The sequence below is a fragment of the Ixodes scapularis genome, unplaced genomic scaffold (assembly GCF_016920785.2).
Source record: "Ixodes scapularis isolate PalLabHiFi unplaced genomic scaffold, ASM1692078v2 PGA_scaffold3__209_contigs__length_174095766, whole genome shotgun sequence".
NCBI classification, from domain to species: domain Eukaryota; kingdom Metazoa; phylum Arthropoda; class Arachnida; order Ixodida; family Ixodidae; genus Ixodes; species Ixodes scapularis.
The window spans coordinates 49,370,564-49,442,652 of NW_024609868.1; the positions used below are offsets into that span (position 1 = coordinate 49,370,564).

A 72,089-nucleotide genomic window follows, 5' to 3' on the forward strand; every position below is an offset into this window, starting at 1 on the left:
TGAATTTTCATCGCCACCCGACGAGAAGGCCGTGCGAAGATCTATCGGACTTTGTGCAGACAATAGGCAGTTTGTTCGAGATTTTTCAACGCTGTCCGTGCCGCTGACACATGTCTCAAAAAAAAAAAAGTCGTAAAGTTCGAGTGGACAAAAGAGGAGCAGCTAACCTTCGACAAGCTGAAGCGAACACTCAAGACGCCTCTCATCCTCTGACATTTTGACCAATTTGCTGAGACCGAAATTCGCACGGACGCAAGTAATACGGGGCTAGGAGCTGTGCTGGTCCAACCGCAGAAGGGAACGGAACGAGTAATCGCCTACGCCAGTCGGACACGTTCAAAGGCCGAAATCAATTACTGGACGACCGAGAAGGAATGCCTTGCTGTCGTCTGGGCCATAAGCAGTTTCCTTAAGCACTCCGTTCCAAGTGGTCACATATCATTATTCGCTTTGTTGGCTTACCATTGTTGAAGACCCGTCAGGACGTCTCGCTCGCTGTAGTCTCCGATTGGAAGAGTTCGACATGACTGTCGTGTCGTGACATGACTGTCCGACCGCAAGCACAGTGGCGCCAACTGTCTTTCAAAAGGCCCCGTCGAGTCTACTCCCGCTAGCACTGCTAGTGGGAGCAGGATTCGCGAGAAGTACTACTATGCCAAGCACCCGAAGACTGTCCATTTCTACGTCCGATCATGCCATAAACGTCAACAGCCCAAGAAAGAGCCGACCAAGACGGCGGGACTTGTGCAGCCAATTGCGCCCCCGCCCACACCTTTACAGCAGATGGATTTGATTGGATCATTCGCTCTGTCTATGCAAGGCAACCGGTGGATAATCGTGGCAACCGATTACTTCACACGATAGGCCAAGACGAAAGCCCTTCCGGTGGGAACCGCCGTAAAAGTCGCCAAGCTCTTCGTCGAGTGCATCGTCCTTCGGCACGGTGGCCTCAACGTCCTGATCACTGACCAGGGATCATCGTTCATGGAAAAGCTGACCTAAGAAATCCTTCGGCTCAGTAACATCAGCCACCGTCGTACCACTGCGTTACGACCGCAGATCAATGGGCTGACGGAGTGGCTACACAAGACGATCGCCGACATGACTTTTTTATTTTTTTATTCAATACTGTTAGCTGCCTTTTTGGCAGCCAGGACGGGAGTGGTTACATACAGTCTTTTTTAATACATGTGACATCTCTTGACATGAACAAAAGCATCAGAAAGAGAAACCAACAAGGCATATACTACATACAGTTGATAGTATGGGTAAACAAGTGAAGTGGTACACTAAAGAGTGAAAAAACAACTATATGGGCCAAACAAAATTGTTAGCAGGGGACGTAAACATAAACATAAGGCGCCGCAATCGCCGGTAAGATATGACCAAATAGCGGGGTGTTGCTGTGAACTTCTAAAGGAGACAGTCAACTTTCCAAAGGAGGGTAGAGGGGGCCGGTCAGGATGGTGACGACCGATGATGATGCAAGACCCCCGGAAAGTCGAATAAGAAAAAAAAACTAAAAGTTGTTCGATCCCGCTGGACACATTACGACGTGGTTGGTTTACGATGGCCAGTGTGGCCACGTTTATTTTCAAAACAAAACGACAACAAGTCAACAATAATTTACATGACAAAACTCCCAAAATTAAAACTTATACTTTAATCCCCAGTCTCAAGAGCCGAATTTGCCTGATCTCAAAAGCCGAATCCCCGAGAATCCTCTCGGCAGCCCTTTCCTAGACTCGTAGGGGCCTCCTTTCCCTCCGGAGACGAACCAATCACTTCAAATTCCACCACTCACACGTGGTACACTGTTATCCAATGGTCGGCGAGCTGTCATCCTGGCGCTCCAACAGCCAAACCTAAATTCCTTGTAGAGTTGTTCTCTGCTTTTTCCTAGTCTGACTGGCGCCAACCGCAAAGTTATTGCATCGGGCAAAAATCAACAATTTTACACTGAGCGGCAAAACCCTCTATATACAGGCACATTAGGCTAAAAGCCACAACCAGCTGCAAGAAGGGATCTGTCCGAGCAGACTCCCAAAACCCGATACGTTTCCTTAACGACCGCGGGGGAAACGCTCCCAGCTCCCGGCCGCTCTGCCCACGCAAATGCTCCCTCCAAAACGCCGACACTCACAAAGAGGAAATAAAAAAAAAAAAAAAAAAAAAAAAAACGACGCCGACGCAACTGTAGAAAGATAGACTTTTCTAAAACAAATCTTACTTATTTCTAACAAAATCCTTCGTTACTTAACATAAACAATGAAAAATACAAGCAAAATAAACACACTTCACTCACAAGTAGGTACCAATAGAAGATAAAAGACATCCTAGGATGTTGTACCGACATCGCCACGTGGAAGATCGTTGCATTCGGTGATCGTTCTTGTCCTGCATTGAGGCATCAGTATTTTTATTGTGTTTATTCCGAGTCGGTCACGCTGCGTTACGTCGACGTACATTTATCTCAATGTACGCCGACGTAGAGCACAAGACGTGGGACGAGGTGTTGCTCTACGTCAGGTTCGAGGTTCAAAAGATCTCTGAAGTTAACACCTTTCCAGCTGTTGCATGATCGCTAGGTAACGACCATGCTCGGCGTGATGCTGTCCCATGAGCCAGCTGGCGATGGGAGCGACGACGCCCTTGCTCAACGGGCCGAAATGTCTGCCAGCTTGCCCGACTCCGGATTCAAGACCAGCAACGCGTCAACGCTGGCCGCTACAACATTCGCCGCCGGGACGTCCACTTCCAGCCCAGAGACAGGGTGTGAGTGTGGACGTCCATCCGCCGCCGCGGCCTCAGCGACGAACTCTTGAAACGGTACTTTGGACCATACAAGGTGCTTCGTCACCTCTGGGAGCTCAACTTCGAAGTGGTTTTCGATGGAACGCAAGCATCACCACGACGCCTACCGCGATCCCAGGTGGTTCACTTCATTCAACTCTCAAGCCATTCTACACTCGATACGGCTGCGGACTTTTTGTGTTGTAGATGACCTTTACTTTACCGTTCTTTTGATTTGCCTTGTTTTTTCCGTGTTGAATCGGGGCGATTCGCTTTTTAAAGGGGGAGAGTAATGCCGCGCGCTTGCGTAGCCGAGTCGGCAGCTGGTTTGGCAAGCACGCAAGTGGCTCGGGTTCGATTCCCGGCACTGCGTGTCGTTTTATCTTTCGTTACGCAAGTAGAAGATTCGAGAAGGCTGAAGAACCGTCTAGCCTGTTCATTTTCAGAATGTATAGTTCGAGAATCGAGGCAGAATCTTCTAGGCTCCCAGGAAAGGCTTAAAAGAAGCTGCGCTGCGCCGTACAAGTCAGTCTCGCTCTTGCGCTCGACCATGCTACTCCTCCGACCTTCGGCGCCTGCGACGCTACCTTTTTGTATTTCTGTTTTCGGCACAAGTTCGCCAAATTAAACGTCTAGTTTCCGTTCATTCGTTGCCTAATAATCTGGCATTCGTGACAATATGGCCATGAACGAATTCTTGAAAAACTTTGTGAACGTGATATGATATTAAAGGACACGGATCCAAAAGGCCGACCATCTGTAAAGTTCGCATTACCAAAACTGACCAGAGCACTGTTTACCAAAAAGCAGCCCGAACGGGATACTAGAGGCCAATATTCAATTTTAGAATGCGAATAGATAGATTGGGCACAAGGAGCTGACGCACCATTGGCACATCTACCGACAATACACACACTGTCACGATTACATATCAGCTCAACTTGTCAATACTTAAGGTAGTTGCATTATTCAATTATAATATATTTGTTGCCTTGTGTGAAATTTTTTTTATACAACTGTTTTTCTTCGCACTAACGATTATAACATTCAAAGATGTTTTAAATCCCACACTCATCTTTCTCGCTTGTGGCCTCTAAATTCTAGGTTGCTCTGTCAGGTTGTCGACGTTTAATGTTTCGTCGTGATACTATACCACGCAATCATATCACACTGTTTATATTCCAACCCGTCCCTTCTTAAGTAACCAACAACTTTATTTAAATCAATCTAGGACGCCTTAAGGGGTATTCACACGGAGGAGAAATCCCGGGGATTTCTCTACGGCACGCGCATCCCGCGACGAAAATGTCAGGCTTTGCGTTGTACAAAAGCCTCGCGTTTTCGTCTCGTGATGAGCGCGCGCCGGGGAGAAATCCCCGGGGCTTTTCCCTTGGGTGAGTGCCCCTTTAGAGTCTTTAATAAAGTAGCCTATTCTATGTGAAATGCAAAAAGTACGGTGACTGAAACACAGTCTTCGCAGGTTACTTGATTGAAAAAAAAAAAATGAATCGGTGCAAAGTGCATACAATGGATGCTAAAATGCTACCATAAATAGCATTTTAGAAACAAAATGGTCAAAGTGCAGGCGACATGGTGCGTATTAAGCTTTATGACTGAACCCTGAGAAAGGAAACGAAACTTCAAGACAAAGTAAAAGTGACAAAAGAAAGTGAACGGGCAGCGTCTCAACTTTGTTTTTAGACACTGTTCGTCGACGTTTTTGGACTTTTTTTACATTGTCTGCAAGTTTCCCTCCCAGTCTCATGAATTAAAAATCATAATTATTTCAGAAAACATGAATGTGTCAAAGTTATGTGAGTGTTTCGCATATCCCCGCATTATTATTAAATTTATAAATGAACACTGGAATCGCGGCTAGTCGGCGAAATAATAATGTTTTCAGTCCGCTTATAAGTAAATAAATAACAAAATATTTTGGTATAACCACACGTACGGGAGAATTTCGGAGCCTTGGTGAGATCTCGTCCAATCACCATGCTCGTCAGACACAGAATAAGGATCCAGGCCGGTGACAGTTTCATCTTCGCTTAATTTTTTTTCGCCACCTCACGTAGTCGTGAAGGTCTCCCAGCTGTGAAGTTGAAGGAGACCTCGTAATTCCCCAATATATTTAGTCTCACTTTTTGTAGAAAGAAAAGAAAATGAGCGTGATTATAGGAGACAAGACGGAAAATACTGTGGATAGGCTGATGTTATAAAGAAAGCTGAGCTTTTTGTTTTCGTGCCACTACGATATGCCATATATATATATATATATATGTAACGGGCATGGTGGCGGGAGGCCGAAGGCGTGGGTATACAAACTGAGAAGAAAAAACCTTCAGTGAAAACAGCAACAACGGAAGATTAAATCGTCCGTTGTTGCTGTTTTCACTAAGGGTTTTTCTTCTCAGTTATATATATATATATATATATATATATATATATATATATATATATTTATTTATTTATTTTTTGCAACGTTGTTAAAAGCAGGTAAGCGTACTTTAAAATACCCCGTCTGGATTTCTTGGTTTAGGGGAGCATTCTTATTTTTATGGGCCGAGGACACAAATCATCGCATTTGGATTGTGTCATATATATACCTGCGTAGACCAACGCAAGCTCCTACGTTTCGGCATTAAAAGTAATATCCCAGTTTCCTCGGATCCCCGCACACTCTAAAAAAAGCCCGTGCGTCCACTTTCCCGCACAACACTCGGAGACCCAATCATCGCAGCTTACGGAGGCAGCTCAGTGAATGCAGTGTTGTACACGTTCCTCAAAAAAAGGAACGAAAGGTCGTTCCTCGTTCCTTCTGATTTTTGGAACGCGTTCCCGTTACAAGTTCCATATGTGAAAAAGGAACTCGTTCCCGTTACAGTTTAAGAAATGGAACGTATCGTTACATATACGTTACATTTGTATTTTTTTGATAATTACCATATTTAGTTAAATCAAACAAAGTTTTTTTTTTATCTATCCCATTAATAGTCAGCTTACGATTTTGTATGTCGTGATGGAAGGGCAACAGGAGAAGAAAACACGCGGAAGCAGGGTTTCATTTGTTGATATGTTCATGTTAAAAATCTCAGCTATTAACCATCTCCATGTTTGTAGCGGATAATTTGAGACGAGCCGAATGTACTTTTATCCAAGATTGCACGAGCGTTTTACAACTACCTCACACGTCTCAATTCAACAGAGTCCTGTGTTAGAACTTAACAACAGTTGCTTCTCGATGTTGCTGTCCGTAAGACGAGCAAGTTAAGGAGAGGGTGGGGGCTTTTGGAAAGTCTGTCTTGAAAGCTAGAAATACTTCGTTGTGAAGGTTAGATTTGTTGTTCAGTTTGAAGGTGGGGGACAATTGTAGGAATAAAGGTTATTATTTTTTTGTGTATCTTTTAAGTGAATAATGGTCGGAATACAAGGGTGAGTCCGATATCTGGCAACCTGCGATCTTGTTGTAATTGGAGGTCTCGTTATTGAAGTTCAAAAATGGCTGTAGTTGGAAAAATATTTCTGGGTGTATGAGGATTCGTGGAACCAAAAAAAGCAGCTGAGTTTGAAACAACCCTCTTCCTTTGTCTTTTCCTATACGACTAAAAGTTTTGCTTTTTGTACCACAGTTTCGGGCACTCAAAAAAGTATCAATGCCCGCAGCTCTCCTGCACCCGAAACTGTTAGCAAGCGAGGACCACACAAAATAATCTATAAGATTAGTAGCCAAAACGTTAAAGAGATCCTGCACTTCGTAAAGCTATTGTTTTTGTACTTTCGTATACTTTTCCTGTTAGAAATAAAATAAAGATCACCCCGCTGGACGAAAAAAGGAACGCCGTTACTCTTTCCGTTCCAGTAAAAATGTAACGCGTTCCCGTTCCAGTTCCAGCGATGCAAAATGGAACGGCGGCGTTCCTTCGTTCCTCCAAAAAGGAACGCGTTCCAGGAACGTCGTTCCTTGGAACGCCGTTCCGTACAACACTGAGTGAATGACAATGCCGAAACATCTGTTTAGACCAAAAAACGAAGTCTGAGTAGTGACATTAGGCAATGCAAGCGTGACGTTTTGCAGTGCTTAATGTTACAACTCAGACTGCGTTTTTTTTGTCTAAACATACGTTTCGGGATCGTCATTAGCTGAGCTGCCTCCGTAAGCTGCGGTGATAGACCCTCCGAGTGTTTTGAGGGAATGTGGACGCACGGGCTTTTTTTTAGAGTGTGTTATATTTCCGCAGAGGCCAAATGCAACACCCTTCAATATTATGGTGTGGAATTGAAACAAATCTATGGAGATTTGACCTTTTACTGCAGTCGCAACGAACAGCACTCTGTTCCACTTTAAGTCTGACTATAGCCCATGCTACACTTTAAAAAAGCGTCCGCTTTTGAACAAGTGCTGCACAGTTCTTTAGACCTCCAAGAAGCAGCCTGCGCAGTGGCACTGAGCATGGTGAAACGTCATGCTCAGTGCCACTGCTCAGACTGTTTTCTTTTAGGCTTAAACGTATTAGCGATAGGCTCTCACAAGTGCTCTGCGAGAGAGCAGACGCTCCAGATTTCTTCGAGTGTGTGATCCGTGAACCAATCACGTACACAGAAAAGTGCAGGACCACGGCGCATTCATTGTGCATGGTTAGTTCAGATGGTGACAGGAAATGCACAAAGGCGCCGAGCGCCGTCCGTGACGATGCACTTTTTGACGCGCTACTTGTTTGACTTGATCGGGTCGTATGCGGAGCGCAAATTCGTCTGCTTCTTGCACAGGGATTGCGATGATGTCAGAACGCCGAGCTCTGATTGGCTGATCAAAAAATAATGGTGGGCAGACGTCTAGGCATCTAGTATAAAGGTGTGCCCACAATCCTTCCAATCAGAACCAATCAGAGCTCGGCGCCGTTCTGACGTCACCGCAACTCCTGCGCAAGAAGCAGACGACTTGCTCTCCGCATAGCTTCGGCCGCGGTCGGACTTAAAGTGACACGGAGTATGTATCTGGCTTACCCATTGCAACTGGTTTCATTTGCAGGGACGTTCACTTGAAAGAGATCGTAGTGGGACACTCTCAATGTCTTCCTGACTTGAAAGGACCAGCCGGGAAACCCGAATATCTTGGTTTTTAACCTAACTTTAATTGCTTGCGTGCGCATGCAAATGTGTTGTGAGGAAGTAAGTATGATTGTCTAGACGCAGGTCTTTAACTGCATGATGCAACACCGATGAAGGGAGGGACGCAATCTGAGCTGTCTTATAATATAAGCAAAGAGAAAATTTGTCGAAGGATGTGAGACCTCAAAACGTTTTGGTCGGATGCTCGCTTTTCCTTTGACGTGGAGCAAAATGGCGTAATGAGCCTTAACAAATATTAAATAATATATTTTCTTTAATTCTTATTTCGATTGTGTAAGAGTATTTCCTCATGACAAACAAAATCAACAAGTTTCATTCTTGCTGCCAGCGATATGCGTTGGTTCGATACTAAAATACTAAACGATTTCGTGTTAGCATTTTATTCTACACTCACTAATTTTTTTGTAAGTTATATGCTAGCAGTTACGTTTACGCTAACATTTTGAATTGCAGTTAGTGGCCTGGGGACACTGGAATTAACTCTGTATTGCAAAGCCTGGCCGAACACGTAACCGAAAAGCTGGTTTGTTAGTTAGAATTCGCTCGTAGGTAAATTAAGATTTAATTTATTTGATAAAATGTAACAGATATACCGTAATCAGATGGTGATTTCGAATCAACCTCGAATTATAAAACAGTAACAAATATTGACTCTCGTAGGGCCTGATTCGTTCGAACTAGGCCTGAATCAATATTCAGACCGATCAGCAAATCTGTTGACAAACAGTCCTCGCCTGATAGACCCTTCTTTTTGCAAATATGAAAATGTTTTGAGTACGGTTTACACAAGTTCTGACATGTGCGTTGACAGTTTAAGTTAAAAATCTGACCCAAGCGAAATTATATTTTTGTTTGTTTTATGGGGTCTTACATATTTTTAGGATCTCTTCTATTCAGCTTGCACACACACACACACACACACACACACACACACACACACACACAAACACACACACACACACACACACACACAAATATAAACAGGGTGTTTCAGAAAACGCAGGCCAAATCGCTCCTGCGAAAACTACTTGTCGCAACGAAAAAAGGCTTGTGGCGTTTTGGTCCTGGGCCAGGGGCCCATTTAGGAAAATTATTAAAGTCCGGTATAATTACGTTGTTAATTATTTTTGCATAATTAACTTTTTAATATTGTGTTTAAAGGCTTGGTTTAAATTAGAAAATTGCTCGGCATCATCGAAAAACACTAAGTCAACAAATTGCAGAACGATAGAAGGCACGCGAAGCATTTTACGGCTTTCTGAAAAACCGCACAAAATCGACGGGTTTTTAAGTTTCGGTTTGCTATCAGAGCGCATCTCAGCCCTGGCGGCACCGCGCCCCTTTGGAGAGATAGTGCAACCAACCTATTCTGCGCCGTCATCGCGCGACGCAGCAGACGCTGGCATGCACTATCTCTCCACGGGGCGCGGTGCCGCCAGGGCTTAGATGCGCTCTGATAGCAAACCGAAACTTAAAAACCCGTCGATTTTGTGCGGTTTTTCAGAAAACCGTAAAATGCTTCGCGTGCCTTCTATCGTTCTGCAATTTGTTGACTTAGTGTTTTTCGATGATGCTGAACAATTTTCTAATTTAAACCATGCCCTTAATCACACTATTAAAAAAAGATTATTACTAAAAATAATTAACAACTTAATTATCCCGGACTTTAATAATTTTCCTAAATGTCCTAGAACCAAAACGCCAGAAGCATTTTTTTTGTTGCGATGAGTAGTTTTCGCAGGGGCGATTTGGCCTGCGTTCTCTGAAACACCCTGTTTATATATATATATATATATATATATATATATATATATATATATATATATATATATATATATTTATTTATTTATATGCTCATCTAAGGTAGACGCCTGCAAATAATCGGTCGAGTGATCATTTACTTCATCTCGTGGTAGGTTTACCGCAGTTTTACCGCATTTTTCTATGAGGCAAGCAATATTCGAAAAATTTCTCAGATGATAAAATTACACATAATGTAGCCGCTTTTTCGAGTCATCGGGACTATTTGTTGTTAAACTTCATTGCTTAAAACAAATGTTTTTTGCAAAAAACAACAACAACAACAACAAAATAATGAGCAACAAAGCCCCGGCATGTTTAAGACGATTGCATCAGGTCACACCAAGTTACCCAGGTTGCTTCGGGCCGGCTTAATTTCCACGTGGCTACGCGCGACGTCACGAACTGAAGTGATGTCGTGTTTCATTTTAAACGCTGCCTCTTTATGACTCTACTGTCCGCCAGATGAGTCCTTGATCAATCAAGCAACGCCAATCACGGCTCTCGTCGTATTTGTGCGTTGGCTACCACGCGCTAAACCAATCACGGACAGTGGATGTGCCATGGTCCTAAGCTTTCCTTTATTTTATTTTTTTTTTTGTAGCGCGTGATTGGGTTTGCTGCAGTGGAAGCAAAACCTACAAAGACGACGACTGCCGTGACGGTCAACGTTTGGCACTAAGTTGATTAGCACCGTCAAGTCGTATAGCGTCAGCTGCGGAAGGACTGAGTGTAAAAGGGTGTGCAAACTGGCGCCGTGGTCCGTGAACATTTCACCGCTCCGTCATTTTAGTTTGAACACGACAGAGAGAAAGAGAGAGAGAGAGATGGCGTTGAAGAAAGGGAAAAACGTCGTCCGTGGCAAGCCGTGTTGAGTCGGACAGTCGGAAGCGATGTGACCGGCCCACCCTCCGTCCACGTCCTCGGTGCGTTTCGCTACCTCCGGGTGTCCAGCCTGCTCGTGAACGTGGTCGGTAGCATCGAGACTTGTAAGTAGTTTAAATACTCTACTCAAGTTACTGTAATTTGACTACGTTTCTGAGTTGTTAAGCAACTTTCGATTACATTTTTAATTCGGTAATTAGTAGTTCACTTTAATTACTTTTTACGAGTAAATTCTTCCCAAAATACACATTGCTTTCAAATTTAAGTGGTAGGCTTGCTTATCAACGAACATTCCTGCAAAAACCAAGATAGACCTTGGAAGATAAGCCGATATTTGCAAATAGGGCTAAGCGTGCGGTTTAGGCAATAAGAGGGGGTGGAGGGGAAAAACTGGAGGGCCCGAAACCCCCTCAAATTTTCACGCCCCCCCCCCCCCCCCCCCCCCCCCGCAACAACCCTGCTACAAAGCGCGGGAAGCGGACAGACATCGTTGCAGGTAAGACCGAATAACTGCGGGATCAGCGCCAAAGACACGCGTTTCTTTGTGCCCCGAAGCTCAACGAGACGACAGATTTAAAGAAAAGGTTTGTCCCCGCTTCTCTCCAACGTAGGAACTCTCGCCCACTACAGGAGATGTTGCCATTACACACTGCATCCTAAAAGGAGGTAAAAAAATGCAGCGCCCGCCCTGAAGTTCATCTGGTGCTCCCGTAGTTTGTGCTGTACTTGAGGAAACGCAGGCTAAAGGGCAACGCAAAGGTCTATACTTGAAGAATTGCGTGCTAAAGGGCAACGCAAAGCTAACTACTTGGCTTGGCCTTTTCTCCCAATACTCGGAATATGCAAGTCTTTCCAAATTTGAAGATGATTCGAGAAACCTTAGTAATTCCCCCAATGTTTTGACATTAAAAAATAATAATAAACAAGCAGTGTTAGAAAGTATTTTAAGTACATGGTACTTAAAGTGTGACATTAAGTAGGTTTAGAAAACTTGTGCTTTACTTGAAGTACATTCTCTCAGTCTGAGCCTGTACGTGTACCTTACTACAGCTTTTTTATATATATACTTTCCTAGACCAGTGCAGCTTCCGACTCCAAAGTACATTCCCCAAATTTGAAGACAAAAAATGGCGTATCGTTATATGAAGACCTCATGCGGTCATTTTTCTGAGCGAAATAATGGCGGCTATAAGACCGATACAAATAAGTGCCTTATAAGTTTATTGTGTTAAATAAATAGTTGGTCAGGGAGAGTAAAACAACTATTCTGTCACGAGTTCATCCAATATTGCCGCCATTTCCAAAAAAAACAAAAACAAAAACTGATGCACTTCCGTTTACCCTTAAAGCAATGCATATAAAAGACACTGTATAGGGGATAAAAAGGCATCATGAAAGATTGTGTTAAAGAGTACTTGTACTTTACTTTTAAAGTACATTGTATTTATAGTACTTTACTTCAAATACATTGCACCCGGTGTGCTTACTACGGTAGTTTACATGAAGTACATAACCCCTCATTCATTTGGTACTTTAGTTCACGTACTTTTTAGATGTACTTTAGGCAACAGTAAACAAGCAAAAACTCTGCAACATCAAGCTCATCCAGTGCTAAACCTCAAGGTAGAAATGATAAATCTGCAATACATCGTTAAAAAAAGTACAAAACAATTACGCACGCAAAAGCAGAACCAGCCATTAAAGAATTTCTGTTAAAACACAACCTGCTTTATATTTGGCTAGCAGAATTTCGCTAACGGGTCAAAACCTGTGCACTTTCTTGTTACCACAAAAAACTATAAAAGCCAGTTCAAAAGTTATTCGCTAGTTTTTTACGGTACATAGTAATTTACTCAATTACTTTCCATTTGAATAATTTCTACTCTGCTCAGATTTCTTTTTAGGCCAATACTCAGTAACTTTACCTAAATACTTATTTTAGTAACTTGTACATGTCTGGTAGCCTCCAGTGCTTTTACCGGCCCACTCTGGCAAACGATAGGAGAGCAGCCAGGGGAGAGCACGTGACATACGGTAAAATCGTGACGTAGATTGTATCGGGACGAGGAAAGCTGCGGCGAGGCTGACGTCGACAGGATGCCCTAACCGCTCCAGCCACCGAAGCGGACGAAGCACGCCAGCTATCGGGCCACCGTAACTAACAGCAAAGCTGCTTTTGTACGAATTTTGAGTGACGGGCTAATTTTCTATAATCTTGTAGAGACGTATAGACTAAAAAGAAGCGCAGAAATTTCGTTGTAGTATCCCTTTAAAAGAGAGTATAGTCAACGGTTAAACAAGCGCTGCTTGTGCCCGATGAATTCTGGTAGATGAGTCTGCATTCGAAAGTGTCTTAATGAAAAACAACATTTTTAGTGTATTGTCCATGAATAACGAATTTAGAAACGTTCCGTGAGAAAATATAGGGTTCTTAAACATAATTTTTTATATACAAACTCACAACAATCAATAATGATAAAAAATACCAAATACCAAAACGTTTGCATAATGTGTAAGTAACCAAAAAAAATTTTTTTTTCTTTTTCGCTTTTAGAGCGCAGCTTTTAGGCGCCCCTTTCCGCGTTCAGCGGCGTCGGCGTAACCGCCCCGCTGAATTTAGCGGGAAATTGAATTGCTGTTGAGGTCACGTGACGTCAATTTCCCCGTTAAATTTAACGGGGAAATTTTTCGCTAAATTCAGAGGAAAATTTAGCGGGGAAATTTAACGGGAGGAGGAGATGAGGAGAAAAGGAAGAAAAGGACTGAAGAGAAGGAGGAGGAGGAGAGGAACAAAAGACGAGGGGAGGGTACGGAGGAGGAGGAGGGGCATACCCTCCCTTCCTTCTCCTCAAGGGCTGCGCTCTAGTTGCGCATTACAGAGATTTGTAAACGTGCTTTATTTTTTTTTATTTTGTCTGTCTTAATATGGCCGACAGTGACGGAGGCAGAAATATCTGCTCGGAGCTACGACACGTGTGATTGGCCTTTAATTGTTTAATTTGGACCTTTATGCTAACCCTTGACCGCCTTTTCAAAAGACATCTTGAAGGGGTTGCCCGGTAAAATTTCTTTCAGAGAACAATTAAGATATATTGTCATTGCTTTGAAAATTTTCATCCGTGCAATATCCGAACTTTGAATCCTCTGCCGCACAAGTAATTCAATTCTAAATTGAGCCCAATGGCTCAAATTGCACCTGCAAAACACAGAGCGTTTTTATGGGCAACAGCGGAAGCGCTGATGTAACATCCGGCAAGGAGAGCCACCTCAGCTTTTGACTGCTGTCGCATTAAAATAACTTCGTTCTAAGAAAGACAAGATTTACGGTATTGACGGAAGATCAATTCTTCAACGATGATCTTTGTACGCATCATGAACCATGTTGATCAGAACCGGGAATAAGTCAAGTCCCGGGACTCTGACAAGCCTGATGTGACGTCACGACACGTCCAGTCTTAACACTTGCAAAATTTGGCGTAAAGTTTCGTGTTGGTACTCGTCAAGAATTTTACCGAATATTTGGGCGTCTTATATAATGAAAGAAATATCACATATGACTATATTTAGGCCATCCCTACGTGACCAGCGCAAACACTTAGTAACTTACGGATATCACCGGACATTCGATTGACGGCACGCACGCACCAATAATGCGACTTGTGAGTGTATTATCCCTGGAGAAGTGGTGAAGTTGGGACACGTGGGTGAAATTAGCGCTCTAGTTTCACCGACATGTCCCAACTTCGACCACTCCCAAGGGATAAGTCACTCGCGAGTCGTATCAGTGCGTGCGCGCCGTCGGTCGAATCGTCGCCTTGTTCGGTGATATCCGGAAGTTACTAAGTTCTTGCGCTGGTCACGTAGAGAGGGCCTAGATATAGTCATATGTAATATTTATTTCAATAAAAAACACCCCAATATTCGGTGAATTGAATATAAACATCAATACAAAACTTCACACCAAATTTTGCGTGCTTGACAAGACGTGTCGTGGCGTCACATCCGCCATTTCAAAGTCGCGGGCCTTGACTTATTTCCGGTTTTGATCGACATGATTGATGGTGCTCACAAATATTATCGTCGAAGAATTGAGCTTCCCTCAATACCGCGAATCTTATCTTTTTTGGAGCGACGTTATTTTACTGAGACAGCAGTCAAAAGCCGAGGTGGCTCTCTTTGCCTGATGTTACGTCATAGCTTCTGCTGTTGCCAAGGAAAACGCTGTGTGTTTTGCAGGTGTGATCTGAGCAGTTGAGCTCTGTTTAAGGTTGAATTGCTTGTGCGGCAGAGGATTAAAAGTTCAGATATTGTGCGTATGATATTTCTAAAAGCAATGCCAATATAATATAATTTTCTTTTTTTAAGACAGACTCTTACCGGACAATCCCTTTAAAATACGAACAGCTGGTTTTCGCTTCGTGCATTTTATAAATGATTATTTTAGGGGCGCCCAATCTAATTCGTGAACATCTGGACGTCAAAGGCCACATGGATGCACTTTAGCTGTCTATTTAAACGTCGCCCACTCGTTCACTTGACTGTAGGGCCCCTAAGAAACCAAGCAATCGCCGTCGGTTATGGAGATCAAGTGGAGGCTAGCGTACTTTTTACTTTCTATTTCGCTGGCTTTCGGCGATTCTCCAAACGTGGAGAAATCGACCGGGAAGCCACTACCAGCCCCGAAGGAGCCTCCAGGCTCTAAGGCAACACCAGCACAGAAGAATACCGGAGCCAGTACAGACACGCAGGCAAAACAAAAGGAAGCATCTCCGGCGACAACAGCAGCGCCTCAGCCATCAGCTTCAAGACCGTCAACCGATCCCATAATATGTGGTACGTGAGCTCCATCAGAATGTTATGCAATGGTATGGGCGACCGCGGTACTTGGGTGTGGCTATTATTAGATGCACCGTGTAGGGTGGCACTGTAAATAAACGATTACCATTATGCTATGTTTTGTATGTCGGCCAGATACCGGACAAGTAGAAAACAGTACCTGCCACTGATATAGGTCAAGGCACGCTAAGCTATATAGTTTTCAATTAAAGCAAAATTAGAAAACTAGAACAAGTGAAATGACGTGAGCGTCAAAAATTCTTCGAGTGAGAAGTTTACACGATTTAAGTGATCCTCCAGATACGCCACAATTTTTCTGCATTTTGATGTCTATGTCGAAGTCTTAGGATTCAAATACCGTCGGTGTTCCTTATAAGTTTTACTGAATGTATATAATCGCAGAATTCTCATAAAACAGTTTTATGCTTTGTCAGTTGCGCATGGCTGTAGTTGAACTTTCATTTGTGTTGTTATCCAGCTCAGTTGCAGAGCAGCCCGAGCGGTGGCCACCATGATGGAGAACAGCTAAAGGTTAAATATAACCCACCGTCATGCTTGTCCAGAAAAGCCAGCATTTCACTATGAGCCTTTATCCGCCAATCCACAGTGCATAGAAAGCACCTTCAATAATGCCTTACACGAGCGCTATTATTTGTTTCTCATAGCAATGTTGGTCCAGTTAAATTAATTGCAAAAAAAAATAGGATACAATAATGTATACGTAAAAATTAAACACACCGCCTGCAAACTCTTTCTTATGAATATAATATCGACCAACACACTGTTTACAAACAAGCACGTGTTTGCCCAACCAAGGTGTGGGCACTGTGCCTGCGCAGAAACCAGATTCGCCTGAGGCATCTTCGCATGCGCAGTGCCAACAGCAGCGCGACCGCACTGGCGCGACGTCGGAGAGTTGAGTCTGTATATACAGAGTGTTCTTTCTAAGACAGCAAATAATAAAAAAAAAAGAACCCTCAAAATAGGGGACGAATTCCTTCGCGATTAGTTTAACAACCACGGCGTACGTCACGTAGAGAGTGTAAAGTGATAATTAGCACATTAATAACCTAGTATTAACAGATTAAGTAGTCAAAAGTTCGTTTCAGACGGGATATCCAAACTGGGAATTACTTGCCTATCGTCAAAGAACGCCACAGCAGTAGTTAAAATTCAGAAACAGGATTTTGCTGGACCCTATTCTCTGGGGAGGTGAGGCTGGTATGTTTCCGCCATACCGAAACTAACAGAAAACGAAGAAAGCTAAACGCCCGAGGAGGCAGCAGATTGAGCGCACCTTTTCTGCGGCCACGGGACCCTTATCGGCTCGCGGTGAGTCGCTGATCACCCATATGCTATGGTGGGCTAGAAGGGGGGGGGGGGGGGGAGGGGGGGGGGAGTGACATCAACGGTCATGTGATGTTTTGCGACCCAACCCGGATTAGAGGATAGTAACTTAACTGTAAAAATACGGCCCGCCGAGTGCAAAAGCTTATTCTTCTTACTTTTAGAGTTACATCTCGAAAAACACAACCCAGAGTGCGGAAGACCTCCCAAAATATTGCCCTAAAATGAACTTTTTTGTCAAAAGCGCATTCTTTCTGCCCAAAGGTTAAAACCCAGAGTGATGTAAAACCCGAGATAGAAGCTGATAACCTAGCGGCAAAAAAAAAAAACAAAAACAAAAAACAGCGTCCCACCAAGTGCCAACGCTTACTCTCTTCACCCTTCAGCTGAGACCAGAAGCTCCCCTCGCGATCTCGCTGGCTTCCCAGTGCTCTGGTTGGGCGTGCCTGTGCGTTCACGCTTGTTTTATCAAGGGCAGAAAACTCGCGCTAAAGGCGAGCTTCTGGTCTCCGCTTAAGGTTGAACGGAGTACTTTTAGACTTCCAGCTCACTACCCTCGATGCAGAGTAAAAACAATTCCAGAATATGGCCTTAAAATTGACTTATGGGACAAACACGCCTCCTTCCTTTTACGTTCGTGTTTTTCTTTAGCTTAAATGATTGCCTCCTATACCAATACCGAGCACTTCTGCGAATAATTAAAAAAAAACGTTCTTGGACTTGTGTCGCTAAAGAAAAAAAAAAGTATTTATGGAAACAATCTGCAGCCACCGCGGACATCAGAAATTCGCAAAAAGACAAATCAATTATTGGGTGATTTCAGATAAGATCGACCAAAGGATGGATAGTCGACATTTTCAAATCAACTGATGTTTTTATATGTTATTGTCTAGTGTCTGGTATGAACGAATCCAAACTTAGTTTTGACTAGAAAAAATACTTGGGGACAGGAAAAATCGTAAGGCATGAGGTGGTGGACAGTTGCATTAACGCGCACTGATGGAGGGGGCCCGTTTGAGGGTGAATAACTAAAGCGATAACATTAGGAGAACTCTAATACGTCTTAGGCGCAAACTATTGGTATAGCTTGCTTGTAATATAAAGTAATCATATTTATTTAAAATTTATTTATTTTTCTAAAAATTGACAAACATGCCTGCTCGAACGGCAAATGGCAAAATTTGGAGGTCTGTATCTCATGAAATAATGTAATCATTATGATATAATTTGCAGATATTATTCTACTAATATATAGCTAATATTTAATAAATAACTAAGGTATCTGTGTGATACAATAGGTAGGATATATTTAGTCAAACATGGAAAAAAAAATCAAACAAAGAAAAATTCCGATGCGAATAAAAAAAAACACCACCCTCGATTTTTTTTAAATTTAGGTAACCTGTTATACTCTATTTCGGCATTCATTTTCATTAGAAACATGTTGTATCATTTTATTGAGAAAGAAGATACAACTCCCCAAAGTAGGGTCCTTTTCAAAGCCTACACTTAGCAGTGTTTTATACAAGAACTGAGTCTGAGTTCCAGTTTCATGAAACCAACACACATCTTTTATATATTTTTATTCAGATGAGGCCAATGACAACTAAAGAAATCGTTCACACACTTAAATTAAGGAGAAACTACTGTGTACAAAGAGGTATCATATTACGGACTAGTGATCCGAGAAAAGATCATGCAGCCATCGGCCACTAGGAACTTGGTTTACTTTATTCTCCTGCGACACTATATGCTATTCCCTCTTCCGCTCTACCTTCATCTCTCTCTCTCTCTCTCTCATATATATCCCTGATATATATCCAGAACAAAAACATGTTCAAGCATTCCCTTTCTGCGTGGTAGTGTTCTGTGGCTAGCAAAAATCATTTCCTCGCTAAGCTCACGATTATGGCAAAATAGTTGCCGGAAACCGCAGACGACACTCGTCGCTAGTTCTGGCAAAACGGCCGATACAATCTTTTTTTCGCATTTCCCCGCTCGCTGTCAAGGACAAGGGGGTTCGCTTCAAGCAGCAAAACATGGCCGCCGACGCCTGTTTACTGAGCAGTCATGCCTGTCGCCATCTCACTCGCTGGCGTCACGGGCGATAATATCAGGCACAAAGGGGCACACCAACCGGCAGCATTATCCCCAGATACTCGAGCCTCGCGTAAATACATAGAGTGTAAACGCTGTCGCCATGTTATCGTAGTAAGACCCCCCCCCCCCCCTCCCCCGACGGGGGACTGCAGTACGCGACGGCGTACTAACACAACGGCGACGATATCGACATCGCGGGCTCCGAATTTTCCCATAGTTCTACTCCACAGGCATTTCTCGAAACGCTTGATATTGTGTACGCCCGCCTGGAAGGATTTCAGGCGCGTAGTTAAGATAAGGCGGTTTTCCGCGGCAAAAGAAAGCAATTTCACAAAAGCTTAAAAGCGGCGGCGACGCGTGTGCGGTGAACGCTTGTAGTTTTGGTGTAGACAGGGTGTGTGTGTCCTCGTTGTTGACACCAGCCGGCGATAAGGCACTGCAGGCGGTAGCTCAGTACAGCAAGGGCTAATCCGAGTGACCATCAACGTAACCCCACCGCCAACCCCTCGCGAACCGGTCGCCGACATGGCTCAGGCTGTGTCATGAACCACGTGGTAGAAGCTCGGGTGCTTTCATATCAGCGCGTGGAGGGACGACAGTGCGATTCCGGAAAGTCTTTTCCGAAGGCCGCTGACCACAATTTTTTGTCTGGAGACTTTCCCTCTTTCTTCCTTTGACGTGGATCAAGCTTTGCCGACAGCCTCAGTTGTGACCTCTCTTTTCAAATGTACGTTTGCAGTGAGTGAGCTCCTCAGCCTCGGACTTGTCACTTGTGCACCCAGTAGTTCTTTCACTTGGCAATTATAAGCCTTCAGTTGGGGTTTCATTTCTATTATTTATGTATACATTATGAAGACGTCCTGGAGCTCCGAACGAGTGTTTTGTGCAGATTACTTTTGCAAACACAAAAAGACTATACCAAAGCAGCGGAATTTTCGAAGTGTTGGCGAGTTGGACCTAAACTCGTTGAAGCAAATTCTTCCGCCTGACTGTTCCACCAAAGTGAGTGCGACGGACTACCTGTGCTACCATTGCTTCATGCACATCACTAAGGAGATCTCGATGCGAAGCTCAGAGCAGTGCCCTGATATATTTGTGCCAGCTGAAGAAGCAATTGAAGATCTAAATCGCAGCATACTACCTACAGATGTGTCGCCGCTGAGACAACCAAGCGTCGTAAGAAGTCGGGACAGGCCTGCCTATGTCAAGAGAAAGCAGACAGAACTGGAGCAGGTTGCTGTCGTGAATATACGCTCAAGGCTACGTATTGCGTACGACAGGGACGCACCATCGGGGTCGTCCGAACCAACATGCTCCACATGCACTGAGTGGGTGGACAACTTTCGGCAGGCCTTTGAAACCGCCACCTCTCTCCGGGAACGTTGTCAACTGCTTACACTCCTGCCGTCAACACTGACGAAGAATGAGGTTCAAAAGATGATTCCACAGGCCTCAATGTACCTCATCCGTAAATCCCGAAAACTCAAGGAAAAGCATGGCGTGTGGTATGAGCCGGATCCTTACACGAGGTGCAAGGTGAGCCCTGAGAACCTGTCTGCTGCCCTAGAGTATTTCACGAAAGACGAGCTACAATGTTCGCGCCAAAGTCCCAACCAGAAGGACGTCATCTCTGTCATGCTCAACGGAGAGAAAACGTTCGTGCCAAAGCGCTTCATGACACGCTCAATACGAGAGGCCTTCCGTATATACAAAGACAAGCATCCCGATTCCGGCGTTGGGCTAACGAAATTTTATTCGTTGCGCCCTAGATGGGTCCAATGTATTCCACACCAGGAAGTGTGCGTTTGTGTGCGCTGCGCCAATTATTATCTTTGTATTGCCGCTCTAGAGAACGTTACAGGCTCAACATTCAATACTGGTGAAATGAACTCGGCATTTCTGTGCGACCCAGCAACAGAACTGTGCCTTCAAGGAGACTGTGATCACTGCCCAAAAGGCCAGTTTCTTACACTCCAGGAACTTGATATCCCGGAGGATGAAGAGATTGTGCTTGCAACATGGGAGTCCGGCGACCTTGTGAAAAAAACTTTGGAACCTGAGACTTTCCTAAAAGTCATCCAAGTGACGGTTGGAAGTTGGGTACTTCACAACCATATCCGGCAAACGCAAGGTAAAGCGATCTACGATGAAAAACAGTGCATGCAACGCGGGAGCATTGTCTTTCATTTTGACTGCTGAAAACTGGACCATCGTGCTTCCTGACGAAGTGCAAGCATATCACTGGAAAAAAAAACAAGTTTCGATATTTACATGTGTAGTGACAACAAGAAAATCTACAAACAGCTTTGCCATCATCAGTGAGGACCTGTGTCACGACGCCGCTCACGCTTGCTTGGCTCTAGAAAAAGTGAAGGAGTGGGTTGAAGACAACGTTGCGGTATACTCGTACGTGACGTACGTAAGTGACGGCGCCGCCAGTCATTTCAAGAATCGCTACCAGCTTCACCAATTTGCAAAGGACGATTGCCCACAAGCCCAGTGGTTATTTTCTGCATCTGGACATGGGAAAAATGCATGTGACGGAGTTGGCGGACTCGTGAAGCACCAGGCCACGCTGAACAACCTGAGAGAACGTTCAGTAAGCGCAATTCAGACGGCCAGGACAATGGTGAGCGTTCTATCAAAGAAACTGAAAGGCGTGCATCTTGTATATCTGGACGAAAATGTGGTTGTTCGGTATCGTGAACAAAAAAAAGAAGAGTGGCTGACGGTGCGCGCCTTCCCTGGCATTCAGTCTTGGCACGCGTGGCGGCTCAGCAAGTCATCAACAGAAGGAACCTGTGACGTATATGTAGCACGGACAGTCGGATCTGCTTGGAAGCAACTTTAATAAATGGGTACAGCGAGGAAAACCTTAGCGTAAAGTGCCGAATTTGATTTCCCAAGGACTGCTCATTTTGAATGCAGCGACATCTTATTTATCACATTTTTCTTCACGGGGTATTTAACCTACTGTTTTTGTTGGTGGTTACTAATAATTTTTATCTGATCACTATAAAAAAAATCCCAAAATGTTATCCTCGAGTAGGATAAAATATATCGGCTTGCCACGATTCATTCATACACCGAGAGCATCGAAGCTGCTCCAGTTAGGCCCTATGGCATCCGTCACCTGAAATTGTTTGTAATCGTAAATACACAGCCAACCTAAATATCTTACTATTATATCTTTGTTTTTGTGTGTGGAAGTAAAGTTATTTATTTTACTCTAGATGTAAAATATACCGGAAGGTACAACTTCACACTGCATCATCTTTTCTCAAATCATTAGTCTCTAATATGATACCACTTTGTACGCTTATGTAAAATGCTGTATATAGTTTCTCCTCCCTTTTACTGTGTGACCGATCGCTCTTTTTATCAATGACCTCATCTGAATAAGTGTATATAAAAGATTTGTGCAAGTTTCATGAAACTGGAACTCAGAGTCACTTCTTGTATAAGACACTGCTAAGTGTAGGCTTTGAAAAAGGACCCTACTTTGGGGAGTTGTTTCTTCTTTCACAGTGCAATGATGCAACATGTTTTTAATAGAAATGAATGCCGAAATAGAGTATAACAGGGTACCCAAATTTAAAAAAAATCGAAGGTGGTGTTTTTTTTTATTCGCATTGGAATTTTTCTTTGTTTGATTTTTTCCCATGTTTACCTAAATATATTGTAACTATTGTGTCACTCAGATACCTTATTTATTTTTTCAATAATAGCCATATATTAGTAAAATAATGTCTGCAAGTTATGTAATAATGATTAAATTATTTCATGAGATACAAATTTCCAAAGTTTGCCATTTGTCGTTCGAGCAGGCATGTTTGGCAATTTTTAGAAAACTAAATAAATTTTTAATAAATATTACTACTTTATATTACAAGCAAGTTGTACCCATAGTTTGTTTGTAAAAACTTTTAAAATTCTCATAATTTTATTGTTTTAATTATTCACTTTCAAACTTGCCCCCTCCATCAGTGCGCGTTATTGCAACTGTCCACCTCTCCCTGCCTTACGATTTTTCTTGTCTCCAAATTTATTTTCTGGTCAAAACTAAGTGTGGATTCGTTTATACCAGACACTAGACAATGTCATATAAAAACATCAGTTGATTTAAAAATGTCGACCAGCCACCCTTTGGTCGATCTTATCTGAAATCACCCTATTACACTAATTATCTCGTGATTACTAATTAATTTTTTGGCCAAATTATTATTCTTCCTCCTCGACTAATAATTTTCTTTAACTTCTGCCATTAACATAAAGAATCCCTAAAACTTGCCTAATTGAGAAAAAAAAGAAAAAAAAAAAGCATTTTGGGAACAAACCACCAGCCGCGGCGGTCGTCAGGATTTGCAAAAAAAGCTACTGGTTACAAAACTAATTCCCTAATATTTACTACTTTCTTACTTAATACGCTAAACCAATCCTATGGTTCCAATTCGAAGCGTAGTGAGCCTCATCGAAAAACCCCAGATCAGTCGATTTCAGGGCGATTTGAAAGACGCGGGAAGCGCGGGGGTGCAGTGAAATTACCACCTGTGCAGCAGGCAAAAGGCCGGCGATGCGGAAATGCAGATGGTCTTTTCATCGTTCGCGCTTTGCGGCCAAATGCGCCCACGCACTCAAACGCACTCGCACATAAACACAGACACGTGTTTATGTGCGTTACAACACAGGCAGGCACACACACCCTCACACGCATTGCCATCACAGCACATAGACACGCAAATCTGAAGACAATCATGAAAACACATATAACGAAAACGGAAAAAAATGTAGTCTTGATACCATAACCCGCATCGTGAGTTAATCTTTTGACCCCAGCGAGAAGGTTGCGCACCCTTTCACAAACGTGACCTCTTCGTGTGTGATGTCTATGGATTCACCCGAACCCACTCTCGGTTTTTGCGTGTTGTAGTAACAAAGAACATTATTGTTGGTTATCTATGAATTGCGCGTAGCATTTGTCATAAGACTCACAACGCAGCTCACTGTAAATACGACGTCGCAAATTTTGAGTAAATACTTTGAAGTGGAGTGATTCCTTCGTAGGTTGGACACGAAAGCGTACTGCCGCTTTGCGTATGCGCGGCGCAGATTTATTTCCTTGCTCCTCAGCCAATCGGATGCAAACACGGAGTGCGCATGCGTTCTCTGCACCTTCGAATAGGGTGCGGACGGGAAGAAGTGCGTCCTGCCACTCTGCATAGGCACGGCGCGGATTTACCGCCTTCTTTTGTTACGATGTCAGATACCATATTGCGAAATCTAGGTGAAGTAGCTTTTTGTTTGTTTGTTTGTTTATTTTATTTTTGACACAATTGTCAAGAATTATATCCCATTAAAATGTTGTTACTTTCTCTTGCAGTTTTTTTTATTATATCTTCGTACTCATAATATGTCGTTAATAACGTAAAAATGTTCATGTCGGCTCCAATATTAATTACCCTCACCATCCGGTCGATAGAAACACACACTCACAAACACACATGCACATACACAGTTAGGCATACACACCACTCAGGGAAAAACGGAGAAAGAAATCGAAGGGGGGTGGAGGTCAGAAGGTCGCATAGACTGCATCAGTCGCTCTTGTCTCTGCGACGAGAGGTCATGTTCGCCTCCGGCCTCCCCAAGTCCGGGCTTTGAGCATTTCTAAGCCGGGCCACCTTCTCTTGAGTGAGTCGGATTTGTTTTTTCCATCATCCGCGGATCGCTTCATTTTTCCACAGTTTAAAAAAACACAATAAAAAGAAACAAAAACAAAAAGCACCGGATTTTTCTGCAGGAGCTTCTGTACCACCCCAGCTAATGAAAGGCACGTTAGAAACCTTTTTAGTCGGGCATCTCGTCCAGCAGTCATCAGGTAGTGTGAAACCACTAAAGTAATAAAAATAAACATTTTTCGCACGTATATTTATAGAAGGATGCACTAGTTGGAGTGTGCAATGCTCGAGGCTGTTAGCCCAAACAGGCAATAGCCGTTTCCTTTTTTTTAGCTAAAAATGTATTATGAAAACTATTAGCGCGGGGCAAAGTGCTAATATGAGGCACTACCCTAAGAGGTAAAATGTGATGCCACCCAAATACCCTTTAGATTAAAATGCGAATATGCGTCGATGTCCTGCTATGCGTTAACTTTTTAGATTATTGAGAACTGGAAACCCACATTAACCGGTTACTTCAACGAGTCCAAGGCCCCTCCAGGAAGGTTTCACGCACATAATAATATAAACCCTAATTTTCATAATTCAGGGTATTGGCATCCTGCCTTGATACGGAATAAAAATTAGATTACTTTACGTAGTTTTTGCTGGCAATTACCAATGCATTTTTACGTTGTACTGAAAGTCTTAATTCACCACTCACTGGTTTATGAACAGAATATCTAATACTGGCGCTCGGCTATGCATTTTCATATATATGTTACAGAAAAAAAAAACCGCTAGACCTTCAATGTAGTGATGTGTTTGTGGTTGTGTAGAGCGATGCGACCTCAATCTGGGGGTCGGTCTTCACTAATGCATGGTTGAATAAAATAGTCAAAAGACAATGAGACAGGGTCCATCCTTTGTAATCAGGAAATAAAGGAACGTTGAAGGTCAACTTTCTAGTATAGGGAATATTCCCACGACGTCTGCGGTCGCCACAGATGTGTGCTAGTTGCGCGCACAGAAGTGTGAGAAGGCGCATTTCAACATCTCAAGTTGCCGGGTGGCAGCTGATGTTGGATGTGGCTACCAGACATTTAATCGACCGCCGTTTTATTAAACGCCGTTTCATCGACTAAGTAGACATTTCATCGAACTCCAATTCATCGAACATCGTTTTATCGAATCGCTTGACGCCATTTCATCGAATTTCGCTTTACTGAATTTTGGAACTTTACAGTACATTTTAGATTAGATGTCTAATTTTCGCGTTTGAAATTGTTTTGATGCTGCTTTTGAATCTCCCTATATATGTATAATTATTACCCTTGTCATTTTTTTACCTAAATGTTTGTTACTAAATCATGGAAGGTAGATGCAAAACAAGACTTGAGTGGGTATGCGACTTACACTTTTCTGTTGAGGTAAGCCGCTGTTCTCCACCACACAGTTTCTTCCCACTTCATCCCCCTGTTTGCTCATGTATAAATGCCACTGCCTGAGAGGGGATACAACTATTTTCCGCTGCGCCTTTTTTAAAATATTTTGTTTACCTGTTCTTTTTTTTTATTCTATGCAAGGAGAATATCTACCTTTATGAGAACATAGGTCGAAAATTCGGTAAGTCCACGGATCTGTCGATTGCAACACATAAGCATGGGACATGGAGACGGTACACTGCTACAAGGACGGCTTCTTGAAGCAGGCAACGTCTGTTCAGGGAAGAAACTACGCATTTGAAGGGACATAAAACGTTCGTCAATTCTCCCAATAATCACAGGTTAAAAAAAATAATTCGAGCCTAGTGTTACCGTTTATATTGCCTAGATTAAAAAAAAAAACCAAAAAAATACCTTAACATTTATTAGAGAAAAAGGGTAGACAGTAGAAGTAAAGGAAATAAAGTCTCTTATTACTATACTTGCCTACTCCACTGGAAACTAAATTTTATAACTTACACTGATCACTATAACATTGCTATCTTCCAGGTGCATAAAAAAAACTATTTCGTAGATACAAAATTCCTACTGCGCAAGGACCGAGACGCGCAGCACGCGTACATCATACTTCCCTCCATCCTACGAGGGAGGCGAGGCGGTGGCTTCGAGCCACAACCACCTGGGAGCAGGACCGCGGGCGCAAAGATGAGCTCAGATAAGAAATCAAAACACAGAAACACGTCCAAACTAAGCGTTTTTTTTTTTCTTTTCAGAACGCCGTAAAATGCTGGTTTTGTAATATTAAAAAAATAAAATTTAGTGGTTTTCAATGATGCTTGGCAAGTTTCTCAATAAAACCATATGTTTAGTTTCACTCATTAAAAAAGATTTAAAAAATGTAGCTAATTATTTTGCTATTTAATATGTTTTTGCAATCCTTAACGTCCGCTACGGTTGGTAGTTTGTTCCCGCAAAGAGCTTAGTTTCATCTCGAACAGCATAGTTTTAGGAATTTTGGAAATCTTCAGCAGAAACCCGCTCCACGTACCAAAATTAAGACCTTTTTAGGAAATCTGTAGTTGCTGAGAATGTGAGGATGGCAAGGAGAAGCTTGAGTAGTTCCATCTCCTGCAGCGCCAGTTTCCTATCTTCGAGAACTCTTCGGCGTCTCATGAACCTGGAGAGTCATTGCGGGATGGCAAAAACGATCTACAAAAACTCCGTAAACTCCGTAATATATAGGGTGGAACAAGCGGGCCTCCCGTTGTAAAGCGAGCCGGAAAAATCGGCGCCTGCCCACAGAAAGCTGAAACGTTCGCCCAATGTGCACTGAGCTGAAATTGCAAAGCACGTAGTTCTCTTCCTGTAGAAAAATTTATAAATATAGAGTAGCATACCAGCCAAAGCCAAAGTCACGTCAACGCTATAGCTCTCTAAGCGACACTAATCACGCTATTTTCTAGGGGTGCCGTTTTCCGATAGCCGCTGCGAGCAGACGACGCACTCTGTTGTTCGCTGGATGCGCCTATGAGTAGATTGGGAGCTTTCGTAGATCGTTTCCGCCGTCCCGCAACGCTCTCAGCAAACCGCTACGATAGCCAGAACTTTAGAGCCAAGGCCATCGGCGCACAGGCGCAGTAGCGGCTTCTTCGTTGGGGAGGGCTTAGCGGAGGGGGAAACGCGGTCTACGAAAACTCCTTGATGTCGCCACAAGTAAATAGCGTCTTTTATGCCCGAGTCCCATTAGAGCGACGACTAGAAATAAACGAAAGCGACAAGCCTCAAACCAGATTTTTTTGCAATTTGATTTGGCAGGCTGCTTGCATAAATGCTCAAACACGAGCGTCATGCTCGCGAGGTCTTCTTTGGCAGGCTTGCAATCGCTCGTGCTTACTTCACGAGCACCGAAAGACTAAACGCCTCGCAAAGGGAGCTCCGGACTTGGAGCGAAAATAAAGGTTTTCTCTCTCTCTCTCGCAAAGGTACCATTGCGAGCATGCTGCATATATTGGAGGCTTGTCCGTGTCGGTTGTTTTTGTTTGTTGCTGTAGTGGGACTCGGGCATTAGAGCAAGGGTATCAAAACCCCCGCCCGCGGCCCAGATCCGGCCTCGGCGGCCTGTTTCCAGCAGACCCGCTGCTAGCGGCGCAAAAGTAAGAGCGTGCGAAGTAACGGCGCTGCGACGCTCATCAAACGCTTCGGATCCGTTCTGATTTTGTCTCCAGCTGATAATTTTGTCTAACATTTATTGCACATCGTCATTACCGGCATCTCCATTTTTCATACCCGGTTTTATGTCTTAGTAATTGCGTTAAAATTATCTTGCGTTTTCCTTTGTGATATCAATATTGATATTGATATTTATTTGAGCTCAGGAGAGCCACGGCGCCGCAGAAAGGCAAGTCGCCCATACCTTAATGGCCTGCGGCGCCGCGTTTAATGATAATAAAATGGTACTGTCCAGCAAAATTTAAAAAAAATGGAGATGATGGTTTAAATGGAGCTCCTCGACGAGTGTGAAGGGTCGATGCTGCGGGTTTTCTGTTTCTGGTCATCGGTGCAGCTGGCATTGGGACATTCCTGAGGGGGAACTATGCAGGTGTTCGGAGTCCTGATGGTCATCACACTATATGTAGGGCGTTTGAAATACACAGGCTTGATCTAAACTGGGCCGTAAAAATCGACTCATGCACGTAGAAATCTAAACTTTTGTCAAAGGTGTATTTCTCAGGTCAGTTTTATCTCGGAAGATTACAAAACGGAGCTCCCTTTCTGTAAAAAAAAAGGGGCCAGGGTCAACGGTGGATGGCGATGCAGACGACCGAGTCCAGTGGCTAGGTGCGCTTGGCGCACGTATAGATAGATGGCGCTACCTCCTTATTGAGACTAAAGCCCCTGTATCTGGGAAAGTGTCGCCTTCTCTTGCCTCCTCCTCCAAGAAACCCTCCTCACCCCACCTCTAACTTCCGGTTTGAGACGGCGGCGTCATGTTATGTGTTGAACCAATAGGCTGAACCAATTCCGAGGCACATCAGTGACTATTGAAATTTCGCCGGAACTTAGCTAGCTTTAAACAGTTCTTTCTAAAAGCTTTGGGACCCCGCATGGATATAATCTGTCTTCTACCAACACCTATTTATGCCAAAATAGTTACAACTTTTACTTTGACACCATTTGACGTTACGTGACACCCTGACTTGACTCCGAGACGTAAGGTCACGTGGTGCTTTTTCAGGGTGTCAAATTGTGGTGTCACGTTACGCCAGATCCCGTTAAGTTATTCAATAAACGTTATGTTATACACTCCGCGCCAAACGACTGTGGAAAGTGCCTCCGACAAATTCAAACGATTGCTCCTTAAACAATTTTGTAGACAACAATTGCTGCCAATTTGTTTCTTAATTTTTGTTTGTTTTATCCCTAAGGCCTGAAGGACAATAAATCAGATTTTGCATTACCCTCGCTGCACTGCACGTTACTGCATCTCCCGCAAAACGTAAGTTTAATAAAATGCCTTAGCAATCATTCATCAATTCAGTAAAATAGTCGGCAACCACATGAACGTACGAAAACTCTTAAAATTTGTTAAATAAAAAATGAAAAGACACTTTTCAAATAATTTAATAATATACCCTTTCTGAAATTCAGTCTGGCCACTCTGATCACTATCATCATCATCTGAAAACGGCATATGTGCTATACTAATGGCGGCCTTCTGTTTACTGATGAAGGAAGAAGTTGAAGATGCTCCTCTGCAGATAATTCGAGGCTTATACATTCGGGACGTTAGCACGATACGAAGCAGGAACTGAAAGCACGCTCTGCGTAAGTGTTCATTTCTAGCTCGGGTCCAGTCAATCTGTTGGTAGCATCAAGGTGCTCCAAAGCCCATTTATTTGTAGAACTTTATCAAGCCGTGTACGTAGGTTGACGCTTCGTTCTGACTGGTTGCATCTTCGCTTCTATCGTCACTAAAAGATATCGAGAAGGAAACGTACAGTGAAGCGCACACTGTTGTTTTCTATTGACTTGCCAAAGTGACGGTGCCCGATAAAATATGGCAGACTACATTTTAATTGCCGCCATTAGTACGGCAAAAGTTAAACTGCCCTTATAGCCACCATATGGCACTGAATTTCGGGAAGGGTTAGGGTGCCCAAATGCCTGTCTGTCTCAGGGTGAAGACATCCATTGTTGCCCTGAATGTGCCAGCGTGTGACGCTCTCGCGCACTCGGTGCGTAACTTGGGCGGTAAAATGGCGTCCATGCATTAGACAAAACTACGCGCTCGTGCCGAGTGACACCGGATTGCGCACACTTCAAGATGCATAAAAAAACGATTGGGCAGAAAAATGGCTGAGATGTCACCACTCAAGCAAAAGCGCGCGTGTGCATGAAGGCACTCTAAGAAGGGTCTATTACACTTTTTTTAATTTTTTCGCATAAAAGAACCGTTTTTATTAATATTGAGGGTATGTATGCATGAAACCTCTGAAGTGAAAAGAAAGGTAATAAGAACTGGTTTGGTCTATGGAAAAGTTATCGATAAGCCTTTTATATCAAAATCACCAGAAAATCATTGTGGGCTATTCTGGCGTTCACTACGATTGAAAAATTTGTGAAATGGAAAGAAAACGGATTTGGCTTTCCTGTTGTTCAATTTGTGCAAAATATATATATATAGCAACCGTATTGTAATATTTCAATATAAAAACTATTTGTTTTTTACAGCTGACAGAGGATTGGAATAAGTACATGGAAAAATCAAGCAAAAATGAATCCGACCTCTTGAATGACATTTGCGAAGCAGTAAGCCGCTAATTTGCTTATCGCTTCTTTTTTTTTCCGGTGACCTTTTTAGTGTTATTCGCTGTTCATTGGCTTTTCTTTTTTTATGTTACGGAAGACAGAGGCTAGCACATCAGAACTGAGATATACTAATATGTGAGGAGAACGCAATCGGAGAGGTTTTCGTTTCGTCACTTCGCGCTAAAGAGTTGTTTCAGCTCGCGATTCCTGCGCAGCGACCCTTCTGGAACAAGCACGAGGCACAAGCCCGCCACAGGTACGCGGCGCACTCATGCAGGTGATGCTTCAAACTGATGCATTGTCTGGAGTCAGGTGCTGCTCATATATTTCTTGTGGCACATGTATAATATATGAATTTAGGCACAAATAGAAAACTAGTCATTATTAGAGATGTCGCGAACGTTTGGCGAACCTGAGGTTCGACGTCGAACTTTGAGGTTCCACGGGTTGGGCGAATCTTCGAACTTCTGGCAATTTTTTACGAACTTTTCAAGAGTGTTGCACGACTTGTGCACACACTTCTCAAATGTAAAAAAAAGAAAAACATTTACCGCAGTTTGTCTCATCTTTTTCACAATATAAAAGCGACCGCATACATGTTTAATGATTTAGTTTATTTATTTATTTATTTATTTATTTGGTAGTACTGACAGCCACCTACAAGGTGGCTAAGGCAAGGGTGAGCATGCAATGCTTCAGCAAAATACAGAAATAGTTAGTTTGTTAATGTGAACCACGAACACGATGATTGCAGCTCTTCTCCGCCAGCTCGTCGTTAGTTTTTGGCATGCGCACAAATTCGACATTTTGTCGAACCTTTGCCGAACTTGGCGTAGAAGTTAAAAAAAAAAAGTCGGAGCTCCAGTCCATGATGTGGAGGTGGTTGGCCAGCGAAGTTCTAGTATCGCCTGCAACGATTGCCTGCTGCACTGTAGAACCTTTCCATGGCAAGCGCCACCAGGCGGTGCTCCAGTCTTTGACGTCCCAGAGAATTTCAGGTTCATAATAAAGAATGAACAGAGCTCACCCTAACACCGGTGCTTGAAATGTCGATGAAACGTTTAACCACCAGTTCTCGAGGTGAACGCCAGAAGAACGAAGGAGCGCGAGCTCTGTTCAAAATTTTCGAATATTCCTGTAAACTAACTTGCCTCCTCCAAGTCGTTAAATTGCCCAGCCAAGGGCCCTCGTGAAATCTGCAACGCCAATGTACATGTAGCATTTATATTTTCTAGAACTGGTGACGTAAGCAAGCTCGACAGGCTTGCAAAGACAGAGCGACCAGAAGTCGCTTGGGACGCAGGATGCAGTTCATGTTTGTAAACAACAAAAGGGTCAATACCGAATGATTGACGAAAGAAAAGTAAATGCTCTGTGCCAAAACTTTTTTATGTATGAAAGGCTAGGGACGTCCCTCCCCACATCGCCAGCTGCCGTCGCTGCGGAAGCTTGCGAAACAGTGGTGAGTTCTAGTATTCCGTGTACGAGAAAACGCAAGCGCTGTGCGTTAGCGTTGGCGTTGCCTCCTCCACGCTACGCATGCGCGAAGTCGCGATGCGCCAATTTCAGGCCGCGGTTTGGGCTCTGCGCACGCGCCGTGTGGAACACGCCACGCTAGCACAAAAGCGCAGGGCTTACATTCGCTCGTATACTTAATACTTAATACGAAAGCTCATAGTAATATTTACCGCGAAGCCTATGCGGTGAGCGCAACGTGCTTCCCATTCTTATCAGAAGCGCCTTGTCATCAATTATGTGGTTCGGATACTTGTTTTGTGCATGTTTTTATTAAAACGAGTGCTGTGCTGTATGTTGTATCCGTGATATGCACTTTTCGACTCAATCGCCTGAAGGCTTTTTTTTTTTTTTTTTTTGAGGACGACAACACGATGAAATTTTAGAAATCCCACTTGTGAGTCATATACAGCTTTGGTGTAATATCGAACCTGGTCGAACTCAAACTGCGGCAGATCGCAACGTCCTAAATCATTAAAGAAAACATGTTTTTTTTTTTTTTTTTTTTTTTATCTTCTAGCCGGTTGTAATTGAGCGTGGCCTATTTTGCGTGCATGATCTTGTCAATATAGGAGATATCAAGGCGAAGGCCTTGAGTGTCTCATCGTACAGTCGACCTTCAGAGTCCTTGAGCGAAAACACGTCGACGACACGAAAACGACGAAAAGAAGCACGCCATGAGTGTTTCAAAACTCTGTCGTCAGAGAGCGCGCTGTCTTCGGAGGTTCGCTGTGATGTTTACATAGGCGCTTGGTCTTTCGCCTTCAAGTCGTCTTATGGATAACGTGAAAGACCCAGCGACTTTTAAAAAAAGAAAGGAAGAAAAGAAAACATATAAAGAATGCAAAGCGTTTTTTTTTTTTTTTTTTTATGCCAAGTTGAATTTTTCGATCTTTTCACTTTGGAACATGTTAGAAGCGCTGTACAATTCTTCCGCATTTTGAAAAATCTTTGTGATGATATATACTTTGATCAAGCACATACAAAAACATTTTCAATGTTGTAGCTTTACAGTATTATGAAATAGCAACTAACAAGTGTAGGGTCAGAACGTCAAAATAGACAAGTGCTTGCATTCTTGACTAGTGATACATAATCTTAACAATTCTTTAATCATTAAAGGATATATGATCGCCATGAGTTATTACTTGCAGAACATTTTGAGGCTTTGGATATTTGGTGTGAGTATCACGTGCCATTAAATTTTACAAAAACAAAAAGATACAAAACTGGCCTGCCTTCGTTGTTCTCGAAATTAGTTTTTCGAATATGTTTTAATCACGCTTCTGTCACGGATTGAGGAGCACAATATAAAAATATGAACAACAACAAAAACGTCAACTGAACTCGCGTGTATGATATCTTACGTGAACAGATCAATCGACTATAGTTTTAAGACAACGTTCAGACCTTCATTCAAGAAGAAAGTTTGAATATTCAAATATGATAACGTCCCGTAAAGTAGGTTATAGCCTGATTCAAAACCTTGTTGATAAAAAAATGAGACGTTTACAAACATCTGTAATGCGAAATTATACGCACCTCTTCAGGAGGAGGATAAAAGGGTATGCCCCTCCTCCTTCCTCCCTCCTCCTCCTCCATCTCTTCCCCTCCCCTCCTCCTACAATTCAATTTACCCGCTAAATTTAGCGGGGAAAATGACCTCACATGACTTGGAGTCCCGTCAAACAAATTCAGTTTCTCCGCCATGGATTACGCGGGAAAATTGACGTCACGTTACCTCAACTTCAATTCGATTCCCCGCTAAATTTAGCGGGAAAATTTAATTAGTGTTCAGGTCACGTGACGTCAATTTTTCCGCTAAATCTAACGGAAAAACTGAATTTCCTAGCATAAGTTAGCGGCGAATCGAACTGGTGTTGAGGTCACGCGACATAAGTTTCCCGCTAAATCAAGCGGAGAAACTGAATTTCCCCGCTAAACTTAGTGGGAAATTTAATTGGTGTTGAGGTCACGTGATGTCAGTTTTGCCGCTATATTTAGCTCGGTTACGCCGACGGCGACGCCGACGCCGCTCAACGCAGAAACGGGCGTATAAGAGCTGTTCTCTAAAACCCTAGAAATTGTTGGCCTCCAGAATGTTGCAGCTATCGCAACTGTCGCTCAATGTCGTGCTTCTACGCACGCTTATAGAAACAATTTTTTTATTTCTTATTTAAAACGTGTTGACTTCCTGACTCCGATTACTTCCTTTTCTCTGATTCCCTGTTAGCTGGTCAAGGGAATGTCACCCAAGCCTTTGTGGGTGTTTAAAGGCGTTTGTGTTTTTTGCTTCTGCGTACTGGATAACTGCGTTCGGTGCACATTACGTGTAAAAATTGGTACGACAAGCGTGGTGACAAAATGTTTTTTTTTTTTTTTTTACATTATTATGCTGTAGCTCACAATCCAGAGTAGAGCGGTAGTCAGCCAAAAAATAGCAATGTTGTGACAAAAAGGCATAGATGCAAAGCATTTTTTCCGGGAAATATGGACTTTCAAATAAAAGCGAATAATTAAAGCAAACATGAAGGGGACAGGAAATGTGTTAAATTTATCTAAAAATTAGTTCAATGTCCACAAAAAAGTCAACTGAAAAGCTATCGAAAGTTTCATGAAAAGCTGTTGACATTTAATTTACTGCTGACTCGACAGCTTAAAAAAAACAAAAAAAAAAAATCACAGTTGTTTGTAAGGACATGAACAATTGAAAATACAGAAGGCCTTAAGTTTTTCGCCCAATCTTTGTACTAAGAGAGGGGTCAAAGTCAAAACCTTTCATCGCATTTTGTCGAAGGTAAGCTAAAGAAGCAAATTCCTCTGTTGCACGTAGGTACCACGGAGTTCTAGTCATTCAACGAATAGCTAGAACTATTTTGCAAACTAGCTAATTGGAGCATCAGTAAGATGTAATCGACTAAGTGAGGCTATACATGAGTTCTGCATTGAAAACGACCAGCCACGGTGGCAGCATTACGAAGCCCGCTTTCCACCGGCGTGATAACAGTTAGAAATCACGTATTTCGTTATCGCAAAAACAACACACAACATATGGCTTACAACTATTCTGAAAAAAGGACATTCCGAAGTGGGGAACATGCCTGAGATTTAGTTTTTATTTTCCGCAAGGACCAAATTATACCTGGCCTTTTCAGCTAACCGCATATAGCTTTAAAAAACGAAAGCCGTTTACAACTCCCTGTAACGCCGAATTAGAGCACAGCTCCTGAGCAGAGAGAGAGGGAGAGAAATACTTTATTTTAAAACAACTTTTAGTCCGAGTCGTCGCTACGTAAGGAGCCCGGTTGGACCCCTGGCTGTGGTGCTGGGTCCGGTTGACAGGATCCCCTGATGTGCTTGATGTGAGCCACCAGCAATGGCCACAGGGTCGGGCGGAGTTCCCTGGGTGGAACGGTCCAGCTCTCCCAGGAATAGGGGATCGAAGGTGGGATATGAGATCGGGTAACAATGTGGGGGGAAGAGAGGGCTGTAGGACATTCCCAGTAAGTGTGAAAGGCGTTGGGGTACCGCCGAATACCTGACACGCCGGTTTGCCCGACCTGTTTTCAATGTGGTGCTGTATGGCGTCGTTGGGTAGCGTAAGTGTCTGTGCCTGACGGATTAGAGCTGCGTCCTCTCTAGTGTGTGTGTGTGGGATGTGGAAGAAAGAAGAAGCCGATTAACTTTGGATTCCTTGAGCCGTGCGCGGAGATATTTCTGGTGTTCGGCTCTGGCCTCTCTGGGACAGTAGGTTTCTGGCCACCTAGTGGGGTTGCTCGGTGTTAAATGCTCGCGAGCTAGAGCATGAGCTCGTTCATTGCCCTCTATCCCCTGGTGACCCGGGATCCACTCGGGGAGGGCCTGAAGCGTAGGGTGTTTGTGCATGTATTTAGTAAGTTTTGTGCGAGTGTGATCTGGGAGTATATTTTGTGTGAAAGCTCGTAGCGCTCCCTGACAACCTGTGCGTATTGTGATGGTGTCAGTGTTGTGTGTACGTAGGAAAACGGCACCTGTAATGGACTGAATCACGGCGGCGATAGCAGAAGCATGGCCGCTGAATCTTCTCTTACGCGCGGGAAGAGGATCCAGCGGCCGTGGCAGAAGGTACTGCTGCGTGACTGCGGATAGTCTCGTTCCTCGATCCCACAACAGCTGTGGTAATCTCCTCTGGAGTATGTGCGGTGTCCACATAGTAGGTGTCGTTGTCAGGTGCGGCTAGACGGTGAGCACGTGCCTTTCTTCTGCCTGGGTGACAGTCCACATTAATATACTTGGGAACAGGTAAAACCTTAATGTTAGGAATAGAATCCCACGGCGGTGGTGCTGGCGGGATGTCTGGTAGGTGCTCAATGTCATATCCCAGATCTCGTAGAATGGCCCTGCCTTGAGTAGACGTTGTTAATCGATGGTGTTGAGCTTTCTTATGGGTGTTAGTCTTTTCTTCTAGCGTGTTGTGCATCGCGGCTGCTTTTATATCTGTGTTTTTGGCATACGGTGGGACTCCGAGCTCTACTCGCTGGCATCTCCGCACCGTGGCATCGAGTTTGTTCTGCTGCGTTTTGTTGAGGCGAATGTCGGGGTATGCGTACATGATTCTCGAATAAATGGTGGCCTCCATGACTTTGTGGATTTTGTGTTCTTAAGGCCCGTCTTGCGCTTAGTAATCCTGTTTATCATATGTACGACCTGGTGTACCTGCTGCGTAGTGCGCTTCATCCATTCTGTACTACCTCCATCTTGTTGCCAATAAAAACCTAGAATTTTCATGACACGTATACGTGGGATGTGAAGGCCGTCAAGATGTAGCCTAATGAAGTTTCTGGTGGATTCAGCCATCTGGTGGTTGGAGTTGAGAACTACAACGCATTCAGATTTTTCCGTAGAGCAATGTAGGCCAATACTTTGTGCATATGCTGAAATGATGTCGAGGCCCTCTTGCACGGTCGATTCTTGCTCTCCGGCGCTTCCTTTGGTACACCAGAGAGTGATGTCGTCCGCATATATGGTATGGTGAAGGTTTGAGACCTGATTGAGCTTGTAAGGAAGGTTCTTCATGGCGAGATTAAAGAACGTCGTCGAGAGTACCGCATCCTGGAGTGTCCCTCGATGTACTGAAAACGCATCGGATGGTTGACCGTCCGGCCCCAGAACGCGGATAGTTCTGTCAGTGAGAAAATTCTTGATGTAATGAAGCATTCACGATCTGGGGTTAGTTTCTGCCAGATTTTGTAAGGTGGCGTTGTGAAGGAGGTTGTCGAAGGCGTTTTTGATATCTACTCCTACTATGGTTCGGAGTTGTACTGCGCTGGGTGTAGCATAGACTTCTTCGTGTATCACCAGGGCCACGTCCTGGGTACTGACATGTTTCCGAAAGCCTACGAGAGTGTGAGCCAGTTGATATATGTTCTCGAGATGCCATTCTAGTCTTGTGAGGTCCATTTTCTCCATGACTTTGCCTACGCATGACATCATGGTGATGGGGGGTAAGTTCCCTGGGTTGTTGAGCGTTTTTCCCGGCTTGGGTAACATGGTTACATGCGCTTCCTTCCATGCAAGCGGTATTTGGCCAGTCTCCCATATCTCGGTTGATGATCGTTAGAAGTTCTGTTTGGTGGCTGTCCGGTAGATTGCGTAGGATGCCACATGTGATTTCGTCAGGTCCCGGGGCACCGTTGCGCCGTAGCAGCTGTAGGGCCATTTAAAGTTCCCCTTTGGTAAATGAGGAGTTTATCCCCGTGTTTTGTGAAGTATTCGCAGCTGGAATGTCGATGGGTTCTGGGTCAAAAGCTGGATAGAAGATGTCCCGGATCTCCTTGATCATATCTTTCATCGTACAGCCTGTTTGTAGCTGGTAGCGTTGCAGGGCGTGTCGTGGTTTCGGTTGGCCATGCAACGCTCGAAACATTTGCCACACCCTTGCGGTGTGCAGTCGCCCGTTCATTTCGTCGCATAATTGGTTCCAATATTGCATTGCTAAGTGCTCTGCGTATTGTTGACTTTCTTGTGTAATCTCGTATATTCTTTGCTGTATGTTTTGGTTATGCTTCTTCTTTTTCCAACGTTGGATTAAACATCGTCGTTTAGTCCAAAGGGCCAGAAGAGAGTTGTCGACATGGGGGTGGTCTTCAGTATTGCTTATCGTCTTCGTGTGCTTCTGGATAATAGTGTGGATAAGTCGGGTCCATTCCTCCGGGTCGTCGACGGGATCATTACAGTCCTCAAGTTACCTGCGGGCTTTGGGCCAGTTCACGATTTTTGTCCGGTTGTAGTCGGCAATCGAAGATCCGCGTTTCTTACGCAGTTGTATTTGGATCTGCAGGATATGATAGTCACTTCCCAGAGAATATTGGGTATTTTCTCACGCCGGGAGATGGCTTCTGATCCACGTGAGATCGGGTATTGTATCTTGTTCTTGTGCCGTGCCGATTCTTGGTAGCTTGGGTAGTATCGTTCAGTAGCGTGAAGTGTTGATTGCTTGTGAGGTTGTCTAATTTGCGACCAAGTGAAGTTGTTTGAGCATATACCCATGCGACGTGGTGGCTGTTGAAGTCCCCCAAAAGAAGTGTGGAACGCTGCCTGCTGGGCCTGGCTTGTATAGATCTGAGTTGTGCCACGGTGCAGTCTTGTTGATTTGGAGTTTAGTAACAGTTGACAATATCGAGCGTGTGCTGACCGATGTCTGACCGCGTAGCAACGTGCTTGGCGGTGTGGGTATTGATGTGAGCCGTCTCTATTTGGATGGTTGGAATGGATTTTCTCCCGTATGTGATTGTCATGGTTGGGATGTTGGGTACGATTGTGCCTCTTTGCTTTTGACTGATGCTTGGTTCCACAAAGTGGTTGTAGCCATGTTTTGGGAAAATTCCCCTAGTTTTCTGGAGAACGATGACATCGGGCTGAATTGCCGTGAGAATCACGTGTGCGCAGCAAGTGCTCCCTCTTTCGACGCAGGCCTCTGCACTTCCATTGCCAGATTATGAGTGTCTGTGGTATTGTTGTGTGTGGAGGTGGTGTCGCCTGTGTAGGGTTAGATGCAATTCTGGTGTTCTACGGGATGTCTCGCAGGGCGTTTGTGTGGTTGCGCCTTCTCTTCTAGGGCCTGTATGTGACTTCGAAGTGCCTCAAAATGTTGTGTGTAAAGGGCAAGTGTTGTGCTTATGACGTGTGTAAGCTGCTCCCTGATTATGTATTAAAGAGTCTGCTCTACCGTTTGCTGGATTATCTGTTTAAGGTGGGAGGTGAAAGTTTCAGAGTCGAGAAGAGAAGAAGGGTGGAAGGGGGTGGGTATTGGGTTAATAGGAGGGAGAGCCGGACCACACACAGGATCTGTCGCTGTTGACTGCGACGAATGGGGTTCGATGACCGGCAGGGGCGGCCATTCCTTCCGCAAAGCTCCAAATATTGGGGTTTCCGTTACTGACTCTTGAGAGTTGTTGCCACCTGGGCGGCGCCCCCTGGGCGGCTGGTTTTTCCCATGATCGATTTATGGCTTCGGCGAACGTAACTTTAGGTTTTAAGGGTGGTGGTATCCTTTTTTTGGGGGGATGCCTGTCTTGCTTGGTGCTGGCCCTGCTGTGGCTGCGATTGCGACTGACGCTCCGACTTCTGCTTCTGCTTCAATGGTGAGGTGTCAGCAGTGCGTAGCGATTGTTTATGGGCAGGTCCGGCCAGTTTGTTAATGAGTCACGCTGTGGGGGTGACCGTAGTGGCTGTAGTCGGCGTGGTTCAGCTCTTCGCCCCGCGTTATTGTTAGCTCCTGTTCTGCGAAGGCATTGAGGGTCTGTGACAGCGTGTTCACCCTGACAGTTTATGCACTTGGTGTCACACTCGTGGGGGTCTCGGACGGGATCTGGTTGGGCGGAAACTTTTGGCCGCAGTTGGCACAGGCACAGTACACACATTCAGTTCAGTTTGGGCATACATCTGAGCGATAATGCAGGCTCAAGCAGTAAAGACATAGCTTGTTCAAAGGTTTCGGAGGGTAAAGCTTGTAGACGCCGAGGAAAAGACGGCGTACCTCGGGATGGTAGGGCCTTCCACCGTGAGGAGAAGGGTGTACGTCGTGCCAAGACGCCGGAAGTTGATGATCCGTCGGCCCTGGATGTAGAGTTGCTCTTTGATGGTAGCATCGGTGACGTCCAGAAGAATGCCATGGATGACTGCCCGGGCGTTCTTGGGGTCGTTACCTATGTATGTTGATAGCAGATGAAGTTTATCTTGAATTGCAATGTGCTGGAAAGCCATGGTCATTTCCGCAGCCGTAGGGCGGTAGATGTCGATGGCTATCAAGTTTTGCGGGGCCCGAAGCGTTATGTAGGTGTCCACCCGTTCCTGTTTTGTGAGTTGGGAAGTCGTACATATCTGATTACTAATCACAATCAGTGGGATAGTAGAAAGGTTAAAATTGTCGGTGGTTTTCATTATGATAGTCGGAGCGGTGGTTTGTCGAGGCGCCAATGTAACTGTTTTCTGCAAAGTCGTGCCTTCGGAGGTTTCCATGCTTTGAGGTAACGAGGCGATGGCAGCAGAATCGGTGACATACATAGTGGCGGCGATAACGGCGCTGATGTTATGCGGTGCGGTGCGAGCTTTTATCGCAGCTGTGGGTGAGTCGTCGGCGTGGCTGCCGTATTCCTCGCGAGGCTTAGGGTGGTGGCACCGGCTGCAAGGGGCTTACAATACCTTTTACGAATTTTCCGAGGTCCGGAGCCTTGAAGAAATGGATTCCAGGGGTGCCGAAGACGGGGCTTGACCATGCTATCAATTCGGAGTTGATCCTAAGATCAGGACCGGGCATTTACGAAGTTTTTTCGGGGGCATAAGATTCAGCGTTCTTCAGGTGAGGCACTTCGTCTTCCTCTCCTCTTGAGGATGAGTATGGAAGGGTACTGAGGGGAGGGTATACACTCTTAGAAAAAAGGGTTAGTATAGTCCTCCCTAAATGGAGGAACGCTCTTGACACATATGTTCCTTCAGAAAGGGAGAAACTTTCGTCCCTAAAGCTGGGGAGCAAAAGTTCCTCCGTCACCTGGATCTCAATATGGCGGCCACGAATCGAGCAAGTCGCGCTCAATAAGGCTTAGCGAGAACACTAGGTCTCTTGCGCGGAGCGAGAGGAGCAGCAAATAAGAGCGTAACACGAGCTTTCCGCGAACTGTATTTATTTCCGAAGCCGGCTTCCCCCTGCAGGTAAAGGAACTTACGTTTCGAAAGCATGCAGCCACTCCGTCTTCTCATCGTCAGCACTGCGATGTTAAACGGAGACAACCGGCACCCAGTTCGCGCACTTTATGTCTTATTTTTGCTATTCCTCGAGCCACAATTCCTTCGTCAACCGTTGCGTCATCCGCACATCACGGAGGAGTGGTAAACCATTCGCCCGCAAAACCAAAAGCCGCTCTCAAAAAAAGCAAATCCGAAGCAGCCTCTTGGCTCATTTCAGCACGGTAACACGAAATTATGGCGTACCCGCGTACAGTAAAAGGAGGCTAAATCGCTTGCCACCAGATGGCAGGGCCAAGCAGAGTAATCGCAAGTAGCTAGGGTAGGTGGCTCTAGGTACCGTCCAATTCATGTTCTACAAAAAATATTTTTATTTTCTCACGCCACCATTGCGCTTCAGGATCCTCTATTATACACACATGTAGACACATTACGCGTACTACAAGCATCAGCTGAACATACTGAGCGCATACACATGCTCGAGCTCTGCGTTTCCGTCTTTTATACTGATCGTTTTGAACGTACGGAATTTCTCGGTGACTCCCTATCAATAAAAAATATTCCCATCATGTTGATTTCTTTCCAGCAATGTCATACATCTGAGAGTAATTATAATGGCTGAGGGGATGAACCTCTTATTAAAAAGAAAACGCTAGATCATGCCGTAATTATTTGAAAGCCAATAAATCAAGCCGCTCCAATGCTGTTCCAAGCCATGAGTTTGTTTTCCCGCATGGCACTTCGCGGCCAGTATTTCTATTGAAGTGCTTGTTTTTCTATTCGTGCTGTTCGCGCACGGCTGCAATTGCCGTCTTGAATTAATTTCTGTAAGCGGATATTCACTCGGCTGGAAGCGATGCTTCACGGGCAGAAAAATCGCTTTTCGATCAACTTCAGAGCAATCAAAGTCACGACTTGCGGCAGGTGTTAAGTGTATGGAGCTACGCCGTGGTGAGCTCGAAAACGTCTTGCGCTCATCCCAGCTCGCCACTTGGAGGGCAGTTTCTCCAGGAACCGTAGTCTAATTAAACAGCAAAATAAAGGATAGCTTTTTTTTCGATTTCACCTGTTCTTTTTTTTTTAATGCTAAAATTCCACTGTAGATATACGTACTTTCCGTCATAATTTCGTACTTTTCAGTCTTTTCCCTAAGCGCAATCGCTCTCGGGGACCGACAGTCACACTGGCCACTGTACGATAGGAGCTTACCGTTCAGACCAGCGTTACAGCATGACTATCCGCACGTCGATCGACTGCACCTAATTCCTCAAGTGGTCTTAAACTCTTTAATGTAAAGCGGAATGTCAACCTTCGACACCCCGCCCCCTCCGATCACGGCCCGACCAGCGGCATCAATGCCCGACAGTTTACGTCATCTCATCTTGTTGTTACACCACTGATACGCGAACACACGGTCACATCGGCGATAATTCCAGTATTCTGTTCACTACGCACAACACCGCCATCACGACGTTGCTGCTATGTTGCTGACACGCAGAAATACAGAACCACGTCGAACGCCGGTTGGCACTCGGCACGGAAAAACAGAACCGAACTCGGCACGGCGGGCACCTAGGCAGCCGGCAGGAAAACCTGCTTGCCTTGGACGCAGTTCCTGCGATTTCCATAACGTCAAAAACGTCGACACAGTTCCGCGTAGTTCCGCTACTGTAGTTCCGCGTGGGACCCGCAATCCAGAGACGGCCATCTTACCCAGTGTACGTAGCACTGCTGGCACTGCTGGAAACTTCGCTGTTTCTAGAGGCTTCGTTTGCTCGTTTGATAAAATTAGTGGTAAAAACGTCAATGCAACCGAAATGTTCTGCACGTTTAGACTAGAAGGCGGAAATACACGCGGCCTTCGCTGCCGCTGACGCTCAATCAACTCAACAGCATTTATTAAACAACATGCGCGCCATGCTCAAAAAACGAAACCGAAAGAAGGTGAGTGGGGAGGGCGAAAGCTTTCTCCCGTCTGCCTGGAGAAGGAGAAAAACGTCTCGTTCCTCCCTTCGTCTCGTGTCCGCTTGGGGGCGCGTCAGTAGAAGGAAGGAAGACGCGCCGTTGCTACCTTTTTCCTCCATTTTTTCTTAGAGTGTACCTTTTCTCCCTCCTCCTCACCTCCTCATCCTGCCTGCTACTCCGCCACGGGGGCCACGTGACCCCCATGAGGCCACGTGACCTCAAGGGGGGGGGGGGGGGTCACGTCAATCCCGTGACGTCATGGGGGTCACGTGACCTCGCGGTTACGCCGACGCCGAAGCCAATGCCGACGGCGACGGCGACGCCGCGCAAGCCGGAAACGGGCGCCTAAAAGCTGCGCTCTAAAAAGTTTTGAGTCGTGCTCTGTAATATTTTAATTAATTATATGTTGGTTTTGCTTGCCAACCATCTCTTAAAGGGGTACGGAAACCAAATTCTAAAGCCTATCTCTTTGCTTGAACATGAGGAGGGTTAAAATAGGAATTCACCGATACCAATATTCCGTCGGATAACCCGAGAAAACTTATTTTAAACTGAATAAAATGATAACCAAAAACCACCTCGTGGATATCTGTGAAGCTTCCATAGAATGTAATGGCGACAACATGTTCGTAAGAGCAGCGCCACAACGGGAAGTACGCTCACTTGCAGATATTGCCACGAGCGCAGCTGACTAAGTTGGCAGCGCGCTCGTGGCCTAACCGTTATCGCGCGTGCCTTCCTCGCAAAAAGCCAAGGTTCGATTCCTGGCCGCGGGTGCGCATTTTTGTTGACTGTTCTGGTAAATTCGAGAACTGTGTTGCTAATTCGAGGTTAGAATGTTCTGCACGCCGAAACTTCTACGCTCAGGGGCGCCGCGTGGCACGCCGGAGTCAGTCTCGCCCCAGTGTTCGATCCTGCTCTCTCGCCGACTTCGACGCCCGCGACGCTCTGTTGTTATCTTCTTCCTTTTCGTTTTGGGCACAAGTTCGCCCTATTAAACATTTAGTTTCCTCTGTTATTCTTTGTTTCTTTGCCTGTTCCTTCGTGACAATATTACTTAGGCCTGAACGTAGTACCGAAGCGCTTTGGTGAAAAATGTAACAACAGAGTTGGCCACCGTTCATAGTATCGGGTGGTCGTTTCGGCAACACGTGTTTGGGGTGGTTTGGGGATTGTGTACGTGCGATGTAATATTCACGCTACGAAATGTCTATTTAAAGAAGCCCGAATGCCCAACTTTCCTGATGACGCGGGATAGCCGCCTTGGTCGACCGCAACTGGATAGCGAACTCGATCGCTAAGAAGTTAACACAACTACCATCGTTGCTAAATGGAAACGACCCTTACGGCTCTGCAAAGCGGCGAGTACGTAGACAAATCGCTGCGGCGTTTTTCGTAGTTTCGGGGATGCGGGAGACAGCCAACGTCAAGGAAGATACGTTTGAAATAAAAGAGTGTCAGCAAGATCCACGTAAATACCTGTTCGCACTGGGAGCGGAACCGCACTGCACCGCGTTCATGGTAACCACTTCTAGGACGATCTTTTACAACCAATTTTATGAACCGTCGGGCCTCTAGCGATCTCTAGACAATCGACTCGATGCTGACGTGACTCTTGGCAGAGCGTCACGTCAGCATCGATTGGCCACTGCTGGCTAGGTACGACGAGCGGAAGGACTGGCTTTACCCCAAAATAGGGTTCAAACTATTCATACGAGAAAGGCTCACAAAGGTCGCGTGGGCGTATTCCATTCATCAAGCCAGTCGGTCGGTCGTGTCCCGGGTCCCGGGTCCTCGAAGTGTTTTGCTAAGCCTAGCGTTCCTAAATAGTATTTGGTGGTGGCTTGGTTGGTGAAATCGTTGTAGCTTTTTCAGGTATTTGTGGTTCTAGCGTTTGTTTCCGCCGCGGCGTTCAATTTCAAGTACCTTTTTTTCTCTTCTCTCGCTGGGACGCGCACAGAGAGCACGTGAAATGCACGTTGGTAATCACGACGACGTAAATGAGCAATGTTGCCGGCGATGTAGATTTAATCACAAAAAGTGCGTGAAGCTTCGTAGCTCTCGTAGGCATGGTCGTAGAATTTCATCGTAGCGTACGGAAAACTTGCAATAGTTTCCCTTTTTGAATTCAAATATCTTCTTAGGTTTTGCTGTAAGATCGTTTCGTGAATAAGCTCTGTTACTTGTTGCGGACGACGAAGACAAGGCAGACGAATCGTACAAACACGACTCTAGTACGAATCGCTTCTCGGCCATCATGGCCACTGGTGATGAGCGGCGTGGCGACGTCTTCGTCCTTATTATTGTCATCATACCCAACCCTCTCGTCGCCTTTGTCGGCGACTCGGAACACTCGAAGCTGCTCCGCCGTTCCGCCGGCTCCGCGATATGGTACAGCCCTCAGGTATTCCAACTAAGCGAGATTGTAACACGTTGACGCCTCCAAGTGGCAAGACGCATAACTAAGGTACGCTTGGCCCTCCCAGGCATGATGACGTCAAGACCGGCAGGATTGACCGGATCTCCCGAGATGCATCGCGCTCTTCGACGCTGATTTTGAAGCGTTCGCCAAAATCCAGGCATTCAGAACGAAAAATATAGCCATCCGCTTAAAATATGACTATGCGATTATCAATTACCGGTTTATCTTATCCCATTTGACTTATCTCTAGATGTTTTCCGTATATTTTAAGTTTCGATTCAGTATCCGTTTAAAGCTAACTAGGAGTATTTCTGTGAATGATCACTGGTTCGGCCTTGTCAAATACTCAAGTGGGTGACCTCAAAATTCATGCAACTTGCAATTTATACTTGTTTTATTTTTTTTTTGTCATTCCAGGGGAAAAAGGGGACAAACCCGGACTTCATGGTCAACTATACGGTATGTTCTCAAACATTCTCGTCGGAACATTTAGCACGAAAAAAACTACCACCTAGCATCTTTACTAGTAGCTGCCTCATTTCTAAACTACAACTCAGTCACACCACTTGTCGCAAAATATAAGAACGTGCTTTGTGAGCACACCAATGGAGTTCACGCCCACAACGCATCTTTGGATAAATCGACAAAATAAGAGAAGCTGACTATTAGAATGAGAAGTGCAGGGCGTCTCTTTTTAATTCCGAGACTCCAGCACGCGCGTGTTGCCCTTCCTAAGGCTTTGGCAACGCGTGCACTCTCGCTCACAAGACACCGCAGCGGTATCGAAGCTATTGGCAACTCTAGCAAAGTCGACGGCACCTTAGGGGCTAGAACAGAAAGCTGTGGCGGCAGGTTTGCTCTCCAGCCTTCCTGAGTTAATCAGATATTAACAGCGTCTGGCGGTGAAAAGTCGAAGCCGTGGAACTAGGTAAAAAAAAAAAAGCGCATAGCAAATTCCTGTGCAATTGTGTTGCACGTGAACCGTATGGTTTCAGTCCAATTCCTTTGGGATTGACATTCACGCTCACGTCACTCTTCATCGGTTAGTTTAGCGACTGTCTTGAAGGGACACTGACACCCCCAAAATTCTCTGTTTTAGTCTTCTCCATTCGATTCATTATCATGTCAGAAGGCTACCCAGTCAATATTTTGCTACAGCGTCACGCATATTTTTAATAAAGTAAAGAAACGAAACTGTTTGAAGCCCAAACCGAAACTGGACGGGGGAGGAAAAAGAAATATAGAGGAGGAGAGAGTTGGCGGAAGTCACGTGGCTGTGCAACTTTTTTTTTTCTTCAATCAACGTATTTACGGATTCTTAGAATCCACAAAAAAAATTGTTATCATATTTCGTTTCTATTTTTAATACTGAGTGTGTGCCTTCGATGACCCACGACGTTGATTATATATTTGGTGGTTGTGTCTAAATCATAGAAAACGGCACGTGAACACGAAGAGGAAAGTGACAGCGACTCAAACCGTCCAGTTCTTGATCGGCTGTTTTCGGGTGAAAAGAAAACGAATTTCGAGCGGAAAATCCTGTTCTGGGTAGTTTGGCCCTCCTATGTCATGTACAAACAAAAACCTTGGCGAGCACAAATACCTTGCCAGCGTCAATTTAACGCGGGGCATGTAAACTCGATTGCAATTTCTTGAATAGAGATGCCGGCCCTAACCCGGGTTTTAGACCCCTGCCGCCCTTCCAACCCTCTATAGCCGCGAATGTTTCTCCGACGACATCCAACTGCCGTCTAGCGGACTGGCGGTGGCGCGTGAGTGATTACGCAATCACCAGTCAATCAGTGTCGAGTGAGCGTGGCCTCGCACGTGACGTCATACCTGAACCAGCCAATCAGCGTCAAGCTAGGGGGTATGACAGCGTCGCCTGGCTCAGCCAATCATTATTGAGTTAATCGGCGGCTTCACTTTTCGGCTTCACAAGTTTCTAGACTCCCCCTGAAGCGACAATCTACGTTTCACGTGAAAAACACGCGTTGAAAATCGCCAATAGAAACTCGCGCTGAAGGTGGGACAAATGAAAAACCTCCCTGCAGTTCTCGCCCTATCAGTGATTCCACTAATGCGCAAAGGAACATATCCAATGCGTATAAATGATCCACTTCAATCGCTTCGCCCAACCTCCAGATACGGATTCGGGCTATATATATACATGGGCAGTTTCCGATTGTTTGTTTCCGTACTTGTATGCCAGACCAAGTTTAATTAAATATCACTTTCTCGTTCCCTGAAATCCTGGTCACCCTGTTGTTGCTCCCGGTTGGCAGCAAGGCAGGACTTTACTTTATGTCCGTGCGTCTGCTTTCCCGCTGAACCCTTGTTAAGCCGACAACTGGGATCCAAAAAAAGGGGTGGAATTGCGGCATAGGACGAGGCTGGAGAAACGTTTTGTTCAAATATATTTTGACTTATAAATGGAGTGTTGTGACACTGAGAATGACGTAAGAAGGTGAAGCATATACATACACATAAGTATACACATACATTTGCATATACATATTGAAGGAGTTCCCGAGAAACGAAAACCATGTATTTCGGCCCGGGTAAATAAACTATGCATCGCAGCAGAGATGGCAAAACTACTTTCAAGAAGTTAATAAATTTCGTTACTACTTCCCGGAGAACTGCAAAAATTTAATTAAATTGCATTACGAATTTAAGCAGACAAAAAGTTCTGCGGAAATCACAATACAATTACTTTCCAAAAGTAATGAAATCACTTTAACATTACTTTTCAATAACTTCAAGCAGTAATTCGTGCTCATTTTATTCACACTATATATGTACCAAAACTCAGATCGACCTTTTTACACCGCAAGAGCCTTATGCGCCTGAATGTAAGCCATACTGAGCGGTCGTTTTGCTGGCGCACACGAAATAAATGTTAAACATAATGAATAGCTTCTTCTCTAGACGTGACTCAAAGACAGTCGACTTAGCGGTTTCGTTGTTCATTCAACAGGCAAGGGCCTTAGTTAAAGGGTGATATGTTTCCTTGTTTCCCTTCTTCCTGATTTATAAGAAGTCATAGCCCGTGTCAGTATGTTAAGTCGAGCCATGGGAGCTTGTTCTTACAAGGAGTTGTCACGTGAAACGTTTCCCTTCTGCTCGGGCGCATCTAATCCTATTCTCCCAAAAGCACTAGTCGACGTATTCCCGGTCTTTCCTCTCAAGGAGTTTTGCTCCCGAACACCCGAAGAGCCCAAATTATCGCACGTTGTAACACAAGAGGGCTAGATATTTGCTTGGCAAAAGCGTCGCCAGTTGAGGAAAGGGATGGCACTAGCTTCTTAAATTGTGCATTTTCCCAACAAACGGGTGGCAATATCTGCTCGTACGCTTATCCCCGAACAAACAAACAAAAAAAAAAAAAAGGCAGTGAGCCATATGGCGAGCGGCATCTGCTTTTCTCGGTACCCGTCTTTTCCGACTACAAAATGCACCCTACTTAACAAGGCCATGGATACGCACGAAACGTTCTCGGGCCTTGACCAGGCATTTGGAATAGACTATTTACTCCGATCGTTTGTTGTTCAGAATTGTCGACGCTTACTGTTTAACCTTGCCTGACAAAATAACAACAAGGCTGGGGATCTGTTTGTCCTGTTCTCTCAGTTTTTTAAGTGTGTTGACGTTGCTGGTGATATTCCCTTCGCCTTGTAGCCTACAAGCCGTTCATCTCTAAGCTTACAGTGCAATGGAAGCTACTTGGTCGTTGGAACAGTCACACGTCTATCTTTTGCCACGTAACCACACTTCCGTTCATACCACGTGCAGAGAAAGGGACGGGTCAGGTGATCAAACGAAGGCGGTTTATTGGTTCTGGTGAGTCGGCAGCTTCCACTGCACTGTCTGCTTAGGGATCAACGAAGCAGACTATCGTCGTGATGGCGTGACGCCGTGAATGTGTCTTGCCTGGAGTTCGTGAGCCGTGGCCTTTCACCGATGTTTTTCCACCTATTTTTTCCACCTTTCCAGTCTGCCGTTGTGCGTCTGGCGAGTGCTTGGTGCGAGGCCTTGCGCTCCAATTTCCGTCGCTTATTTGCTCTAATGTCTCTTTCACGAAATTTCACTACGCAAAATAATTTCTCTCTTACTTTCTTAAAAGTTCGCCAACGAACTTTCCCCTTTGAGAAAAAAGTAATTTCAAAAGCAATGAGTAATTTTTCGAAGTTACTGCCTGGAAGTAATTCATTACGGTACTAAATTATCAGCCTGTAAAAGTAATTAATTACATTACTCATTACAAAAAAAAATAGTTTAATTACTTTAATATCATTACAAGGTCATCTCTGCATTGCAGAAAGCTAAAACTTCTTGAGAATGTGACGCTAGCGGTTGGGATAGAATGCGAAAGTTTGAAAACATGACGTTACCTGTGTCAAAAGATACTGAAGAGAAAAAAAAATGAAATTTCGATATGAGGTGATCCCAACCTAAGCCTAATATCTTCAAAACAATAAATGCCATTGGGGTCGTCTGTACAATCTATTTCAGCTTAGGCGCCGACTACGGGGGAGAGGGAGATTCAGTCCACACGGAAGACGCACGGGAAGTTTGTAGAGCCTACCACAATACGGCTATAATTAAAAGTAGTCTGTACGAATGTCTTAATTGATAGTGTTTTATTTTATTTTTGCAAATCATCTTATTGAGTTCTGTGGCCACCTCCCAGCCCTTTACTGATTATTCTTTTTGAAAAACAAAAAAACACGCAAATGTAGTCGTGATATTAATTCCTTTTTTTTTTTTTTTTTTTTACAGGAGAACGACAAAGCAATGGTACACGATACCTCAACACTGTGCCGAATAAGGCACACAACGAAATCTGAATGCGAAATACCAAACTTGATCAAGTAAAAAATGCACCGCTTCCGCGATACGCTTTTCTCTTCATTCTGATCTGGGAGTGTAACGTAGCCCACGATTGAGGGGAAACTTCCCGGAAGAGTAAAATCTTGCGATCATCACAAGTGAAAAGAAGACGGAAACGCTTCTGAGTGAAAATGAAATAAAATCAAACATAAACTGTCGCAGCTATGTTATAATTCGAATGAGCTAATGACTGACAGATAGGGTTAATAAGAGGGTTTAATTTCTCCAACAATGTTTCGAACGAGACTACGCTATTCAGTGCAATCTTCATTTGAGGTATTCCCACTTAAAACAAACGGGATAATTAAATCTCGAGACAAAACCAAAATATTGAACAAAGCAAAACAGTGTTTGATATTTCTTCTCCTGTTACCAGCTATTGCATTTTCCCCATTTCTGTTTGATTATGATGTTTCTTAACCAGTTAGCTTGCATACTTTTTGTTCGTAACAATGAGTTGTGTCGTGTGAGCGTGTACAATGCCGCTCTACCGGTCTCCATGCGTTATTTAATTTTTTAACGCACCTTTATATTAAACCCTCCCATCTCATGTAACGGCTCCGTTTCAGACCGTAAACATAACACGCCATTAGTCCGGATTTATGATTTTGGGATGCGCATTTGTATACTAGCGGCAAAGTGCTCGCGCAGGTAAAGAGCAGTAAAATAGGGTAGGCTTAGGGCTTGTACACATACTTCTTACAACCGTGTGCCTCTCGGAATCTCTCATGTCAAGACAAGAGAGATCCATCTATCGGGTGGCCTTGTAACACTTTCAAGTTCTATATATTTCCTATTATTTTCGAGCATCATTCTTGCTTTCTCGACTTGAGAAACGTTTTCGGCAATGCTACACACGACCATTCCTTGTAGATAGTACTTAGATTTGATGTCACAAATACCGAAAAATCTTCGCAATTGATAGGATCTCGGTAGATCCTACGATCCCATGCTGAGGCTTGCGGGCACGTCGACCCATCGGGCGCGTTCGCGTGCTCGAAGTGACTGCCAAACAGATCCCTGGGTGCAGTGTGTAGCCCTCCCGAACATTTCGGTCACGAATCACGTTGGACTGATCAGTGATTTCATTTTGACTCTGGAAACACGCTGCCAGTGGTCTTCACTGGGGCGTTCTGTTCGAAAGGCGCCTATCTGTGATTGACGAGCAATAAGCGTCTTCGGGTAAGCAATGAATTAGTATCCTTCTGAAGAACATAGGAACCTTGGAAAATGTGCGTAAGTATACCGCGTTTAAAGTACAGTTATCAGGCTCGTTGTAACCAACTGTACCTAAATCTACTATATTTATTTCTCATAAACATGCTACAGGTATTCAGTACGGGAGGTCTTTTGCGGCGTGCGCGCATATTCTCGATTGCATAACACATGTCGGAGATCTTCGGACACAGTCACTTCCACATATCACCTGTGCTATTTTAACGTAAACCGCAACGTTCCTGGAGCTTGGAACGAACACCACACACGTCGGTTAGCTATTAATGCGTTGCCACCGAGCGTTGCGATTTATGTTAATCGATTTCACCCATTTGCCCGCCTTGTTGTGATCACATGACGAGGTGAGTGTGGAAGTTGTGAAATCGAAACCGCTTTGACGAACGACACAAAATTTGACCCTTTTTGTGTTGTGTTGTTTGTTATTTTTTTTCTTCGTATCTCATATTTTATCTTCACAAGTCTAGTTTGTTAAATTAGCTATTTATATTTTAAAATGCATTTATTTAATGTAGTTTATAAGCTTGTTTTGTTTAAAAAGTTGCAACGCCAAATATAGTGATCTGGCTACTCTGGCAATGCTCCGAAACTATCCGAGCCTACCAAAAACACATCGAGTTTCGGCCATCGTTCCGAAACTTTCCGACACCGCAGCTTTAGGTGCGAAACCTCTTTCGAAAAATGTTTCGCCCCATCAGTCGTGACAACTGTCGCTTTGCTGTCAGTAGAATATAGCAGTATGGTGCCTCGAACGGGTCTCCGACTGGTGTGTTAACCGCGTCCAAAAAAGTGGTCCCTCGATTTCCGCCTGATGACGTCAAACAAGTGTCATGCTATCACCGGTCGCGATCCTGGCGGTGTCCCAACAGCTGTGGTGTAGATGGCAGACGCTTGTTCTGTTGCAGGACGCTCTCCACTGTGACAGTCCACGGAAGCTAGAGCAGCAGGAAGTTGGGACGCCCGAGGCGCCGTGACGACAGCGACACTCGCTTTCGCTCGTGCTTTTCGCCAGCATTTCTACGGCAAACCGCCGGGATCGCGACAGGCAACAGCAGTACACTCCGGCTTCTGTGACGTCATTTGTTGCCACTTTGAGACCACTTTTGATGTGTGGGCGGGATAGGACGCTAAACACACCAGTCGGAGACGCGCTCCAGGCACCATAACATTCGCAACTTTCAGCGATAGTGGTACCGCGGTGTGAGAATCGCGTTATCTAGCTCCTGGATGATTGGTTTCATAATAAAAAGGCTTGCCTACGCCTTCTGGACGTGAACAAATAACGTATGGCTCTGATACTGCTCGTATATAGCAAAACTAGAATTACTTACACGTCGCAGACCCAGCCTCGCACCGCTGTTCTACGACGATCATGCAGATGACAGCCATTTTGATAGGCACCAGTGCGCCCTCTATAGGTTGTGAAAGTTGCGAATAGCTGAAGATGTGATTTAGTAGATGTGTGGCCTCGTAAAAACACTCAATAGGGCGGCGCGCTCCACGCGATCACGTGAATGTTTGCGTACAGACGCCACCAGATTTTGTCCGAGAGGGCCACTAACAGTCTGTAAAATATCATAAAAAACATATATCTTATTGCTATGCACTGGGATAACAATGGAAATTAGCCGTCACGTTGAAGCTGCTCCTCCACATACGGCACCACAAAAGCCAAAAAGAGTTTCGAAAGGAACACCCTGAAACAAGTCCAGTAGATCCGATCATGGGTGAGTAACAGTATTAGCCAGACAGTTGTAATGCAGCGATCCAGCATAATAGTTTCCTTCTGAGCAAGGACTAACTCATTTAGGAAAATATGCACTAATTTGCTTAAACTTGGTCCACAATGTAGCAAGTTCACAGATGTTTAGATAATGTTCTCTTAGTCTGTGAGAACAATTAATTGCCTTCGAACGTTTCTCGGAAAACATCTAGTTTAAGTTACAGAATAGTGGCTAAAACGAGTTTATGCAGATGAGCCTGTGAATAACCTTTATTCGTAGAATGTCGTTACGTGGGCAAGCAACACAGAGGAAAACATACACATGCAAGCACATAAGGCACCGTTAGTATACGTTTAATTTATTGTTTTGCGTATACAACCTAACATTCATAATTAGTATAATTGTAATTGTATTATTACTAATGTTCTCTTTATAAGTATTTCATGAAAAATTCTGCTTGCTTTAAAATTTTTCACCAAACATTGCGTTGCTACACAAAAGAGTTTTATTTGTGTTTTAATTTTATTCGTATTGGGAAGAGACACTAGAAACATTCATTTCATACTTTTTATTGCACCTGTTGCTCAGTAGCCGTGTCTTCTTTTTTAAAATTTAATCTAGCAATATTCAGCATGCTTCGTGAGCATATGGCTGATATCACACTTGGGAAGGTGCAGCCACGGTTAGGGATTTGGTGTTCCAGCCGGTTATGTTTGCTGTGCACTCAATACCAGCCTTCTTGGCTTGGTTATTGTATGTTCTCGTCGACGATTCGTTCTGGAAAACAATTTGTTTTTTTGTAAGGTCACCGTAACATTGTGACTCTAGGGGTAAGAATTAACAAAGATCATTGGAAACAATAAGCATATCTATTTGTTTTGCATTTTTTATATAATTTGTTAATTAGGTTTTAGAACGCAGATGCTCGATTCGTCTCCCTTTCAATGTCACGTACTGTACGTGTTGTTGGGAAATATTACCCAGTCAATGCTAGTTGTTGTTTTGTATTTAAGAGAGTAATGTAGTGGAAATCTTTCAAGCAATTCAGAAGTTTTTTTTTTTTTTTTTGCTACTTATTTGGCACAGCTCGTTGCGATTGTCATATTGTATGCACGAGTACTGATCAAACCAACTGGTTAAGGTCATATATAATAAAACCTCAATCCAGGCAAATTATAAATTATCCGGGGGAACATCAGCGGCGTCTCTCATTTTTCTAATAATATTTCTTAATTGGATTGAAAAAATAAAATTGATAAGGTAATTTTATTTTACATTTAATTTATTGGTTCAGAACGAATATCACCGAAAGCGTAGCCTTATCAACCTACACCTTGAAAACGACAGCCTCTGGACAGCCCCAAATTATCGCATTGTATCTTGGCAGCCAATAATACTCCAGAACCGCCAGTTGCAAATGATGCAGAAATATGCAATCGCAGTGTTCCTTTGTGGTGTACCGTTAGGGGACATATGGCAACTTGGTATCATTGGCTGTGCATTTCACCATTTTATATTATCACGACGAGTATTAATACACAAACACGCGTCATAAAAGTACATCTATCAACACACATGCTGCAAATTTGTGCTTATCAATTCTCAATGCTGCACAAATTGCAACGAAAACTTACCCCATACCAAACGAAGCTGCTAGGCATTATTGTTGTCTGTGAAGGAACAAATGAAACACTAATTATCAGGCAGATACAAACTAACCACACACAAGAAACAGGAGCAAGTAATCCTGTTGGGATAGAACTTCAAGTTCTACTTCCAATGACTAGAATAACGAGCGCTGGTTGAAGATGTTTACTCGGCCTGTCAATCAATTCAAAAGAGGTTCCAAGAAAAACCCCGACAACGGCACTTCAGTCACTCTCCATTTAACCTGTAAGCATGATGCTTGTTTCAATTAAAAAATATATAATAGACCTGTCCCAACGTAAAACATTTCCGTTTTAAATTAGTTAGCCTGAAATATGTTGGTGTTCTGAAATTGAATGCTTAAAGGAACACGAACACCCCACATTTATTTAGGTGGCTTGATATTAGTTTTGGGTAGTGTCACTATACTTGTTTCACGATACTGTAACTCGTTACTTTTCGATACATTTTTTAAGTAACCATAACGATAACTTAACTACTTTTTTTTTAAGTAACTGAAAAGTATCTGCAATGATAAAAATAGTTTCAACGAATAAATGAGCCTTATTTTGTGAACACTAGAGCGGGTTCGACCATGTGTGGAGGTTGGGTCCCACATTAGACACGACAAAATAAATAAAGCAAGCACTCAAAACATTTTTCGTCGGAGAAAAGTGCCGGAGCAAAGGGCAGACGTTTTTCTACTTTTGTTTTTCTCCTTTTTATCGCGGGGGAAAGCGCATTTCGCATTTACTTTATTTCAACCTTTTCGTGGCTGGCTCTCTCTCGCCCCAACTTTACCCTTTCCGGCCTCATCGAGCACCCCGGCCACTTCAGCCAATCCAAACCACGCCAAGCCACGCCAAGCCAAGCGACAGAGCCACCTCACTTCCGCAGAAACACGCGACGCGTAGACACCTAGCGGTGAACTGTTTAACCGTTTAACGCCGAACGAGAGCCTCTGTCGTCGGTTCCGCACAGTTGCGGCGATAGCTTTCTTCGCGAAAGAGGGTCGCCGCCAGAGACGCTGTCTGGACCAGGTCACAGACGATGTTTCTACTGGTCGACTTTCTCTTTCCCATGTGGCTGTGAGCCCGTGATCCACAGTCGAGTCTTTTGTTCTGCGTTGCAGAGAATAAATAAAAAAGAAAAGCAGTACGCATACCGAGACGACTTTGTGTTGGTTTTGTTCACTTCTTTCTTTACCTTGTTTGAGACTACGATATTTTCCACTTTATAAAGTTCCAAATGCTTTAGTCTTCTGCTCCCCTCCCTATTATTGTAATGAACCCGTCGGTTCACCGGTATCTCCCTCTCCTATCAGCTCGGAAAGGGGAATATCAGAGCGTTGAAGAGAAAGAGAAAGGAGAGAGAACTTCGCAAGGAGTTAAATAGTTGGATGGTAATTAACCGTTATCACTCAAACGAGAGGCTGTCATGACTGATGAACGGCAGGTGTTATCGTGGCCCGGCTCTGAACTGCACTTTGATAATGTCAAATATAGTTGGCGATAACTTTACTACTCGGTGCAAACACTGGAAAAAAATTTACGGGAGAACACTTAAAACTGCTTACGTGTAGGAACGCGAAAGCATTCCTACACGTAGCGCCCTCATACGAGCAGCGCGCAACGATGTGCGCGGCGCGCAGGCTAGCGGGCAGCGCGCCCGCTCCTCCTCGAGAGAGGACAGCGGGCAGCGCGGCCCGCTCCTCTGCGACATGGCTGAAAGCAGAGCGTAGAGCACGTGACCACCTGGAATTTCCCACTCCCCCTCCCGCCCCCCCCTCCCCCCTTCCCGGTTTCCGGCCAAGCCTGACACGTGACCCGCGAAGGTGGGAGAGAGGGGCGGCCGAGCGCGCGCGACCTCCTCCCTTTTACCGGCGGACGGCCGCAGCGCCATGGAGAGGGCTTCTCTCTGGGGTGGCGTTCCTTGGAACTATGACGCGTCGGCATCGGAACCAATGGGAATGTATTCCACAGTTCGCCGCTACAGATTACATGCTTCGCTCCATGCAACAGGGAAATTTAGGTACACTTTTGCGCGGCTTCAAAAGCCGATAACGCCGGTTCGCTCCATGGGACAGTTAATGTTTTCGCATTGAAAGTATACACCAACTCATGTTTACAAAAAAACCGGAGCTCCCGAAGCGCCCCTAGCGGACGCCACCGGCGCCGCGCATGCGCGATGGGGGTGTGGGCAAGAAGCTCGCCGTCGCCCATAAACAAAACATTGAAATGCGATGTTGTCGGCGTCGGCTTGAGTCCCCGCGCTCTTTTTGGCGTTGAAATTGTTGATTCTACGTCCTCCTAACGATGTCTGACTACTTGAGCGGCGTCAGCGAAATTACCGAGGCTCGTTACACTGCAAAACTTCGCGTGAATCATCTGACATGCGGCGATTCATTCCGCATGAACGCCGCAGAATGTACGCTAAAGCCTGATTCACATGATGAGATTTCGCTCGCAATTTTCAGTAGCGACGTCGCTCGCACTGCAAAAGCGTGAACCGTAGCTGAGATGTCGACGTCGATACTGAAAATCGCAAGCAGAATCTAACCAAGTGAATCAGGCATAACAAGTCGGTGATGCCCTGTTGGAAAATCTCGATGATGGAAAGATGACGGAAAAGGCTCATACAAGCGTAACCGTAATATGGGACATCCTATACAAGCGAAAAAGGCGGCTCCAGTATAGTGGAATAAGGCGGAACGATACAGGTGGGCGGAACCATACAAGCGTGTCGTATTATGGGACATCCTATACCAGCGTAGTGGATATAGGCGGAACCATGTAGGCGGACGGAACCATACATGCATAACGTAATATGGGACATCCTATACCAGCAAAAAGGCGATACCAGCATGGTGGAGCCATATGGCTCCAGCGTGTTGGTTTCGCCTTTTCACTGTTGTACAGGGCGATTTAGTTTTAAGCTTTACATATATGTTTAGAAAGGTCGTGAAAGCTATATTAATGCGGTTTGTGCAGGCGAGTTATACGGCCAGGCGTACGTAGTATAGGGACCTAGTCGTAACGATCAGTCAGATAATTAAATACAATTTGTTAATCAACTTTTTAATTAGTGAAAATGAAAATATGGTTTCAATTAGAAAGTTGCTGAGTCATTGAAAACCACAAAATCAAGTTTTTTTTAGAAGGATATAATTCAGGGGTAGCGTTTTATGCATTCTGTAAAAAGCTTTATTTGGACGAGTTTCTAGGTTTCAGTTTCTTATCAGAGCTCATCTCTGCGCCCACGGTCCTGTTCCCCAGGGGCATAGACACGCAACACACATGCGCCTTGCTTCCCTTCATCCTACGAGGGAGGCGAGGGGGCGGCTTCGCACTGCGGTCACCGGGCAGCTGGACCGCAGGTGCAAAGATGCGCTCTGGTAAGAAACCGAAGTCTGGAAATGCGTCCAAATTGACCATTTTTTTATAACGCCATAAAATGCTACTCGTCTTATATCTTTACAAAGAAAATTGATTTAGTGTGTTTTGATGATGCTTAGCAGGTTTCTAATTGGAACCATGGGTCTATTTTCACTGATCAAAAATTTCACGAACATACTATACTTAGAGAGAGGCTGAAGCAGTTTTGTATTTGAGAAAACACTTTTAAATCTTCTTCATTCGACCTCCAGAATCTCAAATATCAAAATTATTTGTTAATTTAATTAATCAAGGCTGCATAGTCATTTTTAAAGCGCTGTGAAAGCACCTCCCTAGAGAGCGACGTCACAACAGCAGCTTTCAAAATCTTTGTTCACGCATCTTCAGCGCCTATCAAAGCTATGCACGCACATGCTATTTTTTAAAAGGGCAGAAAAATGTGTCACGACTGGTGCCAGTGCAGGAGAATATACCTAGAAAACTTGCGATTGGACGCGCGGCCCTTAAGCGACACACGCTTGGCGGCCGAAAGGTCTTCTTACGATGTCACTGTTGGTGGGATGTTTTTTGTGTTTTCTCACGTTTAGTTATATCTTTGAGGAAAACGAACGGGATATTCAGATTCGCGGGATAAAACTACGCTAGAATGAACCTCCATCTAGTTTTCTGAAAGAAGTCTGGCACATCTCTGTAATAAGCCGACGGATCATTACAAATTAGCCTTTTATACTATGCCGCCCTGGCCATATAACTCACGTGCACAGACCGCGAAATGTAGCTTTTACGGCTTTTTTAAAAAAAATCTGTAAAACATAGAAAAAAAACTCTGTAGAATGTCCCCCAATACGATACGATTGTATGGTTCCTTCCCCGCTTGCATTGTTCAAGAAAGACTTGTGGACATCCAGCGTTTCATTGGAATGCTGGATGTCAGCGAGTCTCTACATCAGTGAGTGGTTTCAAACAAGCATGGTGTTTGCACACCAGTAAGCTCTTATCCGAGGCTCACCAGGACCACTAAGAGCAGAGGCGAAATGTCGTGACCTGGTAAATTTGGTTGCAGGTATTTATTTTTACAAGAACTGCATGCAGCAAAGCTTAACTTTGCTTAAAAGAAGATTATTAAAAATTCAATACTGAACAATGGTGTCCCTTGAGCTGTCAGACCAAACTCCCACTCTTGCCACTCAGGAGTTCATAACTTGTGCGTAGAGGATCAGCACAACCCAGATTCGTGCTGCGAGCGCACCTGCAATATAAAAGTTGAATAAACATGAGATGAAATATGAGACGTTTACAATTCTCTGTAACGTGAAATTAGAGCACAGATCTTGAAGAGGAGGATGGGAAGGTATGCCCCTCCTCCCCCTCCCCTCCTCCTCTTCTGCTCCCTCCCATTTAGCAGGAAACTTCCCTGAATTTAGCGGGAAAATTTCCCCACTAAATTTAGCTGGTTAAGTTTCCCACTAAATTTAGCACAGAAATTGATGTCACATGACCTCAACACAAATGCAGTTTTTCCGCTAAAAGTAGCAGGGAAAATGACGTCGCATGACCGTGTCACGTCAGCCATAAAAAAAATTCAGTTTCTCAGCTAGACTTAGCGGAAATATTAACGTCACATGACCACAACATTAATTCAATTTCCTGCCAAGTTTAGCAGGGTGGTTATGCCGACAGCGACGCCGCGAAACGCGGAAACGGGTGCTAAGAGCTGCGCTAAAAACTAAATGCATCAGGTGAAATAAAGTGAACATTAGAGATACTGTAAGAAAAGAAGAGAATCTAAGATACCGTTCTCAGATCCTTCCTTTTGTCCGTTCTCAAATGTTTTGATTTCAAGAAATGTTTATCTCTTTATTCATACCCAGAGAACCCCTCCCAGTTTCAGCATGAATGCAATAAATCAATGCAGACTAGACCTTGTAAACTATAATCCACATGAAAATTAATGTTTGCCACATAGTCATGTATGAGTCAGTGGCTCAGATCTCTAAATACATTTGTATTGAGGAACATTCTTGAATAAAACTTCTGGGCTTCGAATTCAACAGTTTGTACTTCCATAAGGAACACTGTATGGCACTGATTTTTTTTTTGTGACACATCAGAAACAGCACAGCACTGTCATCCTCGCATACCTAACAAGAATTTGTATTTTTTTTTTAGCATGGCATGTGCTATTCTAATGCCCATACAGCATCCTTTAACAAAATTTCCTTTGTAGAGCTTTTTATTGGTTCTTATTTAGCTCGCACGACAGATTCGGTACCTTGAATTCTCACTCGGCATCAACAGTTTTATATATTAATGTAATAGCGAAAGACAAGATGTATGGACTTGAGTACGGCTCAGCAAGCACAGATGTTGAGAAAAGTACTGAAGAAAACTCAGATGTCAAAATAAAAATAAGCTGGAATGTGGAATTATGGACATGGACATGAATACAGTTAGCAGATTCAATATGAAGAATATGTGTTAGACGCACGCTCAAAGAAACCTGTTGCATCTATATTCATTCAAATTACTTTGCAGAACCCAGCGCTGCAGTCTCAGGTGGGAGTTCGCTGAATAAGTCTACTGAAAATGAGTGTAGACGGAAAAAGCAGTTTGATCTGCGATAATGAACATTACATAAGTGACATGTCATTATTACTGTTACAGTGCCGAATGTTCCAAACTGTCAGTCGCATCATTCTGTGAGTTCCCTCCGTACATTACAGGGTTTGGCTCTGTCGAATGCTTTGCGAGAAAAATGATGAACTGGAAATATCTAGAGTAGTTCTAGAAAAACTATTTCCAGAATCTTATCTCAGCATCGCAAAGAATATAAAAAGTTTCTAAAGACAAGGTTAGTGCAGGAGTTGAATAAACTAAATACTTTGTTTTTCGAAACCATCTTGCCGTAGTAAACGTATGAAGTTCCCCTAGGTAGAGCTAGTCATTACGGATGATTGTGCCCATTGCGTACCATAAAAATTTAATTTGCGACCTACAATATTTACAAACTCAATTAACTCTGAATAAGTGGACCACTTGGCATTAAAGATTCGCCTCACCATGACTGTCTGCCAACATCTACATAATAATTTCCATGAACCTATGTATTTCAAGAAAATATTTGGTGCGAGCTGCTTAAAACACAATAGCACTTTTTAGCAAGTGCTGATTGTTGGGCAAGTTGGTACGGTACGTTAGAAAACATGATTGTGCTTTGAAGACGGGGACATAGGAAGGACAGACACCACAGAGTGCTAACTTTCAACTGATTTAATTCAAGAACCTCGGCGTAGAAACACACTGCGTCACCGCACCACATCTCAACCAATCCGTGGCCCTGCCACGAGCCGCAAGTACGCCAACTCCTTATCCGCCAAGTCAATTGACGCCACACTGACACAACACGTGCCGGAACTATTTATAGCATCAGCCTCCATAATCTCTCTAACAGTCATATCTTTGTGCCTAGCAAGAACAGTAGACTGAGCAAATAATGGTTTGCACTCGCAGTCATGATCTGTCGTGTCACTGTCATGACTGCGGGTGCAAACCATTATTTGCTTCATCTATTGTTCTTGAGAGGCACAAAGATAGGACTGTTAGCGAGATTATGAAGGCTGACGCTATAAATAGTTCCGGCACAAGTTGTGTCAGTGTGGCGTCAATTGAATTGGCGGATAAGGAGTTGGCGTACTTGCGGTCCGTGGCAGGGCCACGGATTGGTTGAGATGTGGTGCGGTGACACAGTCCGTTTCTACGCTGAGGTTCTTGAATTAAATCAGTTGAAAGTTAGCGCTCTGTTGTGTCTGTCCTTCCTATGTCCCCGTCTTCCAAGCGCAATCATATTTTCTACCGCACTTTTTAACACTAATAGAAAGCCTGTAGTGGGCCACAACTTAAGCAGTTTTCACTTCATTATAAAGAGCAATTACACATATGTGAACCATGAATATAGGCCTGCACTGAATTTTTTTCTTAAGCTGAACGTGCTATGCTCTGTTTACTATATAAATCTTTGCAGAGCTGACAATGTGCAAGTTCCTGTTTTTTTATATTTCACATGTCCCGACTGGTGAGTGTGGTAGGGACATAAGATTGATGACACCAACGAAACACAATGATTATTTTAAGAATTTGTTTGGGTATAGCACGAGCAAGGCGATCTGCGGGAAGTTATTTCTGTGACACCGTCGAACCTACATCCGCGGGTTTTAAGTTCACATGTTAATCATGTCTGCAGACTCCTTTTTGTAATTGGAATTTCATCCAACCCAAGATTTGAATATGTTTTTTTGCATTTTAGGCTTAGTAGTGCTTTTGCTGTTCTATTAATAGGTAAGAAAAATGCTTATTTCAAGTGGCATACCTAACACCTGGTGGCACGAGGACTCCCCTGTCGTGACGCAGACCGAAAGTCACAGCCAGGGAGATACTGCGATGCTCTTGTTGCTGGGATTACCTCCCCCATGGTCCTGCCCAGACCACAGAAAAAGATTGAGTCCAAGCTTGTGGCCACTAGGATCTCCAGATCTTGAGGCACCCAAGTAGCTGAAAATAAAAACAAATCACAATCAAGTACTTGGCAGAGCTACATTAGAATGGCTAGCATATTCTTTCGTGATCAGCACATAGATCCTCTTATTTTAGTCATAGTCACCCCCCAGGACAAAGCTACGTAGGCGTTAAAATGATGGGTACCGAATTTAGGTGAATGATCAAATGCATTCATTTAACCCCCTTTCGCCCCAACCTGAGACTTCTGTCAAATATTCACATTCAACTGTAAAGACTACAAATAAAACTACTACTGCAATGCAAAGCCGTATAGTGGGAGAGTTTAGCCAGCGGGTGTGGCAACGAAGGCGCCGGAGAGGAGGAAAGGGAGGAGAACGCCGAAGGAGGGAGAGAGAAGGCAGCAGAGAAACAAAGAGGAGACGACCACCATTTTGACGCAAAGCTGTCTGCACGGAGCACTGTTGAGGCTACGTGTCGTCTGCTACGGGCTTATTTATTTTTTTTGCCTAAATAAAAGTGCGTTCAAACATGGAGGAACTTCTTTCTTTAGGTTTTTAAGCCACCGAGGAATAACACTATATCATTTTATTGCCAGAGCCTGCCAAATAAAAGGAAAGAACCGAAATTTGAATATCGATCCCATGCCGGGCGAATGAATGAAAATGGCGGCCCTCCCCGCTCAGCTGGGAGCAGCCTAGAGTTCACGCGCATGCGCTCACGCCTCTTGCTCTGTGCCGCGGGCTGGTCAGCTCACTCGGAAGGGAAACGTTACGGCAGCGAAATCATAGACTGCCAGACTCTCCCCATATATGGCTCTGCTGCAAAGGAAAGATTTTCCTACCCTCGTGCTCAGCGAGTGTCGACTGTGGATACAACTCCGGTTCATACACTCGCTGAACATGAGGGTAGAGTGTACCAGCAGAGAGCAGGTGTCTGTATACAAAGAGTTTAGTTGGCACACCAAGAGGCTAACGAATAAGAATGGGTACCACTCTGAGCAAAATGCCAAAAAAGCGTGGATCTCGGCTTGACACTAACAGCGGCACACAGTATCTATTTTACTGACAAAGGGGTACTAAATCATTATTTTCAGCTTCCTAACTAAACTAAATATTCTTCCCGGCTTGCTTTTTAGGAAAATCTCCAAATTTACAAGAACTACTAAGACAACGTCTAAAAAAAAAAAGCAATGGCAAAACCAGCAATCGAATTCGCCTGCTCTCCAGTAGCACGACATCTATGGCAGGCAGACCTGCAGAATGAGCAAGCAGTTTAAGAAACAGAGATGTCCTATGTATAATTTTTTTTTATGCTGCAAAGCAAGCGCTGGAAGGAGGTTTCACGACATTAACGAAATTTCTTGCAATCAGTTGAGAACAAATTAGAGCAGTGAACTTGTCCTTGCTTCTGGCATAACGTTTTAGTGTTGCCCATGGAAACTCACATAAATTTGAAAATAAAAACAAAAAAGACTAACCTTCATAAAAAAATCTGTAACTTTGGCAAAGAAAAGTTACCTTGGAAAAAATATGTACAATACAGTTGTACAGCGTGCATTTGTGTGCTTAACCAATTTTGAGGCAAATCGGCGACAATGAAAAGAAGACGTTTGAGTACAATTAAGGGAAAGACAGAAAGGATGCATACCTACAACAAAAAACATTTAGAACGACCACGGGCAGGAAACTCTGGTGAGGCTCTCGGAGTGACTCCCTCATATGGGCCTGCGCAGACCACAGAACAAGATCGGTCAGAGCTTGCAGCCATAAGGTGCTTCATACCATGAAGTTACAGAAGCGGGTGCAATTGGAAGCAAAGTGCATTTCATTTCTCTGAAAAACGAAGAGTTTAATAGGTAGCTTGCATTCATAAGGTGATACAGTCATGAATGCACAGACTTTTCAATGCAGCGCTAAATCACCAACTTGTTAACCATGCCGGGCAACACTAAAAACTGAGAGCATTATTTTAAACTATCTCAGCTTAAAGTTAACCACGACAGAAGCTTCAAGCCATCCTTGCAAATTCAGTGCACAAAGCAAGCCATGTGACCTTCTAGTTGGACGCCATGGTACGTCGAGCTTATAATCATGCGTCATGCTGTTTTTGCTGCAAAGGCTTGTAGTTTCAAAAGTGGTCCAGCTTAAAGAGACTAAAAGTATAGACGTTTATGAGTGGGGCCCTCACCTAGTCTGCAGCTACATTGCGAAATAGGACGCTCCAACCGGGATGTTTGCTGCCTGTAACCACACGACCAGCTTGTGCCCAGCGATTGTTTGAGCTGAATACATGTCCTCGACAGTGCCATTATTTGACAAGCATTTCTATGACTGTTAAACATGACTGACTTGCAGAGAGACTCCACCTCAACGACTAATGACTTGGGATACCTAACTGAATATTGATATATCAACTAAGTGCAAAACAATTACCTGGCAAGCATTAAATTTTTCAAGAGGCTGGGTCGACTGCGCGTTAAGTTGAAGGAGTCGATGCGTAATAGGACAATACAAACAAAAATATGCCTTAGAATTCCTTTTGCACCCCCAAAATGATGTGTTTTTGAAGGTAAGGTACACAATGTTCTTGATTTAGAAAGTGCCTCAGCTGTACAAATGCATATGCAATAAGGGCACTTGCCAAGCCTATTCTACTCAGCTCTGTGCAGGTTAAGCTAAATTAGAGTATAGAAGTACATGCTCACTGACACCATCAGAAAGGCAGGGAGAAGTCTCCGTTGTTCGACCTCCAGCCCGTCTGCTACCTTCGATGACGTTTCAGCGCCTGATGAGCCTGGAGCGAGCACATCTGTCTAAAGCGGGGTGAAAAGCACAAGCATGTGCTGGAGGACGCCCAGCCATTCTCTTTTTGTCATCGGCTATACTACATATTTTTAGTAAGACATATTTTTAAGTAAGGAAAAGTACTGCAAATATGCAGTCCACCTTAAAGATAACAACAGTTGCCATTCACCATTTTCCAAATAAGTGCTCCCACGTACCGGAACATCTACACATGTGGTGCGTGAGTAGGTTCAGGACTGAAAGGCTAGAAAACGAAGCGCTCGCAAGGCTTGTCTGGCCCTTCCAACCATGCGGGTACATTCGTTGCAAGTTCCCGATTTGTAGACAAAATGATTTAGAATGAGCAAATCTTGTCTACGCCCGAGGTAGAACATTGAATTGCGATTCCCCCATATTGTGCGAACCATCCTTCAAACTGCGGTACCACCTGCAAATAAACTATGTTGTGCTGCGGCACGCGTCCATGCTGCCTGCTTCAGAGGAAAACCACTGCTCGTGTTGAAGACGACATCCCACAGTGGACAGGCAACAATTTTTAACGAACAAAAACAAAATTGATATCATTCAATAGACACAGATAGGCTCACAAAGTGTCGGCACCATGATTGTTGTTGGTTTTACTCTTGCATACAAACAAAGGTGACTTCCTCTCTCCTCCGATGGACAGTAAAACCCCCTTATCTTGGTGGCCCCTATTTCTTCTCGAATCGGTCACAGAGGACATAATCGCAGCCACTGAATTCCGCAAAATTAAAGGCCGCGAAAATTAAAGGTTCGCCAACATTAAGGGGTTTACTGTTCTTCTGAGTGTCACATGATGTTAACATTTCAAGGAGGCTGAAGGTATTGGTTTAAGAAAAAATTGACCTATGAAAAAAATGCCCTTCTCCAGGTTTTCACGCGAGGTTCTTTTGCACTACCTATAAGGTGGCAAGTTTATTTCGGCAGAGCTTTTGGTAAAACGGAGTTACAAAAGTAGCTATACTTGGCGTCAACTATTTTGTGCTGCATTATAAAGCCAGAGTAGATTCCACAGTGCGTGCTTCAGCAGAGCACTGTTTGTTGCGAGAGCATATGTGGTTTAGTGTTGCATCCCATTTGCATAATCTAGAGAAACTAGCGCTGACAGAGTTGGAGCACTCCAAATATTAACAGCCGACTGTAGAAGCATTGAGAGATGCACACATGCGAACTGTGCATTTCTTAAAGGTGGGTTCGAGCAAAGGTAAAAACAATATCTATACTTACGGCGGCCATACTTGCCTTTCCCAAGCACGACCACTTTTCCCTCGGTAGCACCATCCAGTAAGAAGCACCAGCAACACGCCCATGAGACGCCGCCGCCTCCTGGATTGAATGACGACCCGCCTGAGGTCTTGGAAGGAGATCCGGAACACTGCTTTAGGCCAGATGTTGTATCTGGTGGGGCAGAGACTAAAAGCAAAAATTAACAAATTTATCTGAAGCGCTACATTCCTATAGGACAGCAGTATTTTTTTTAGGCCAGTGATTCACTTTAATTAAACACAAATGGTTGGTTTATATGATGAACCATCAGCCCCTATTTTTCTTAAGTGTAACGCAGTGTCTAACGTTACGTCCGACGGACCCCGAAATAAAAATTAAAGTTACGCCCAACGTAACTGTCAAGCATTCGAGTTACGTCCGACATAACCCAAAATAAAAATTAAAGTTACCGTATTTACTCGAAAATAGGTCGAACTCTATTTGTTGGACCCACCGAGAATAAAAAAAACAATTCAAATGTAGGTCGACTTTTTTTTATTTTTAAGAACAGGGGAAATTTTGGGCAAAAGAAAGAAACCTTTATTTACATCACTTCACAGCTTGGTAGACATCCTCGCAAATCCGCCACAATACTTCACTGACACCGTTGTAAAATGACGACAAGAAACGAAAGAAGGTGCGAAGCAACGAAAGACAAACTACAAAGACGCAAACAAAGCCGCCGTGTCGCCATGAGCAACACCCGAGCCGAGCCGCCTCAAGCAACTAACAAAGGTAACATATTTTTTTTCTTTTTTTGTGCGCGTTTGCGAGGATGGAGGACAAAGTGCATGGCGCATCGCGTTCCTCTCCTCCCCCTTGGCCCAGCAAGGGGAACGCTAGAGGTGCGATGGCGAAATCCAATGCCCCAAGAGGTGCGCGCGACAGCAGCACCGGCCACCGCTGTTGTTTTTGGTTGTTTAACAAAAGCTTTTGGAAACAAGAAGCGGCGCAGCTCTACGGCAACGCCGGCTCGGTGACTCGATAGCTTCATGCCTCCGGTACGGTCGCAAAATTTGGTCGCGAATGTAGGTCGAAATTCTTTAGTCGCGATTTCCGAAAAAAAAAATTAAATAAATAAAAGAAAAGAAAAAAAAAAGGTCGACATATATTTGAATAAACACGGTAGTCAGCTGCGCGACGAGACACACATTATGAAAGCGATTGGTGCGAGCGATCAAGGTGATGAGCGACGTTTTCTAGAAGCCCAGGAACCGAGCGGCGCAAGCAGCGAGAGTGAGAAATCTTCGTCGCTCGGCGCCGGCACTTGTAGCTTCTCGTCGTCGCTCGTCTCGTTGATCGCTATATTGCTTACATGCTGTTCAGAAAGGTGCTCTAAGTGGTTACCATTGCATTGGGACCAGCCTCGCATCCAACCGTAACCAGTCTTGACTTTTTTTTAAGCCGCCCAGGTAGAAGTTAACATCGTACATACATCGTTTTCAAGCATGGCTCCTCGTTCATTGCTCGATTTACTTTTTCGTAAATGACAAACCGCAATGAAGCACAATTATTCTAGTTCAAAATTGTCACGAACACTTGGCACGCATGCTTACACTGTAGCGCACCTAACGTAATTTAAAAGTAGAACGAAAACGGGACGAGATTCGCTTACCGCTTCACGGAAACAGAGTCCTTCGGATCCTAGGCCTAACGGCCGAAATCGGAAGTCGCCTGCGGTCCGGCGATCGGACGAGTTGAGCCGGCCGCGCTGTGCTGACCCCGGCTGACCACGCCTGGTTGAACCATGAGAGGCGTCGTCGAGTTGAGAGCCAGAGACGCAGTAGAAACGGACCGTAAAACATCTGTCCCGTAAAACGCAGAAGGAGCCAGCGCCAAAAGCGCTACCGCGCTACGTCTGGCTGCGTCGCCATCTCCGCGACGACCGGAAGTGTGTAAACCGGGACTGGCCGGGAAACTGTGGTTAGAAAAGGCGCGGCAGCGGAAGCCACTGGGCGGAAGCTTTACGTTTCGGTTTCGCTTTTCTCCGACATCGGCCACGGTCGCGGGCTGGTATGTTTGCGGCTGGTTGCGACGACGCGAGGGGCCACGAAAAGACGCCGAGTTGGCCGAGTACGAGTCACGGCCCACGATACGAGCAACGGGCCATTTGCCCCTGTCGACCGGCGATGCGGTATCCGCGGCTTAGTGTCACGATCGGTTTGTTGCCGTGCACGTTGACTCAAAGCTCGAAGTTATGCAGTTCCGTCAGTTCCGTTCCGGCACCAGCCGCACCACGTTTTCCGGTGCATCGCACGTGGAGGCCTTTCGACGCATTCAGTGAACGTAAAGATCGCGCCCGCTGTCTTCGGTGCTGTGGAAGAAGTTGGGAGACGGAAGAAGCATCAAAACCAAGGCGTTTAGGACTCCAGTCCGGGCCGCCGGTCCACTCTGAACGAGAGGCGACGTGTGTGTGCACGCTTTGAGGAAGCCTCCACGTTTCGCCGCGCCAGACCTCGCTGATCGCGACCAGACCCCGAGTCCGAGAGGCTCTTGCGCAGCCAGGAACGGCAGCGAGGTAGGAGCTGCTCGTTCTGCGCAACCATGCAGTGCTCTACAGTGATCGGAGCTCTCGGTGTCATGCGTGCTTGCACCGAAGCCGTTGTGACCCCTTCGGACGCGCAAGTCGTACTTCGCAAAGGTTTGGACGGGGCCGCCGTCACCGAGCAGCTCCGCTAAATTCCGCTTACTTATGATCCCAATAAAAGCTTGCGTTTGTTCTCGGGAAAAAAATTGCGGGACCGCTCTCTGCGCCGCCGAAGAGGTTGGCCGCCACCATGTTCTCAGCTGTTCACTCGCTCCCGCAGCGAGCGCCTTCCGATAATCCTCCCCGTTCCAAAATGCGATGCGATCTTCGTTTACATGGGCTGAATGAATGCGCACTCGCCATCTCGATCCACCTCTGTCTAGCGACTTTAATGCGATGCGCTTTGCGCATTATGCCGTTTACATGACCGCATATTGAATGCGGCAACTGGATTCAATGCGACTAAGTCGCATTCATGTAAACGCGGCTTATGTTATTTTTCGTCATGTATGATGTATGTAACGATACCGGTGGTAAACGATGGACGTTTTAGTTGGAAGATGGCGGTCGTCTTTCTGCATGTATGGTTTAGTTATACCGGTGGTCTTGTGGTATAGGCGTTTCGTTGGAAAGATGGCGGTCGCCTACGTCATCGGACGCAAAATCATACCAGCCATACCGAGTCATATCGGCGAGCAAACCGGCTGCCAGTATAGACAGACCCGGAGCCATAGCGGTGCCGGTATCTCCAGTTATGAAGAACGCAAAACCAAACTAGCTGCATGTATAATAACAATAAATTAGGGTGGTGTCATACCAGGACTGTACAAGCAGCAGGTTTGTTCCTTGTACGTTTTTCCAATAGGGTGGCCACTGGTAACAATGATCAGCATCTCCTTATATCTACTGTTTACATCCAGCCTGCTTAGCAACCTTCAAACTTAAGTCTTTTGAGGCCTGCACTTACTTCTTATCGCAAGTACCAGGCCCACGTTGGGTTTACGAACCGGTGTCCTCTAAAAGAGCAGACGACAAGCAGAAGCGTTTGAAAGAGCACACAACAGTTCGAACGATCAGGCGGCCGTTTGAGCTTGAAAACGCACTGAACGTAGTCCGCAGGTGGTCCGTACAACTTGACGATTTTCCGGCGCTCATTTTGGAACAAAACAAATAAATTTGATGACAAGAAGTATCCGTGAATTCAACACAAAATGCTTCCCGCCCAAGCAATCGTGGTCCGACGGCGTCTGGTTTTCCCTTTTCACGGCACATATCCGCGTTCTCGGACGGACCGAGCGCATGCAAACTGACCTTCAAATCTTTCTTGACACTTTTGGTACAGCCCCAGTCGCAGCATTTTGACCAGAAGGCAGGTTTTTGTCTGGTTCTTTTCAAAACAACGCAGGAATACACGTCTCACATGGGCACTTCCGCCCACAGCCCCGGACCGGAAGTGCGTCCGACGCGCCACCACCGCGGCGTGACGTAACAGAGATGAGTTCGTGTATACGCAGTGTGGAGGTCCTCTTCCTCCAACCTTCGCAAGCACCTCGGGTTGTGTTTCGACTTGAATTTCTGGACATTACCGCTAGGCATGGGGACGTAACGATAGAAGGCTGAAACCTCGACAGCGCTCTCCAGCCTCAACGACTTTCTCGCTATTAGGAAAGCCTTTTTACGCAGTGATAGAGCGCAGGAGAGCTGGTAATGAATGCACGTCTTGTAGACCCTGAGATGGGGAGCAATAAAAAAAACGGACGAAGACAAAAAATTGTGTTGCCTTCGTCCGTTTTTTTTAAATTTTGGGTTTTACAAGATGTTTATTTTTACGCCCGAATACTGCTCTGCCGTCCGGGGCACCCGTTCAGCGCCTCTTTAGCAAGGAATGTGCATCCAAAGGGGAAAGTCCAATGATTATAACTTTGAAAAGCGGTTGCTGCAGCGTTACATGAACTAAACAATTTATTACTTCGCCCATCGTGTACTGAAGCAGAAAACATTTTGATCCAACAAAGTCGTGCGACGTTAATATTATATGCCTCAAAAAGTGAAATAAGATTTTTTTTTTTTTAAGTTCCGAATAAATTTTTAAAGTTCCACCTTAAAAAAACAAAAACAAAAAAACATTAATGTTTTTT

The 72,089-nt window shown here is 44.5% G+C and overlaps 1 protein-coding gene across 1 annotated transcript; it reads left to right on the top strand.

Moving 5' to 3' along the window:
• Window positions 1–15,185: 15,185 nt before the first annotated feature.
• On the top strand, window positions 15,186–50,843 carry LOC115317377. Its single transcript, XM_029976994.2, has 5 exons — window positions 15,186–15,441; window positions 29,419–29,489; window positions 30,725–30,802; window positions 46,344–46,385; window positions 50,709–50,843. The coding sequence occupies exons 1-5, from the start codon at window positions 15,186–15,188 to the stop codon at window positions 50,802–50,804; spliced, it is 543 nt and encodes a 180-aa protein (XP_029832854.2). The 3' UTR covers window positions 50,805–50,843.
• The last annotated feature ends 21,246 nt before the right edge of the window (window positions 50,844–72,089 follow it).

Excerpts from the sequence above, each read along its gene's own strand:
- LOC115317377 (XM_029976994.2), top strand. The coding sequence starts at position 15,186 with ATGGAGATCAAGTGGAGGCTAGCGTACTTTTTACTTTCTATTTCGCTG. Across the intron at positions 29,490-30,724 it reads TACTGCATCTCCCGCAAAAC|CTGACAGAGGATTGGAATAA; the intron begins GTAAGTTTAATA and ends TGTTTTTTACAG. Across the intron at positions 46,386-50,708 it reads ACTTCATGGTCAACTATACG|GAGAACGACAAAGCAATGGT; the intron begins GTATGTTCTCAA and ends TTTTTTTTACAG.